The sequence below is a fragment of the Chroicocephalus ridibundus genome, chromosome 3 (genome assembly GCF_963924245.1).
Source record: "Chroicocephalus ridibundus chromosome 3, bChrRid1.1, whole genome shotgun sequence".
NCBI lineage: Eukaryota > Metazoa > Chordata > Aves > Charadriiformes > Laridae > Chroicocephalus > Chroicocephalus ridibundus.
Window position 1 is genome coordinate 68,022,117 of NC_086286.1, and position 60,948 is coordinate 68,083,064.

General features: G+C 40.2%; 1 protein-coding gene across 1 annotated transcript; it reads right to left on the bottom strand.

Moving 5' to 3' along the window:
• Positions 1–505: 505 nt before the first annotated feature.
• On the bottom strand, positions 506–59,707 carry ENPP1 (ectonucleotide pyrophosphatase/phosphodiesterase 1). The gene is made up of 25 exons (XM_063329587.1): positions 59,513–59,707; positions 43,328–43,400; positions 41,531–41,647; positions 39,088–39,213; positions 38,849–38,909; positions 33,783–33,880; positions 29,487–29,566; positions 28,155–28,274; positions 26,957–27,066; positions 25,664–25,729; positions 25,287–25,359; positions 22,954–23,062; positions 21,656–21,787; positions 20,066–20,097; positions 18,794–18,921; positions 17,642–17,711; positions 14,324–14,411; positions 11,045–11,220; positions 10,466–10,517; positions 7,993–8,147; positions 6,639–6,774; positions 5,934–6,014; positions 4,719–4,851; positions 3,227–3,383; positions 506–2,376 (listed from the first exon to the last, which is right to left on the bottom strand). Exons 1-25 carry the CDS (start codon positions 59,699–59,701, stop codon positions 2,209–2,211), a joined length of 2,730 nt encoding a protein of 909 aa, XP_063185657.1. The 5' UTR covers positions 59,702–59,707; the 3' UTR covers positions 506–2,208.
• Between the last annotated feature and the right edge of the window lie 1,241 nt (positions 59,708–60,948).

The following is a 60,948-nucleotide window of genomic DNA, read 5'->3' on the forward strand; positions in this document are numbered from 1 at the left end:
CTCTTTGTCAAGCTGACTCGTCAATTTGTGGCAAAGCCAGATCCCAAACCCCTCTCAGCCATTACCCTCTCTTGTTGACCGTAATAGCCTTCACAGCTGCTGTTCTCTTCCAAAATCCTCCCTAGGTCAAGCCAGCAGTCATGTTTGAAGCCTGTCCTGTTCCATCTTTACCCAGGAGCTAGGCTAGTCCTGCCTCAACTGAAACTGGCATCGCTTCACTTTCTGAAGACGTTAACATCTGTCATTTGCATTCAGGAGACAGTTACAGTTCTAAAAAAAAAAAATATAACATCTTGACCAGCTTTCTTCCTACGTTCCCCTTCCAATAATGAACACCACTTCAATATTCCCATCGGAGAAGTTCTCTTCAACTCAAAGAGCATGGATTGAAGCAACCTCCTCCCCACCTCCCCAAAATAACATAAAATAGTGCTCTGTATCCGCACAAGTGTTTAGCTAGCCAGTAGCATTTGGTACAAAAAGGGTCATGAACAGCATATTTACTACTTCTGATGTTTTTATTGGTCACAACGTTACAAAGCAGTTACACTGAATAATGCTGTCACAGTCATATAATGTGAGGTTGCTACAACGCATTTAAATTTCACACAGTGAAACTACTTTAGGAAAAAAAAAAATCATGCTTGTAACAGATCAAGAAAATACATTTGGTTAAAAATAAAAAATGGTCCCAGGATTTCAGCCGCTGCAACTGAAATTAATGGAAGAGCTTCCACTGACTTCAGCAGGCTTTGAATCCACCCTCCAACATCCCCTGACCGAACCGTAAGGTAAAAATGCCTCTCTGCTCAGTCACAGGCTCTTCATTCTTCTAACATACTTGTGCATGATGTATTTTCTTCTTTTTAAATGAAAAGAACATAAATGTGTAATTGACTATGCCAAATTTTATACATAACAGCCAATTTTGGCTCATCAGCTTCAGAGAGAGTGGGAGAATTACAAAGGTGATAGCATGTGTACTGGAAAAGGAGGGAGTTCCTACGCTCCTGAGTGCCTGTAGCAGCTGTTTGTGTAGCCTGAAAGCTTCCAAGAAAGCTCATTACACGCTTCTTCGGAATTTGCATCTGGCAGCATCTGCATTCAACATGAGTAACTTATGTGAGCTGGAATTCAGATGATGTAGCACTAAGAAAAGCTACAAATGCAGCTAGGATCTGGGCATTTGCTGCCAACACACAACTGAACGGCCTGTGGGCATTTTCTGTAGTGATGAGATTTGCCATTAGAGAAGATCATCTTACCAGTCTAATTAAGGCAACAATCTTAGTGCAAAATTACCTTTTCTTAACAATAACGAGATTTCCAATCCACAGCTGACAAAATCATGCACCAGTTTGAGAAAGACATCTTTGTTTCAAGAAAGCAAAAATCTTTTCACCACACCTAAGTTTAATTTGAAGTAAGATAATTTTTTCTGGGAGCTCAGAGATATTCCCGAATTAATTTCTTCTTATTTGCAGATGACGATGTCTTATACCTGCTCATTCTGAGGATGCATATGCAACATGCAAATTGTGCATCAAGTTCTCCTTCAGTGTTGGGGACACCAGAGGGCAGCAACACACCAAGGCTTCCCAGCGAACAGAACGCCTTTAGCCAGGTGGCTTCTCCAGATCGGGGAAGTTTCCGTTACCAACCTTACTAACCTCAGCGTAGCTTCTTGCACTGTAATGCTGGATTGTTTTATCAGACCCAAAGTTCAGAATGTAATTCATGTTTCAAGGAAAACTGGAGTGAGAGGGTGCTGTTGTTTATATTTCAGTGGTCACCAAGAATGTAGTTATTTCCCAGAACTGTATTTGCTAATTATCTATATTTTCAATGTAGAATATTGATCATAACCCATGCTTTATAAACTTCTCCCTCTCCAGTGCATATAAAAGATAATATTTTTGTTCGTGTCTCAGACTATGATGATCAAATGCTGTTAGCATTTAATAATGGGCATGGTTCTACCACATTCAAGTGGGAATGACAGGAGCTGCCATCCTGTGTTACACACATAGTCCATCAGGAGTCCCTGAGATACAAATATGGCACCCACTCTCCTCCTTACTGGCATTTTGGTCAAGAATTCTCATAAATTTTACAGCTTATTTAAAAAAAAAAGTGTTTTCATTAATTAAAAACAGTCTATTTACAAACCAGTTGTGAAATGGATAACAACATTCCATAGGAAAAAAATCAGACCGTTTCAAAAGTTGGTAAATATGTTTTTAACTGTAAAATCTCAGTTACTGGCTGTTTTCTGTCTTGATAGAAGCTGAGTCCAGTAAGTAATTCTATATCTCTGATACGAGCTGTATGAAACCTCATTCTCTCTTCAACCCACGTGGACTCTGACTTGCCATCCTATTGGGACAGAGAAGGAAAAAAAAAGGGGTTGTAAACCATCTTTTTTTTCTGACATACATTTAATCAATTAGCAAAAGACATTTTGATGTTTTATAAAGACAGAAAGTAGAAACTGTTGGCAAGTCTCTAAGAAACAGAAAGCACTGGACTATAAATAATTATAAGCTTGCCTGAATTTAGTACTTGCTGTTACTTCCTGAAATATGCAGAACCTGTAGCTGCACCAGTGGAAGCTGTTGATAACAGGGAATGGCAGGTGAAGTCCAGCATCTATCCACCATCTCTATGATAAAACTGTTTCTGAGAGCTGTGCCTGACTTGGGCACTGACTTGTGTAATTCTTCGCTGTAGGATAGGTTTACAGGCTTCTCAGCCTTTGTTCTGGTTTATATGGAGTGTAGCTACGTGCATTCCCATCACAATGCCAAGGTACCTGAACTAGAAGCAACCAATACTCTTCAGGAACACTTGTGTCTTCTTTTGGGTGTGCATTTGGCCTAGCACTGACCTCTTTCTTTGTGGATGACTCATCTTCTCCTGGAAGCTCTTCATCCTTCTTAACTGTTGACTGGATATTTGGGCTACAGAAGTCTACTTACGTATCACATTGATGGTCTCAAAATACTCTGACTCTACCCCTCTAGTTGTAAATTTTGTTCTGTGAACAAGGAAGTCCTATCTTCACGTCTGAGCATATATACAGACTTTAACATAATTCTGTTTACAAAAGTACAGTCTTCTCTCTCAAAATGATTATGATAGATGGCACACTTTTTACAGTCTCTATAGTCTTAAACTAATTAATCACTGATATCCAAACAAAACAAGCTCAAGCCTGACTACTTACTGCACAGCTTTCACTGTTGTCTTCTCTGTGAGGTACAATGAAAGACAAGGCATCTAGAGATCCTTCGCACTCCAGAGGAGTTTCAGAAGTATTTTTACAACTGGTCAGCACAATGAAGAAGTGAGTTGGAACTGGAACTTCTGAATTATTGGGATGTCTGAAACAAAAGACCTTTCTGTAAATCCACCAAATCATACTTGCACAAAGAACAAATGACAGCAGCTATATTTTGTCATATCGATTTTAGCAATTCACCTATTTAGCCCAAAGAAAGCTTAGGCCTGGAAGAAAGATTCCGGATTACTGTTCTGCAAGTCAAGTTTGGCTTGTAGGCTGGTCTAAGTAACAAGTTTGAAGAGGTATAACAACAAACTGATCTATCACAAAAATATGTAAGGATCCAGAGTAGACGGAGAGTTCAGCCTGAGCCCAGAAAACCATCTGCCTGCTGGCTTGAACCAATTCTGCTAACTAGTGCATTTGTACTCACAACTTTGTAGTGGAACACTGCCAGCCCAGGAAGTGTCAACCATGACACCAGGGGTGAACCCTTGACTTGTCCACTCCTAGAGGCAATATCATAAGATTTCAGGCTAGCAGACTCTTCTAAATGCAACAGCCTCTCTTATATATCACCTTCAGGTTTTAGGATGACACATTTTCAGGGTGCATTTTCTCTTTGCACTTGTTGCTTATTTCACAGAGTCACAGAATGGTAGGGGTTGGAAGGGACATCTGAAGATCATCTAGTCCAACCCCCGCTGTCAGAGCAGGGTCACCTAGAGCAGGTTGCACAGGAACGTGTCCAGGCAGGTTTTGAATGTCTCCAGAGATGGAGACTCCACCACCTCTCTGGACAGCCTGTTCCAGTGCTCTGCCACCCTCAAAGTAAAGAGGTTCCTCCTCATGTTTAGGTGGAACTTCCTATGCTCAAGTTTGTGCCCATTACCTCTTGTCCTGTCATAGGGCACCACTGAAAAGAGCCTGGCCCCATCCTCCTGACACCCACCCTTTAAGTATTTATAAGCATTGATAAGATCCCCCCTCAGTCATCTTTTTTCCAGACTGAAGAGACTCAAATCCCTCAGCCTTTCTTCATAAGAGAGGTGTTCCAGCCCCCTAATCATCTTGGTAGCCCTTTGCTGTACCCTCTCCAGCAGTTCCCTGTCCTTCTTGAACCGGGGAGCCCAGAACTGGACACAGTACTCCAGGTGCGGCCTCCCCAAGGCAGAGTAGAGGGGGAGGATGACCTCCCTCGACCTGATGGCCACACTCTTCTTGATGCACCCCAGGATGCCATTGGCCTTCTTGGCCACAAGGGCACAGTAGCTTTACACTTCTCTGCTTAGGGCCATTTGACTGTCTCTGAACTGATATAACCTGCCAAGAGCCCATCTCCACAAGATGCTATCCTTGATAACAAGGATCATAGTTACTTTTTGACCACTAATAGAGGAAAGAAACAAAGGATTAGAATGTGAAAGGTTCCCACCTTTTCACCTTTTCTGGGGTATCATAGAGCCCGTCAGAGTCATAATCAAACACAGGACCACTGACTACATTGACACCACTCCTGGCTGCAGCATATTCAGGTAGCAGGTATTGATGGAAGTAGTTCCATAACACTGAAACACAGTAACGGGGAAGTAGGAAACATGATCTCCAAGGTAGCAGCTGTTAATACAACTCTGCAGAGTTTCCAGCAGAATATAAACAGACATAAGCTAGGAAAATAATAAGTTATACAGATGTTTACAGTTTTTAAAGGTTGCATCTAACTGAGCAGCAGCATACACTGCAATATCTCCTGGCATCATGGTCTCACAGTCACCCTAACCACAAACTTGTCTGAGTCTTGTGGCCTTGGTTTCTTTCCTTGTAAATCAAATCATGGAGAGACTAGAGGAGGGAAGGAGAGAGAAGACCATGCCTGTCTGTGTCTTGCCCTACTATCAAGCTGGCCTGGCTAGCTTGTACGCTCACACCCATGAGCTGCGAAGTATCTGACTGATATGATATTTTTAATTACAGTTAAGAGTTGACCACTATTCCATTAAAAACAGGACATCTCTTTTGTCCAGAGGAAGTACCATAGTTATGCTTCTTTTTCATCAGAAATATGCTTCATCTCCTTCAGCCAACCATCTTGTGTTTCCCTCACCCAGGAAAGCCCAGGGTGAGAGGAATATCCTCTCCAGGGACGAGAGGATAGCCCAGGGAGAGAGAGAACCCGTATCTTTTCTTCTAGAGACAGGATTATTTTCCTGTTTCCTTAGTGATTGAGAACCTATATTCGTGCCTGGAAATTCATGGGAGTTTAGAAGACATTCCTAAACTGGAAATGAATTTAATTCTCATAATTATATATGGTATCTACTTGTCTAGCAGATAGTCAATAAAAAACCCTGTTTAGGTAGATAGCAAAGTGCAAACAAGAGTGTCAGACATTAAATGCAGACACTTATACTATGTTCCCATGTAATAAACCAGTTGATTAGGAATCATAAACTCACAACGGTGGACATTTTTCACAAAAGTGATAATCCCACTTCAAGGAACTTTTCATTGAGGTAAGAAGCCAACAGTCAGGGGAGGTCTTACTTTACAGAGGCAGTTAAACCAGGGATCATTTGCATGGTTTGGAAGCAAACAAAAAATCCTTCTTGTATTCAACCATGCACACAAAATACGCATACAAATTAAGTACCTTTAAATGCAGGATACATTGGCACGATGTTGCTGGTAAGCAAGGCATCATAGTGAGGTTTCTCTGCATCTGTCATAATATCTAAAACAAAAAAGCAATTAGTTACTTGGATTTGTTCCTTTAAATTTGCATTTTCATGCTTTGTAAAAGACTGGTATAATAACATTAAGGTGGAGCTGACCTAACTTCACTTTCCAAAGCTGATATGGGTCTAATTCCTAACTTCAGTATTTGCTGGATCCCATCCAATATAAATAATCTTAGCAGCAGCAATTGCACTTGTCAGATATACAGTGGACAAATTTCTGAGATATTATCAAGGCAGTTTTTTTACTTAATGAAACATCCCTAAATTTTACTTTGGATAGTTCCAACACCTGTCATACAAAGTGAATTTACAATTTACCAGCTTGCCAGACTTGACTCGAGGTTTACATGTTCCTTCCAGTTTCTTCTATGAGATACAACTTTAGAAACCTGACAAGATGCAAAGCTTTCAGGAAGTACAAAATGACCTTGGACAACCCCCCAATTGCTGAAGTGCCTAAAATGCTTTTCTTTCTCATAAGCTGAAGTGAACTGCAACAATTCAGCGACTACTGATTTGTACTGATTAGTTATCAAGAACATCTGTAAAAGAATACACTTACTACATTAGAAATTATTTAAATCAGATATGCTGTACAATGAAGGCAATGGACTTACTTGGAGGAGAAAGGAATCCATAAGTTAGGCGAGGGTGATTGTTGTAAAACAAACATGTCTGGTTATGATTAAAAGAAATACGAACATCCTTGTGTAAACAGCTGGAGGTATCTTCCTTAGCAGCAACCCATTTGTCCTATTGAACAAGAAGAAATTATCATTGGTAAAATAGACATCTGACTTACAATAATTCTCTCAATGTGGGGGACAGCAGAACTCTAAATATTTTGCTGTAACTGCCTTTAATGGCATGCAGGGACTTAACTAAGATGAAAGAATTGTTCCTTTTTTGTCAGTAGAAAACAAGCCCTCCATTTCATAAATTTTGGAAATAAAGTGAACAGGACTGCAGCCTTTTAGTTGGGTTGAGAATAACATCTTCCAAAAGAGAACATAGAGGTGCCCATTAAAGATAACCTGATCTACTGTAAATGTACTTGCTCATTCAGGCTAGGAATTAGAGGCAGCCAGATGTGACATCGGCCATCTCTCTTTCATGCCACTAACCTCAAAATATTTATAATCAAGCAAACCTTGCCACAGTTTAGTTTTATTCAATTATAACAGTCATTATTTAAAACCTCTGATTCCCAGATAATCAAACTAAAAAGCATCCTCTACTGTCCTAATTCCTTTAAAACATGATGTAGTGTCTAAGTTTCCTCTGAATGGGAAAGGCCAATTTGGAGAGGGGGGATAAAAAAAAAAAACAAACACAAAAAAACCCCCACAACAACAAAAAAATCTCACAAACTTTCATTCACAAGATCAGTGCTCTGCATGAACATGTGCATCTTAGCACAGGGTTCAGCAAAGAGCAGGCTTATCTCCACTGACATCTTTTTTTTTTTCTCCAATCAGGATGATATTCTGAGAGAATATTGGATCAGGGTATGAATGGTTCAAGATAGTCCAGAGATATTTTTTTTTTTCAAAAGGATCCTGCCACATTATGAGCATTGCTTTAAGACCACAAAACATGTGTTGAGACTGGACTTCAAGGACAGCACTGGCAGGCTGCTATAGCAGACCTACACTGCCAAGCAGAAAGCCAGTGCAGACTCGTAGGGCCTCTATATCAGTGGCAATGGGCTCCTCGCTTCCTGGTGGATCTGCTCGCTCTGGAGGCAAAATTGCAGCTCACTTTGAGAAACATGAAAGACTCAAAGCCAATCCTTATTCATACAGGAAAGTGAAGAAAAGCTCACACTGAATTCCTCTTTTTCTCTCATGTGGTTCTACTTAGTTCCCTGGGACATAATATTATGAGCAGATCTAAGCAGCATTCAGGAATACTCAACGTTCAAGCTTTTCACCTTTCAAGGTTGCTTCTAACCTTTCTTCATATACTTACGTCTTTGTTAACAGTGTATGAACTCCATAGAGACATCCTGTAGTCCTTGCTGTATCCACTCACATAGCGGTAATGGTAAAGGAGGCAGTAATTATGTCTCTTCTGCAGAACCCTGGGCCGTCCATAGGGCAAAGTAAGTTTCTCTATCTTCTTAACTGCAGCAGAAATAGTGCCTGTTACATTTCAATCAATACTGGTTGTTAAGCACCTTCCTCTTTTACACACGTAAGGTTGCCCCAATTGCCAAATTGAGCAGTCACAGTAACAGACGGAACAAAAACGTTTTCTTTCTTATATCAAAGGTATAGTTTCTATGCTAAGGCAATAAATTAGATGACAAAGCCAGTATAAAGCAATCCTTTAAACTCATACTGTAAAAATTAAGTTTAGATTTAAAATAAAATATTTTGCCATTTAAAACAGATGAATCTAAGTTGCAAAGTTAAAGTCTTTGTTGACTTTGTGTTCCAATTTAAATATATAACGTGGGATCCACTTCTATGTAACATTTAGATGGAACTGTAGCCAACTGTGGTGATTTGAAATCTGCCAAGGGGATTATTTTGGCAGGAACCACAAAGCCATACGTAAAAGTGACATTTAGAGGACTAAAAAAATATAGAGATCTAAAAAAATGATACAGTGAAGTTGGATTTTCAGGCGTGCGAGGACTCACTTTGTAATGAGTGAGAGTCACAAAACCTTCCTGCTTCCTCTGTCATGGACTACAGCTCTTTAGCTAAAGCTTGTATACAGAGAAAGATATCTCCGAATGTTTTATGTATGATACTGCACAGGGTTTTTGCCAGACCCCTGCCTAAGGCATTGCCTGTTTATTGGCCAACTACCGCATCCAGTGGAAGAGTGAAGACTTTCCTTTAAAACTGAATGAGAAAGAAGCTATGCGTGCTCAAGAAATTGAGTAATGAGTGCTGCAGGTTTTTTTCATGGTAATTCCACAACACAAAAAAACCCAACGTCAAGATTGTGTCATTTATTTCTCCACCCACGATGGAAAAGGCAAACAATTGCCATTTTTCCATAAAACTAAAAATGCAGTTAGAATTTGTTGTTCTTACAGGCTGTCAAGCTATGACAATCAATGAGAGAATGTGCAAACTCGGGTAACTAATAAACTCTAAGTAGTCTTAAGGAGCATCTAGGCTGGTTACTAAAATTCTTTCACCTGTGATAAAGCTTTTGGTATCTAATTACTAAGTGCTTAATTCACATAATTTTTAAGGAAGTTACTGCTCTTAAGACCAGTGCTAAACTAGGTCTCACTGATAATCCAAGCCAAAATCCTATTGTTTCAAAAAAGCAGGTTTAGAGCCTTAGGTTCCTATTTCTACAGAAGGGAACTGAAATAGGTTACGCGCCTGGCCTTGCCATATTTCTTCAGAGACAGGTTGAGCAAGGCACGAGGGCATCCACCTACACATTAGCAGAGGCTGTTTCAGTAAAACCACTTACATGCTTAAGGGAAAGGACATCGTACATGTTGCTCTCATGAGTGTTACAATACTGACAGGAGTATTTTAAAAGGGTTCTGGGGCAGATTTTAAAAAGATGCCCTGTCACTAGTGGAAAAGGTTCAAGAAAGCTCTATCCGCTCTTTGTGCCAGGGCAAACTACAACTAACAGAAGCATTAAACTAGCCCTGAAAAAGGAGCCTGTACAGTTACAGGATCCTACCTGTAACTGGCATTTAAGTCCGGTTCTTAATAGTGAGCTACAGTGGGGTTTTGCCAAATAGAGTTTATTTGCATAAGAAACAAGGTTTCATGAACACACATAAGGCAAGGTCTCTATCAGCCTATTTCTTTTTCTGACAGCCTAATCATCTTGATTTCATCTTTTAAGGTATTAGCACCAAGGGCTACATTTCATTTTGACTTAATGGTTTTCATTATTTACTTATTGTCTTACCTTCTTCATACTCAAAAGAGTTTATTTTTTTTTAAACGAGTCATGAGCACAACTACAGCCTTGCAAACTGCAGTTCAAACATTCCATGTATATGTCCAAAAAATGGAAATAAAGCATAAGTAAAACAAGCAACAGCTTAAGACCATGTAACAACTCAACCCTGTAAAATACCCCTTATGCTTCATTAAAGTATGCTGCCACTGTGATGTTGGTATTTGCAGGGATTTCTTATCAGATACTTCCCCACGCACCGCTTTTGTTTCCCATTCTGGAATGCTCATTACTTCAGTGTTAGAAAATTCAAAAATACCAGGTAATACATGTGCCATAAAGACACATGTATAAGGATACACATTCATGTGAGAACAAATGATTCAGTAGGACTGTATTTGAAAACCTCAGAACTATAGTCCCAGTGAGTATTTCAAAGAATTTTTGCCTCATGTACTTGAGAGTTGCTCGGAAGTTTAGCCATCAAACATTTTATATTTTTTAAAATTCCTACATTTTGTTATAATTTTATATTTCTATCTAAAGTTCTTACCTTCTGTTTCAGTGAGATTTAAACGCTGGTGAAAATCCCTTACTGGCAAGCCCTATAATTGCAAAGCAAAAACAGTGAGTTTTACTAAGTGTTTTACAAAACACATTATGAACCACTACTACACTTAAAGTACTGAGAGTAACATCTGCCTTGCAAGTTATCCCTATACAGAACTCACTGACATCTACTGGAGAAGGGCTACAGAGAATTTGCAGAAATAAATTGGTTTTGCCACAAGCAAATCTACAGCCTTGAAAGCCACAGCTCAAACACAGAACATTCTCAGAAGGGAAATTTCAACATAGTTAAGTGAAGCAAGGAAGAACTGAATGCTTCTCCCACCTGTGGCATCTTCCAGGCTCTTCAGAGCTGAAGATGACTCTACATTTTTGCACTTTGCTTATGAATACACAGATACAGGCTAGTGCACACTAACCCCAGGCAAGATTTGATTTTGAAACCAGTAGTAGAGGACTGCAAAATTAGTGGTTAAAGATAAACACTGGAGAATCCAGAGTCTCACTCTTTGAGTACAACATAGACATCTACCTCCACAACTTCAACCATTTCAGTACTTACCCCTGTCCTGCAGGAGCAGCCAGGGCTCACTGAAAAGGCTCTTTGTCCCACCAGAGAGCATTCAGAAGGATGGCTTGTTTCTTTGGGATGGTGCGGGGTGTAAACGGGGTTCCTTAAAAGGTGGTTTAAGCGTCCATGAGTTCCATTGTTTGGGGCTGGTTTCAAATTAAGCAAATCTATGGAAGAATTCAAGTGATATTAACAGGATGAGAAAGACGGTAATACACTGCTGCTTGTATTGCGATTACAAGTATGGGTGAGTCAATAAAGCTGCACTGCTTGCCGCTCATAACAGCCAGAAGGGAAAGCAATGTAACCCTTTTAAAATGAAGCACACACATTCTTAGCTAGGGCTCAGGATGGTATTAGTCTGCTTGTAAAGAGGGACAGAACAAGTGCAAAAAGTGACAGAGCCTTACATCTGAGGGGAAGTGAACTTGCAGCATCCAAACTTGTAATGGGGAACAGAATGGGAATCTCAAACACATAGAGCTAGTGTCTACATAACATTGAAGCTTTGGGAATAGGTTTGGGGACTTTTATTTGGGGGGCTCTTAGTTTGGGGTTTAGGTGGTGTTTTTTTTAAGTTACATATTAAAATACATAAGCTTCAGTTAATAAGCATCACTAAAGGGAGCAGCCATAAAAGAACCTAGACAGAACATAGGTTTCTGCTCATCACTTAGGTCTAAAATGTTAAGCTTCAAAATTCTCAAAGTAGTCTAACCACAAAAACATCTCTACCTCACAAACACCTAAATCTCTGCCATTAAAATAACCCAAACAACTAAAAGCTGCCTACCACCAATGCTTAGAGGCACTTCAGACACCTTCAAAATAATGAATACATCAAGCCCTGTTTCATGCCTAATCCCCACTAGCATTCATAGATTTGTTGTTCCTCCACTTAATCCATACTGAATCTATGAAATGTTTTCAAAACAGAGCAGGTGATGAGATGCACTTGTATCCAAAAGCTTGATGTCTAGATCACCTACCTAGAGCACCAGTTAGAGCTGAACTCAAACCAGGACACCTTCCTACATGGGCAACTAAACACATTTCTCCCTGCACTATACAAATCAGATATGTTAATGTCATTCCCTCCAGATGAAGCCGTTTTGCTCTGGAAAGAAGAATAAAGCAACCCTTCTAATCCTAGCAGTCCCTTCTCTGAACAAATACATCATACAAAGCAGTGACAAGCCAAATCAGAACCAGGCCCAGAACTCGGGTCCCCACTTCAACAGCTAAGTTCCATCACTATGTTCCTATTATTTTAAGTGGAATATACAGGAATTCACAATGCCCCAGAAATCCCCAAGTCTGGCAATTTGAATGCCATGGAAAACATGACTTGAAATTCCCAAATTCAGACAAGACAGTTAGTCGCACATACCTGGTGCTCATGCTTTAGGTGCTGAGATGTTGGACAAATGGGAGACAGTATCTCTTCTCCCTTTAGAAAAAAGGTGCAGTCAGGCACCTCCAAGAGAAACGCTAAAGCCCCAAATGATAAGTGAAAGAAGATGCGTTTCCATAGCCCAGAAAGCATCTAAGCCCTGGGCAAGAAAAAGGTTTAGTAAGTCGCCTCACTTCGTTTTCTACCTGAAAGTTAATGTGCTGGCTTTTGCACGTCCAATTCTTCTAATTCTCTCTGTACAGGATGGAGGAAATCCAGATCTCAATGACTGCACTTAAAACATCTGATCTGTCATTGAACTTGCTTCACTGACACGCCAGTAAGGACTCTACCCGTCCCATCCAGCATACACAGAACAGACCAGGGGGCGCAAGAAGGTGGTTCAAGATCAACCACAACATGAGAAGACAGCAAAGCATACAAGGCTAGAGAGACACGCTTCCTGACAAGAGCCTGTTTCTTATTTCAGCAAAGAATTTAAACACAGATTTTAAATGTGGTATACCTGAATATCGTCACTGATCTCAAGCACGTGCAGTGCTCCCGTTAAATGTTTTCTGGATCAAATCCTTTGGTAATACTTTGTCTCTCACAGATGCAGATGTTAGAGCAAGTATAGGTCCTGGCAAGAGAGAGAAGTAGGCAGGAAATAATGGAAAACAAGCGAAGACTGCAAAGGGAAAAAAATGAACAGAAAGTGGCAGAACTAGTGATAGAGTTTTGGAGAAACCATGAAACAGAGAACGAAGGAGGGATAAAGGAACAAGGAGTCACAGTAACATTGGTGTTTGAAAGGTTGAGGGGAAAAGGGCTGCAAGGCATCCAATTTTCAGAAAGAAACACCACTTCTCTGGTGCAGTGCACTGTACTGTGTCAGAAAATAAAGTGAAGAATATCTGTATATGGAGTGGGCTCTCTGCAATCCTCAGATGCAGAAACAGACTGCATGGAACAGAAATCAATCATGAATTCTAGAGTGACACAATAGAGGGGTGAGAAAGAGGAAATCTGACTATTGCAGAGACAACTAGCTCTAGAGTGAGACTCCATAGCAATGGGACTACAGACTAACAGCACAGTTGCAGTCCATCATAAGACCAAAAAAACCTATTTGAAACACCTGTTGCATTAGGCAACGAGAATGGACAGGGAAACATACAAATCTAGTATTAAAAGATAAAATACATAAATTGAACGAATGACCCATACAATGATGAATTTGGGAGGAGGTTTATTATGTGAACCAAGTAAACAAAAATGAAAAGAATCTAAATTTTATCTGACTTAAAAACCTATTTGTGTCAAGTACCTAAAATTAATAGTATGGCAAAGGAAAACAACAAATAAGAAAACACACGATAAGATATAAGGAATTGTTCAAATGTATAAAAAGCAGAGTAAATGACTGATTCAGTCTTTCTGGAAATGAGCTGCCTGGCAGCTGCACTCATACCCATTACTATGCCCATTATTTATTGTTCTGCCTGAATAAGGTCACCTGAATGATTGATCTGATAAAGCCTCTAGTTAGATATGAGAGAGAAATATACCTTCTTCTTGATGTTAGAGAGACTATGAAGTAGTCCGGTTTAGTAGCGGTGAGTCAAAGCGCCAGCTGTAGAGCAGCCAGAGGAACACACAGAGAGATCAATGGAAAGAGGAGATACAAGGTGGCCTGACCAGTAGAACCTAAACAGCCATTAGCTGTTTAGAAGCCGAACCTTTCTCAGAAAATCAGCAGTGAGTCTTAAGGACAAATTTCTAAGGACACTTAAAAATCTGTTATTAGAAAGTTTGCAATGCCCAAACGATACTGTATTTTACTGAACAAAGATGACCCCATTAATTGTACTTACCGCACATCAAATTATATACTTCAATGTTTTCAAATGGATCAACTTGAGTACGAAATTTGAATCCTGGTCCAAAACCAATAAAGATAGCCTAGGAGAAAAGTAAAGTGGAACTTTGTTTAAGACAAATTTAAATGGAAAATATCTTCATAGTCAGAGGGCATTTTCTTTCAAGAACTTTATCTTTATAGTACGGATCAACTTAAAAGCATGGGTTTTTTTCTTTAAAAAAGTAAACATATAAGAATAATTTTAAGAAGTAAAAGAATATTAGGAAACCCAGTTTTGTCTCATTGTTGTCTTTGGCAATTTAGGAAGTCCCTTGCTCTTCTCTGCTGTTGAAGAAGTTAAATTCATGTTCTTAAATACTTTAAGAGATTTAATGGAAAAGTTGAGCCAAAATAACCATCACATTTCATGCCCTGTAAACAATTTGGAAGCTTTTAACTTAAGGCTATAAAAACATCTGTTGGTACCAACATTTTAAATGGTTTAAGCAATGGCAAGATCCTAGGCTTCTACGTCTGGTTTGCAGCTGTTCTTCTTGCACCACTTCCTGAGCTGTACTGGCACAAGCTATTGTGCAGCCATACAGTGAACCTTATCCAGGAGCGCAGCCAGCTCAAAAAACTGCCTTTTTTTCCCCCCCCCCCTCGCTGGCTCTTTTCCTTCTGGTTCAGTTCCCCGACCTACTTAATGCTGCAGCCACACAAAGCTTACACTGGCCTAGAGCAGGGTTTGCTGCAGGAATAAGAACAAGGAGGCAAGGGCAGCAAATGCTTGAACTTAACTCCTCCCGAAAAGATTGTTTTCAAACTTACCCTGAGATATTCAACTTATTTTTAATTAAGGTAAACAGGTTGCACTCATCTGAGGTATCAAGATACTGAAGGAGTGATGGATGCTTTGCACTCTATAGCATCTTCCTGGGTAAGATCTCAAAGCTCTTTGCAAACTATGCAATTGTCTCAGATTTCATAGATGTGTGGCAAAAATAGAGGCTAAAAACTCAACTCTTAACTTTTTTTTTGATATGAAAGCATAATGCAGGCTGTCATTCTGCAACTGTTGATCCTAAAATCTGTAGGCTAATCATTTACTCAACAAGCCTTATTTGACCCAGGTGAGGCAGGAACGTGCTACCTCCTTTCTGGTGGACTAGATAATTACAGAGTATGAAATTTATGCTGCTGTAATGCTAGCCACAAAAGGATAAGTTATATCTTTTGTAAGACCAATTAGGGGTTCTATGAAGTGACAATCCCAAATTTGTCAGAAAGTTCGAATAGAGTCAACCTACTGAAAAAAAAAGTTACAGTCAAACTGCAGCAGAGAGAGAATATATTGAGCTGGCATTTGGCATCATGTGGCCTTGCTGGTTGTAGCCCATTACTAGGTACCCTATCAACAGGTTTTTCATTGTCAAATCAGGGAAGAAGAGTAGGCCCGTAAGGGTAAATCAATATGAAATTAACACAGGTTTTGGCTAACTGTTTTTTAAAGAGAGTTTGATGCTGACACTACATAATTCTACAAGACATGAAAAATAAGGCTTTCAAGAGAAATCTATGCTTTACACAGACTACATAGGTCTTTTCATGAAGCTTGTTTTCAATAATATTTTGAATGCAGGGTTCTCTCTTTATAGATGTTTTTACACATATTCACTGTAATAGTACCAAGCACCTCACAACTGTTAGTGGATTTTGTCCTGAAAATAGCTTTTTGAAATGAAGAGTATTGCCTCTCATTTTATTGATAGCAGAAACTAAAGCAGAGGATAGTTTAAGTGACTTCCCCAAATTAGATGGAGCTGACTAAGCATCTGATTTCTTGTTTCTCTATAATCCCTTCCCATCTCTCATTAAAAAGAATTTTGGGACTCTGTTTTAAACATGACTAATATCCTCTCTCCTGAACAGACTACTTCAAAACAGCGCTACATAATCCATCATGACACAGTAGAATTACAGAGTTGGGAGATCATTTATCCATCTTTTGCAAAAGACAGAATCAAAAGTAATCATGTTATTTCTGAAAGATGCTTGTCTAATCAGTTATTAGGTAATTCCTGTGGTGAAAGCTTCACAGACTTCCAGGGCAAACTGCTGTACTCATTAATGGTTAAAAAAAGGAGTTTTCTAATAACCAAACCAACTCTTCTTTACCGCAGTTTAAGCCTGTTACTTCTGTTCTTAGGCAACCCAGCAAACAGAGAATGGACTAGCCTTACAGACCAGGGGAATGGCTGGCTAGGGAACAACTTTGCTTGCAAGGTTCCAGGTGACATAGCGGACAGCAAGCCAAACACGATCCAGCAGCACACCCTGGCAACAAAGGCGGCCAACAGCATCCCATGTTGTAAAAACAGAAGCTCAGCCAGCAGGTTGAGGGAAGGGAATATCCCTCTCTACTCATCATTTCTTTAGGCCACATCAGGGTACCAGACCTCCAACATAAGAATGACATCAATAAACCACCACCACCAATTCAGTGGAAGGCCCTCGAGGTGGTTGGGTGTCTGAAGCTCTTGCTTCAGGGAACAGGGAGGGACAGGGCTTGTTCAGCATGGAGAAGAGACTGCTTCAGGTGGACCTAACAGCAGTCCCTCAGTACCTACAATGAGGTCATCAAGGAGATACAGCCATGCTCTTTGGCACTACACAGTAAGAGGCAGAGAGACAACAGGCATAAATTGAAAGAAGAAAGGTTCTGTCTGGCTATAACTAAACACATTTACACCAGGAGGACAGTCAGGCGGCGGAATGGGTTGGTTAGAAGTTGTAGAGCCTCTGCCCTTTACATTTTTCAAGACGCAATTGCATAAAGCCCTGAGTAACCTGGCCTGATCTCATAGCTGACTGTTTTGAGTTGGAAGTGGGACTAGAGACCTCCCTTACAATCTGAACTCTCTTACAATCTACAATTACTGTAATTAAGGATTTGATGACATAAGTTTTCTCTTTTCCTGCTTTTAATGTTGCAACAAAACAACTTGGCTCAACTTTATACTCTTACCAGCACAGTGAAATCTCTGGCCTAAGTCCTGTTGGGTTTTTGCCCAACTCTTACAACAATGGGATCCCACCCTGCGTGGGTTACCCAGCGCACCACAATAGCAATCCTACAAATGCTTGATTTTTTTTTTAATTGCAGATGGAAAAATTGCAGATGAAAGATGCAATTAAGATGGAAATCGTAAAAAAACAAACAAAAAAACCCCAAACCAACCAAAAAACACAAAATCCCAAACCTCAACATCCAGCAAGGACAACAACAGAATGAGCTAAAAGTAAAAGCTAGCATAAGTTTAAGTCTCACCTGCATACTGGGGAAGCGATTGTCCGAGCCATGGAATCCACCTGTGCAGCTTTTAATTTCAAGTGGTTTCCTATTAAAAATTCACAGTTTATATAACTCATGCTTTACAAATCATATCAGTATAAAATACATTCAGAGATGGATGCATTATTTACTTGTCTATTTAAAGATTCTTAGAGGCTTGTCCATAAAGAATAGAAAGTCTTTAAGCTTTGGAAGAAAATGCCTTTAAAATTGGAACAATAATTTTCTCGGCAGATGTTATCCCTTTGGAATTCTCTAGTGTCCAGAGTTATTTAAAGTCATGTATCAGATGACATATGAACAAAATGTTTGTTCTCAGGATAACAGATTTTCATTTCACTGTCATTTACAGTTAAGAAATTATTTATATAATATATAAGTGTTTTTGGTTTTTTAATAAAAACTCTCATGTAATTTAGAGCATTCAGCTGGGCATCTTATAGTCCAATAAAAACAAATGTCCAATATATGCCAGGTCCATACATATTATTTAAACATGTACAGTTCCAGTAACTCAAACCTATTTGCACGACTTGCACATGTTTACGGTGTTATACAGCAGGACTTACTGAACACATGGACTGAAAAAAATCCTTCGTGATGAAAGCCCAGGAATATCACGGAGGTGTTCAAAATTATATTATTATAGCAGATGCCATTATTCTGGGAGTTGTAAATTCACTGGTCAGAACGTGTAAGGTAATTAACAATCGTGGGCTCAGTAAGTTCAATGTATGCCAGTGGATCGCTCCCAAACCTGATTCAACCGCATAGTTATGCACGTGCTTAGCTTTCACGGCTCACACTGGAAATTCCTAAAGCATGGCAAGATGTGCTCAAGTACCTGACAAAGGGGACTTTAGTTCCTAACTGTCAAAGCCTGCCACTACCTGCATACTCAGAAGGGAGAATATCTATAGCTGCCAGTTTAAAATCGAGCCTCCTCAGGCCAGCAAAAACTGTAGAGAAAAGCATGCATTGTCTATTTGCAATGTCCCCTTTGCTATGACAAACAAGAATACCACACTCCAACAGCTATCGTTGAACTTCAAGCATCTGGAAGAGAAAAGCTATGAGAAAGCAAGAAGTTATTTGCTGTATGATCAAGTACTGAAAACTGTAACTTACCTAGCAAGCTGCCATTGGGAGTCCAAATAAAAGTGCAATGGTTCAATCCGGTCGTTATAGGAATAATGGAAACGCTTGGGTAGCAGCTGTTTCATATAAGCTTTGAAAGGCTGATTTGGCTCTATGCACTGAAAAGTTTAAATTAAAATATAAAATGTACATTTCACCAAACTTTTGCTTATGTCATGCATGGTTCTTATGAAGCATTTCAATTGCAAAGGGTCTGCAATAACTTCCACTAAGGACAACGACTCCATCAGGTTTGGAGTCATACAGTGTGGGACATAAATATTAAATACCTATTTTACTAACAAATACTGACTGGTTTTGCATTCAATAGTTATTAGAAGACCATAGATATTGGATTATGGACATAACTTACTGTTCTTTTTTTTTTCCCTCCCTCTTACAGCCTACAATTGTACAGAATGAAACAGTACCGCTTAGAATTAATAAAGAATTACATGGAGACATGAACATCATGATACTTTCACAAGCAGTAGGAGACTATCCAGTGCAATAGTTCTACAGCTCTGTAATACAGGAAGTAACAGACATTCATAGGGTTTTTTAGATTGGTCACTCAGGGACAAATAGATTTTTCCACCAACTAAGACATTAATGATTTTAAAAAACAAAACAAAACACAACCAAACGAAAAAACCCCACCCTCTACTATAATATTGGAATTTTTCGATAGTGAAGTCATCTATACAAACAGCATAGCTCTCACCAACAGCAGTGTCTGCACAACTGAGAGGCAAACAGATTGTGGCGCAGGGATGAGAACAGAAGCCAGGTATAGAGCAGAAAAGTAAATTCCTTAAGCTGGAACTGACAAAAAAAGATCAATACCCTTCTTAAAGCTGTTTATTGAAAAGGTGTGGCAAGAAAATCTTATGCTTGTCCAGGAAATGGAGCTGAGCTTTACACTGACTTGGCCCTCAGCTGCTATGGTCCAGACACACAAGTTCTCCAGTTTGAAGATTAATGTCATACAGTGGTAGGTAAAGGTTAGTGAAAAGAAACGAACACGAAACCTTAGTTAGTGCACAACCACAGACAGCCACATGACACCTTACTCAACTTTGACCTTCCTTTCCCCTGCATTAAACTACTTTTGTTGTTGTTGTTAACTGTATAACATGGAAGGTCACTGATTCAAAGTCCAGATGCTCTGTAAGTAGCCCAACATACAGCCAATGCTATAAAATAACTGTAAATGTCAGTAGAAATTAAGCTAGATAGAACAACAGATAAGATGACACTTACTGTGAGGTTTCTGACAAGGCCTTCATAATTAACTGGAAGAATCATATGTAAGAATTAGTCACCTAAGTTAAAAAAAATCAGATGTAAAATGAAAGCATTCCCATCACATAGATAATTAGCTTAGTTTAAAAAAAAAAATAAGTCTGGACATAAGAAATTTTTTTTCCGGAACGAAAGCCACATGGAGCAAAACAATCACTAAACTGTCCAGCTATTGCTTTTATGAAATTTTAGTTCTCAGTCTCTCCTCCCCTTGCTTACTTATTTATGCTTTAAAATGTTAAACTATATTAGCCACAGTTAGAAAAATAATCCAAGAAGGAAGTTTTCGCAAGAGAGGCAACTAAATGCTGTGCTAATCAAGCTGGACTTTTCCTGCTTGCTAATAAACTTCTAAGGAAAGAGAGACAAATCCAGCTATCAGGACAGCAGTATTATCTGGCAAGCATCCTTCGAAGGACAGCCAAGTGCAAGCTGGCTAAGATTCAGCTGCTTAGACTCAGAAGCCAAAAGGGACCATTACATCATTCGGTTTGACATTTTGTATAACACAGGCCCATTACATTTCACATGGTTCCTCTGTCCTGAGTCTGATATCCAATGCTTGACTAAAGTACGTAAAGGATTACACTGGCAAGGGAACCATTAATAACTCCTGCATAGATGTGTGCAGCGCTACAAAGACAGCTATGCTGCTTCGTGGAAACAGTGCACGTGCCAGGAGCAGGAGGTACTCTGCTTTTCCTCTTCCTGAACTTGTTTCTTCAGGGAGAACCTGGAACTGCATTTGACTCCCACGTTCTCCAAGGAAACATTTAAAACAGTTTAGAATAGCATCAGATAATGAAGCAAACAGCAGTTGAGGCCTACAGGTTTTAAAGGGCATGGAGAACAATAATCTAGATCAGAAAAAAAAAAAACAAACAAAAAACCCACAACCCTATGAAACATGAAGGAAACACCTGCATTCAATATTTAAAAGTACCCAAAACTGTAGGCATTAAATGTTCAGCTGAGGCTGCATAATGAATCAATGTGTAAAATCTGTAAGCATTCATTGATTTTTTTTTACTCCGGTTTATTATCTTATTTATATTTATTCGCAGTTTACTCAACTGCTGTCAGGCCATTAGACCATTTTTTATTAACTAGGAAACATATTATAATACTCAAAATAATATTCAAAAGATAGTAACAATTTAACGTTCCCTTAAGACAGAAATAAAGCAAATTTATACATAAATTGGTAAATCAGGAAATGAGGCGAGACATGAGGAGGGGACTTTTGGGCTGTCTTGAGCACCAAAGATCTGATTCAAAGGAATGCCATTCACAAGGCATTTGCAGTTGGTCACTCTGAGACAGCCCGCAAAAGCAATCTGTAGGATTCAAATACACTTCCAGACCTGTGAAGTCAGTCTTTAAAAAACACAGGAGCACTGCTCAGTATTTCTTCTTCATCATTATCCATTTTGTCCTTAGTTGACCTTCACTCAGGTTTATCAATGGAATATGTGTATCCTAAGTTTGTATTTATGAAGTACAAAAATGTAAAAGCAAGGAACAAAAATTAGTTTAGCAATTACATACAAGAGAAATACTCATCTGGAACATTATTAGGTCTTAGGCGAGCTGCAGGACCAGGTACTACTATGAAATCTTGAACATCATCCAGATAGCTGTTCAGATATGCTGTTTTTCTGCAGCTCCCTGCTTCCATCCCTGCAAAAGGAAGTAAATTTTATTTAAAAATAGGAATATCAATGTAGAGTAGCCTTGCTGAGGAGACATGGAACTTAAGTTCTAGAAGTCAGAAATGTAATTTCTCAGGTCTTTTTATCAGCAACCCCAAGACATCTGATCCAAGGAGACCACAATACTCATGTAGGGACAAAAACAAAACATCACCTAGATACACACAATTAACCATTTCCTCAGCTGAGAAAGACAGTCTAATTGAATAAACAGGCAAATTTGCTTCTCTGAAGGGAAAGAAATCTTATGAGCCTTAGAACAGCACTAATGGTCAGACCAAATATTCATTTAGCTCACTAATCCTACCTAACGGTGTTCAGTAACATGTCTAGAGAAACACTCAATAAGCACAGTAATTATGGACTGATCTTCCACCCAGTGCTCCTTATCGGTTTGCAGAAGTCAAAGGGACTTCGAGTTGCATATTGAATTTGAACTCTTACTTTTAATAATTCTCAACAGGTCAACCCTCCATTAATCTCGTAAATATTTTTTAAACCTGTATAGATATTTGTCTAGGCTCATTCCTGGTGGCAATGAGTTCTTCAAGTCAATTTTGTTCTGCATGGAATTGTGCTTATATTTTTTTTGTCAGGAAAAGGAGTAGAAAAAAATGTATTGGTAAAACACATAACTTACTGTAGAAATAATTCCAGATATATAGAAAAGCTATTACAGAAATAAATCAAGGTTTCATATTCACAGCCTTCTAATAATGGATAAGGGAACTGATGACTGAAAGGAAGATACGGCTTGTATTTTCATTTCTTCAGCAATTCACAAACTATTGCTATCTAGTGTAGTTAAAGGAATAAAATGAAGTCTTTTTTTTAATGCACATTTTTTATTCTATTTCTTTTACTAGCTGGTAATGATCACAAGAGGAATTAGGAATATAACATGAAAATTATTTAATCCCTCTCTATGCTCTTCACTTCTTTCCCTCCCCCCGAAATAGTCTGATTTCCACATACACTATTTATCTTTTACAGCATCTTGATAATCTAAAATGTAATTTCTAAGTGTTAGCTGCTTTGTTAACCTTACTAGAAACATGCAAGTATAAACTCAGGACATTAATTTATGAAAACAGCTCTTCAAAATTCTGATATAATTTATAAAATCGAATTTACCATGATCTGATATAAAAATAATGTTCAGGCATTTATGTAAATTCATTTGCTTAAGACCATCCATCAGCATCCCTACTATGTTGTCCACTCTCTGTAATGCCATAATGACCTGCAGGACAAAAATAAGAACATAAATTAAGTGTTAATCACTTCAGTAAAAAAACTGAATTTATTTCTAGGGAGAATAAATACATTTAAACTGTAACAGTATATGCTAATAAAGAGTAAGGAGCTCTTCTTATAGACCATTTAAGGCTTGATGCAGTCCAGACATAAATGAAGGACACAGGGGACCTGAAACTGTGCAGTAACCCCCACATTCATGAGAGGGAGCACATCTAGCGCACACTAACAGGAGGAACTATGAGACTAGGAGACCCAGAGCGTTTTCAATACCCCATTAAACTTTTTTTTTGCCTGTTCCTACTTCTCTCAGTTGTACACCCTTCAGATCTGTAGTCTTTACATCTACTGAGAATGGACTCAACAGGTACCCATATACTGCTGAATAAAAATGGGAGCCTGCAGACTGCACAATATCTGCACTGTTCAGGGCTACTTTCTTCTACAGAAGACTGGCTACGTCTACACTATACAGCTCTTGGCCTTCATTTTTTCTGGGACCCACACCATACTAAGACATAGCTACACATTTTTATGTGTCATTTCAGTTGAAGTTGTTAAACAAATAAACAAAAAACAAAAAACCCAAACACACTGAGAAACCAAGCACCCCCCCCAAAATCCTGACCCCCTCCCCAGAAAATAGACCCCCCCCAAAAAAAAAATCCCAACCTCTCCCCTCAAAAAAGCCCCCCTCCAAAAAAACAAAACTCCACACCCACATTATAGCCAGTGAGGGTGGGTTTAAACGTATGAAATAGAGGAAGTTTGTTGTATTACCAGGGACACAACTGAGGACAACAGGGCGGGCATGCCTAAGGGTGCAGATGCTGATGGGGAAATAACAGAGGGCTGAAGAGAGTAGAGGAAGCCAAACTGGTAGTACTCTTCCTCAAAATCCCCATGAGAGAGATCCCGAAGCAAATTGCCCTTAAAATCACGACTGGATTATTCTAAGTCTCAGAGGAAACTGTTTAAAGGGACTGAAAAAGACAAGGAACAAGCTACCCATCTAGCACGATTTGTGATCAGGAGTCTGGCATTCAAGCTCACTTGGGTAGATACAGCCACTGGGGCTACTTTTAAATACTTGCTAAGTAAACAAAACAAAAAAGTATTTTTAAATTAAGTCATTCTGTTACCTCATTGAGCTATTTGTATGAGCTATCTTGCTTTGTGTGAACAAAGACGAGATGCTCCTGGGGAGACTATGTGCACAGCGCCTCAGGGTCTTTCTCTCCAGAGCATTCCTGACATACGGGACTTTAGATCCCCTTATTAACCAAGGAAAAGGATAACCAATTTAAACACATTCCCTATACTACAGTTCTAGTTAGTTGTCTGCTACTTCACTGGGCACTTACATTCATCTTCTAGTTCCTTACAGGAACAGTAACTGTTCACACCTCAAGAGAAATTGGTAGGAGCTTTTTACTGTTGTCACCACTGACATACCTAATTATGTCACCTAGGACATACCTAGTTAAAATGCCCAGACTTCCTGACCACTCAAGACAGGAGAATTTTACAATATTCCTGAATTTCCAAGGGCTTTTTCCTTTGCATTTTTCACTTTGGTTTGTTAAAATGTAAAGCTATTTAGCACTTTTGAAAACAGTAGCACCCCCAAAGACTTCTTAATTTATACAATAGGGACACCACAGACTGATGGGGTGAATGTCCCTTTTAACACCCTCTTTCCGAGAAGGCATAAAATCTAATTGCAGGGAGAGATAAGAGCAATACTTATCTAACCTTTGCACAGAAGCTGGGGGGAATGAATTACAATCATAACATGAATACTTAACCACCAAAACTTGGACCATTGCTATAAAAATCTCTCTTCTTGTTAAATTGAAAGTATACAAGCTTTCTGTCCTCACCCCTCCCCCCCTAAAATCAACATAAAGAATTAGTAGGGGTAGATAAAAGAACATACAAGACATATCCAAACATGCTTTGGCAATTTAAGTTATTGCAATACAGAAAATAAAAATTAGACTTACTAAATAGGCTGTTTATTACAAGCTTTCTATCAATGTTAATTACGGATGCGCTGTCTATTCACAAATTTTTTTCCTAATAAGCATACTGAACATGGTCTTGGTTAATCTAACATGAATTATGGAAGTTTATTCTAGTGTCAGAGCAAAGCTTCAAATTGGGAAAAAAAAAAAAAAGAAAAATTAAGAAGCTACAAGACTACTTACTCCGCTGCTTACTGGTCCAAACCGATGGCCTGAGGAATCTGGTTCTTCTAAATACAGAGTGTAAAAGTGTGGTCTATATCAAACAGTACCAGAAATGTAATATTTTACATACACGTTGAGACAGTTCGAAGATATTTCAACAATGGATATCAAATATTGGGTATCAAATTATCAGAGGAAGGACACGTTAAAGGAAAACAGAGAAATGTAACTTAATAAAAAAAGGCTTCAGTTATAGAAACAGTTTTGCATTAACTAATATTTTAACATTGTTAGAATAATGCATAAGATATTGCTTAAAATAGGAATCATATTTATAAAGTAATTCATTGCAATACCACTTGAATAGGAACTTACGCTTGCAACTGTGTACCTACCTTTCATCTTCAGGTAACTGCAGCCAGCGCAGAACAGTTACCACTCTTTCTTCAAAGGGGATTGAGCTGTATCAGAACAATACAAGATCAGCCAACCACGTATTTCCAAGAGCTAAAAAAAAATTTTGGTCCCACATCACAAATATCAATGTACTTTTAGCAGAGAAAATTGAATTCAACCCGTTGCCATTAATGGTGATTTAGCAGGACGCAAGTTTATCTATGCTAATTGCCTGTGACTCTACAGGAGTTAATGACCTGACGTAAAGCGCCCTTGAATATTGTCCCCATTGACTGCAATGCAATTAGAATAAAGATCCCAGTATTGCCTGTATTTATTATACAAAGAAAATAACTGGCTTCAAGGTGCAAAATCACATGCAAGTTTTCATGCCTGTATTATCTTTCGAAAAAGGTTTCATTTGGGGATTATTTTTTTTTGTTTAAATGTTTAAACAGTTTGAATACAAGTTCTCATACTATGTCACAAAGTAGATGCTCTACATCAAATACTTAAGTAGACCAACAATAAGCACGTTGACCTGTAACAGCATGAGGCACCCACAAAGTTAGTAATTCGGCTACTTAACGCAAGTTCAAGTAACAATGTAAAAGTTCCTGGAGAAAGAAAATGTATGTAGTAAATGATGAACCAGAATGCCATGCTATATGAAGGGTGTGGTACAAAAAAACAATCCTAGGAAGATAGAAATGAAAAGCGCGATTTCTTGAGCAAGATTTGAAATTACTAAGTAACGGATGATAAACAGATTTATGTAGAATTTTCATTAGACAGAAAATGTTTAGTTGTAGTGAGGAGCAATCACTGACGAAAATATGACTACCTTATGTGAAACGTATTCAAAATTTGCAATGAAAATAATTTAACATTGGAACCATTTACCACAGTCAACAGTAAAACTTTAGTTTTCATGGACAATATCACATCAAGACCTGATCCATTCACTGTATGAGAGGTTTGGATATAGTGACTCTAAACACACAAACACAAAAGATTTTTATAAATAGAAACAGAAAAGCACTAAAGCTTCAAAGCTGGCCGCTCTTAAAGCTGTTTTTTTCCACAACTTTCCTGTAAAACATTTGCTGAGGAATGACAAAGTGATTAGACAAGGAATCTACATTATACTGAAACAAAGTTAATAGAGCCTTTTTTTCATGTTGTGTGCAACAATTTAGAAAAGCAGGAAAAAAACATATGCTTTCTCTCGTATCTGTCCTATTGCAAGAGTTAAAGTAATACATTCATCCACGACACAGGAGTTTACATACCCATTGTAATTTTCATACAGGTTTGGAAAGGTTCCATTAACTGCTACGTCTGACCCAGGCCAAAAGAACGTACCCGCTTTTAGACCTTGGTACATCGCCGTTAGCCAAATCTGCAGGAGAAGAACAATCAACATCATTAGGGCAGCTCATTGAATTAGCTGAGTAACTGCCAGATCCACTACCACCCCCCACCAGCTCTGCACCTTTCAGCAAGATCAAAATAACATAAGCGGAGCACTCCAAACACTCCATCTTGCATGTCTGTGGCCCAGATACATCTTGCAGCCTCATTCCTTGCAGCAAATGCTTGCATCCCTTCTGCTGCTACACCAGGAGGAGCCAGGACAGGAGTAGGAACCGTTAGCTCCCATGTATGGAGCAGGGACTCAGGGGCAGAACCAAACAACACGTAGGGGAAATGCCTCAAGAATGGTGAAGAGAGGAGGGGTGGGAATGTTCCGAGGACCTATGCCCCACATACTCTGAAATATGGGAGCAAGAGTTTGGTTAACTCTTCTGATTTTACTGCTGATCTCATAATTTGAAGATTTCTGTTTTCCTCTTTGCTTTCTTCTGTACACCACTTTCTTCTCAGTGGCCCGTAAAGGCTACACTTTCTTTCCAAAAAAAAAAAAGTATTGGTCATCCCCACATTAATACATAGTTGCATCTGTTCCCTTGCTATTCTTCTATTCTTCAGGCTAGCACACCCAGATTTTCCCATGCCACTTCATTTTGATGGCAGTCTCAGCAGATATGCCATAGCTGTATGATTGAACCGAGATATTTTCTTTTAAAAATCACATCTTTAAGCTTAGTAAAGGTTTACACTGGGCAGAGTGTAAACCTTTAATACTGCTTATCACTAAGACTATCTGGTCTGTTGATTTCCTCAGAGAACTTAACTGCAAGCCTACTTCATATTAAAAACAAAAGAAAATCTGGTATCTTTATTAGCTATTTTAAGATAGTTTTCTCCTTAGAGAAAGTTCCATGTAAGTTCAGCAACATCTGTTAAACTTTGTTTCATTTGTCATTTTGCAGGTCTTGTATGGCAGTTCCTAATCACGCTGAGTAATGCTTCTTGGCTGACTCAGAAGTACCCTCTGTACTCTTTCAACATCACTATGCATCCAAGCGATATTAAGTAACACAACAACAGGCTGATGTACATTCTCAGCAGTGTATTAATACTTACAGGCTGTCCTTGGTACCACTGCGGATTAAACTTCTCTTTGCTTTTAAGGGTGAAGGATGCATTTCTTTTGGGGTCATACATCTTGTTATCAATTATACCATGAGATTCAGGATACAGCCCCTGTAATTGAGAGTATAGCTTGTTGCAATCCTACAGAGAAAAAGAGCCTTACAGCTACACAAACAGGTGTCTGTTAAACAAATACGTCCAGTGCATAATCTATATGAGACTTTTACTTCACCAATACCTCAAGACACAAATCTAACAGCATCACCTACCATTGCTAGCAAGCTCTACCTTCCAATTCTTAATTGCTTCTTAATGAGATTGAAAAATATAGGCAAGCAACTTGCTCTGGGATCAAACCGGAAGACACCATCTCAGTTCACACGTGGTGTATCTTTAGTACCAATGAGCAAGCAATTACCTATGGTGGACCTCCATCACATCCCAAAACCAGGGATTTCAAAGGAGAATTGCCTACCAGTAGGTGAAAGCTCTAGGCAGGGATAACCATTACCTAACCAGTGAAAGAAGTGCTCAGAGGCACCAGCTGCTAAGTAGTTTTAACAGACTTTGTGCTCTGCCTTCAAGCAGACAGTTCCTTTTTTACATAACAGGATGTAACACCACCACCATTAGGACCCCGATAAACATAAGGGCCCGCTACTTTTCACAGGAATAGGGAGCTGAGGCAAAGCTCTATACTGTATTTAGGGACATTGTCACATGGTGGCAGGGCATGATTAATGCCCCTTAGTTGCGTATTCGGTGATGGATATTTGAGAAGATTACACAAATTAAACATACCATTCCTCACTTAGCAAAACACAGGCCTGACAAACTGGGAAGATAAGAAATAAGGTGCAAATCCTCAGAAGTATTTGATTAAATTTTAGTTCTGACATGATGAAACTAAAAAGGATCTGCTGGATTCCACCCTGCATTTTGAAAAAATTATTCTTTTTCCTTCTATTCGCAGGAGGTATTCTCTCTCCAAGAGAGAGCGAGCAAGTTGCAATTTAGTGAAATATTTACACAAATGAGAAGTTGTAAAGTGATGTGACCTTCCACCTTTAAGGGAATTCTTGCAGCTAGTCTTAGAAGGATTGGATTACTTAATCAGACTTGATCTGACTGCTTAGCTGCAGTGTTATATAGTGACTGTTAATCTAAATTAGATAAAGAGTATTATATATACATTTTCATATTCTAAAGGGAAATCCTATTATTTTAATAATCCCTCAAAGAAATATACTGTTCCCTTGGAGAAAACTTCATAATGAACAGTCTCTTCAGTAAAGGAAACATACAATATACAGGAATTCTTACTGTGACAATGGAGTAATGATTGGGAAAGGTTTTTGAAGGATACACTGGTCTCATACTGGAAGTGTATGTTCCACATTTCTCTAGAGGGAAGAAGAGAGAAATCAGCAAAATTACAGAAATAGAAACCCTTGCAGGTTTCTCTCATGAAGACATATAACTATTAGAAAAAAAAAAAAAGAGAAAGACTAAAGATATTTCCAGAAAGTTTTCATTCTTCAAAATTCTAGAGTTAATACCTCATTTTTCTTCCCACATTCATTTACAAGCTGACTAAATGGCTATTAGTACAAGTTTTGTATATTCCCAATGACTGACTTCAATGGTAACATGAGCAAAACCTACAGTAGATAAGAATGAGTAATCAAAGAAATCACACTCTCCAAAGTTGCCTTGGTGTGCCGTAAGTGAAGTCTGCAGCTTGAGACCAGATGCTTTGCCCCTGGGTGCTCCCAGAGATGAAGCGGCTGCTGGCACAGCAGTGCCCTGGCTCTCACAGTCACCTGTCAAATCACTATTTATTTTGCAGCCTCCTTTTTGTTTGTGGTTGTTTTGGGTTTTGTTGCTAAAAATAAGCTCTTATTCTGGGATGAATCGCAAACTTTTCTTCATCTTGATATAAAAATCATAGGATTTTAAGGAGATTAGTGCACACTATTTCCTAGTATGAAGAAGCATTAGCCAGGCCAAAGAACTTAAGCAAGCCTTACTTATGTTAGGTGCTTAAATTTCCACAGGCAAATGTATGGGCCCTGATTTTCAGAAAGAGGGGGGAAAAAAGAAAAAAGACTTTATTAACAACTTAAAGAATACCATGTGATAACCAAAACCATTTCAACTGATGCTAAAGAGCAAAAAGCAATGACCCTATAGAAAGGCCACCATTAGGTCATTTTATAGGGTATAAACAAAATAGAAAGGAAAGGTTTGATAACAGAAAAGGTGTTGCATCAAGGCACTTTGAACTCATTGGATTGGGGCTTTGGATTAGATCACAGTTGAAATAATCAATTTGAGCTAACAGAGATAAAAAGAAGCCAAGCTGGAGAAATAAATCCTCTCAAGTTACATAGACATTCTCTCCCACATTTGTGTTCTGTAGTAACAAATCATCACTTGTACCCTTTTTGCTACTGGAACACACCTGATGCATTTCAACCATTTCCAAATCTATTGTTGAGGATATTTTCTGAAATCTTTTTTTCTTTTTTTTTTTTTTTGGGGGGGGGGGGGAGGGTGTTGAGGTTTTTTTGTTTTGTTTTTAAAGTAAGTGAAAAATACACTCAAAAGCTTTTGTTTTGTCCATAATCCTAGGGGATTTTCCTGGGACTTTCCATGAGAGTTATCTTTTTTCTTTTTGGCTTGTTGCCTTAGTTAAAGACAATTAAAGACAAAAGGAGGATTTGTTTAAAAATTATGTATATCACAGCATAGAAGTATGTGAAAATGCCTTCTCTGAACCCCATACACACACCTTACGGCAATGCCTGGGGTTCATTGAAAACCCTCAGCTCCATGATGAATTGCCCACCTTTCAGCAGGTAGCAGAGAACAAAACTTGCTAAAAGTGAAATTATGATGTTGGCTTACAGGCATCTGCCCTAACAGATTTCTCCAAGGACATATCAGAATTTCATTGTAGGCATAGCTGAATTAACAGGACTAGATAATGGGAATATTTTTTTATCTAATAGAATGCTGTACTTGCCATCAAGTGTTTTAAAGAGGAAAATCCAGGGATTTAGCACAGTTTTGATTTAATGAAGAACTGGGAAGTCTGATAAGTTACTTAATGCTAATAACTGTTCACTGCTTTGTAAATGCTGTCATTCATAAACTGTGTCCCTTTTTGAACACTTACTAGTCCTGTAAATGGATAACTATGAACTTCAAAAGGATTCAATACAATTTTTCAGCCATCATCAAGTAACTTATCCACTACTGTTACTTGTCTACTACAGAGGAACATATTTCATCACCCTTTCCCGCACAGTAAAATACTGTAGCAGTATTGACACACTCATGGAAGTGTTTATCTTTACAGTATGACTCCTGGCACCATTTTCAGTGCCTAGACATGTGGGACATGAAAGCACACAGAGATTTGAAGAAACAGGCTCTCAGAGTGTCATGCGATATACACCCTAGTGACATCAATTTTCATGCATGAGACAATTTTTCTCTTACTGAAGAAAATTTGCCTTACCTGAGGCTTTTCACCCACCATTGTACTATGAGAGGAGAAAAAGCCTAGAAAGCAAGGTTTTGTAACAAGAAAGCTGACGATCCTTAAATACATGCTAGAGGGTTTCTCTTGCTGCTCTCCTGTTAACCGAGTAGATGCTGGTGCACCCACAATGCTACCTGCATGTTTTTTCACTGCAGGGTCTTGTCTAGTGCACGACCCAGACTGGTAATGGGAGTGCTTCAGAGAAGAAACACGTTATGGATGATTCTCACCATTCTTAGATGTAATTGAGGGCAACAAAGCTGTTGAGGGGTCTAGAGCACAAGTTTTATGAGAATCGGCTCAGGGAGCTGGGGTTGTTTAGCCTGGAGAAAAGGAGGCTGAGGGGAGACCTTATTGCTCTCTACAACTACCCAAAAGGAGGGTGTAGCGAGGTGGGCGTCAGTCTCTTCTCCTAAGTAAGAAGTGATAGGACAGGAGGAAATGGCCTCAAGTTCCACCAGGGGAGGTTCAGGATGGATATTAGGGAAAAAGTGCTATCAAACATTGGAACAGGCTGCCTAGGGAAGTGGTGGAATCGTCATCCCTGGAGGTATTTAAAAGACAGGTAGACATGGTGCTTAGCGACATGGTTTAGTGATGGTTTTAGCAGTACTAGGTTAATGGTTGGACTTGATGATCTTAAAGGTCCCTTCCAGTCTAGATGATTCTATGTTGTATTGCAAAAGTTTTCTATCAGATTACAAAAAAAAAATTCTCCAGAGTAATGTAGAACTGTAGACATAATGCAGAAATAATATTTTACCCCTAGACTGTTCCTTATTTTATTGTGTCTAAAACATGTATAATTAGACTTTCTGGTTTTAGAATCCTTTAAAAATCTAAGTTTAGAGCATCAAGAACTCCATGGTTCTGGAGAAGTGAAGTGACTTTGATGAAGATATTAAGATACTTGTATTCCTTAGCGGTCAGAATTTATCATGGGTTCAGTGGAAAGAGAAATACAAGTTTATTATATAAGTAAACAAAAGAAGTTGCACTGTAGCCTATCCAGACCAAAGAATGAAGAAACTTTACACGTGGAAGTTGGATGTCGTAGCCTGGAAGTCCTACAGATGGTTTGTGGCACTGATATCTTTTATGTCAGCAGAGTTACAACCATTTATAATAGCCAGCCTCTCCTTAAAATGCTCAAGAAGTTTCTTCAGTTGATTTTTTATAACTTCATCTAATGAAATTGTTTCAAATGCCTTGTTTTATTCTAACATTGAACAAAATGAAAAAATAAACCTAAAACCTCAAATACATCTGTGAATTGTTATCCTCTGGAACAGATCAAGTTGTGACAACCACTGCACAAAAAAGCAAGTATTTTTACTGATTTATTTTTAGTCAACTGAAACCAGTTACCCCAGGTAGTAATTTATGAATGACAAGAAGATTGGCATATTTTTCAGACATGAAATGCCATCAGTTCTTTACAGACCACAGCCAAAATAGAGACAGGAAAAGCAACTAGAGTTACTTAGACACTACAAAATTAAGACAGACACTACAAAAGCTAGGGAAAGAAATACGTACTTATGAGGGTCTCCTTTCTTCTGAAAATGTTTGTGAAATTAAAGTTTTCTCAGATTCAGCACATTTCTACCAATCCTTCTCTATCATCTGTTCCTAATCTCTTCCTTCTCTATCTTCTTATTTTTAAAATATAATCAAATGCTTTCTACCTTGCATCCCATTTTCCAAAGCCATTCCACCTAAATATGAGACCATATGCAATGTAAAGTAAAAAGCAGGTCTACTTCTATTTTGAAGAAATAAAGAAATAAAGAAAGCTCACCGCAAAAAACATCCACCTCCTAAATATAGCAAGGGCTACTTAATAGTTTGAGTTTTCACTAAAAATCCAAAGGGGTCTTTCCTCACACCCTCCCTCTCTTTGCCCTTCCACCCTCCCACCCCTCAGGCTGTCTATGCACAGTTGCTTTGGGCAACAACTTAAAACTTCCACCAAAGAAGAGTGAGGATTTTAAGGAGTAAGCATAGCTGCATCTATGAATTTTTCAAGTAAGACATCATGATATTACTTAGAGAAAGAAACTACTCACGTAATTTGCTAATAACAGGCAGAAGTTCACCCCAAGTCTGCAAATATTCTGCTCTGAAGCCGTCCAATGAAAATAGTAACACTGGAGATTTGGTAAATCTGAACAAACAGAAATCGAAGCATTAAAAGACAGACACTAAGAAATACTTTCCTATCACTTATTTCAGGCAGTTTCCCACAAATGGTGGGGGTGTTCATGATGGGACCATAAACCAGGCCAGGGAAGTAAGTGTCCCTAAGCAGAAAGGTTCGCAGACTGGTGGGGTGGTGAGCAGAGCAGCCGTCCCGTCCCTCTGCTCCCAGGCTGGCTTAGCAGGCCAAAGAGGCTGAGGATTGCAGTAGGGCATGCACAGGGAAACCATGACAAGGCCTGATTTCAAACACCCATGAAATAAAGAACAAGCCAAGATGCTCATGTAATCTGTCTGGTGTGTTTGGGACTCCTTATCTTGAAATCAGTCCCACTGGAGCAGCACTCAGCCCCTCCAACCCTGAGGCAAAAGCAGGGAAAGAGAAAAGGCAGGGTGAAGCCATGGCTTTCCTTTATTAATTTTGCTCCTGAACAACTCTAATCTAGCTGAAAAAAAAAAAGGAATTTATCTTTTTACATATACTATACACAAAACTGTAAGAAAGTCTAATCTACAGGATATGTTAAGTCAGCAACCATAACACACATTTTTCCTTCCATCTTGCAAAGATTATTTAACTAAGGAGAACTTGGTTCCTGTACCAGAAGTAGTGTCAGTCTCCAAACTGAAAAATGTGGCCCTGTAACTGGAACGCTGTAACAGCATTTCTGCCTGAAGCTTGACAGATAAGTTCAGGAACTGATTTCATTGGAACTAGCAAAAATAAATTCTCCCCTTCCAGTCTCCACAGGACTTATGTTTTCCAGTCTTGACTTGTTCCCAGCTTCAGCCCTGTTCAAACAATTTCTCTCCAACTGTAAATACTTAAAACATTGCATCACAGATGAGAATACTGATCAGTAACCTTGAAGAAAAATTATCTTATGTTTGACCTATAGAAATGAGGACATGTGAGACTACAAAAAAGTCACTGCAATGCAGCAACAACCACTGAAAACAGATTCACATAAAAGAACTGAATATATTTTACATGTCAATTGCAAGATCAATTTTCCTTTTTATGTTTACAAATCGTAAAATGGATTTTTAAAAAAAAAAAAAACTTTGTTGCACTTCAGTTTCCCAAAATAAAACAGTGAGGATAGAAGACAAATATTATTTGCAAAGTGTTGACAATTTCTTTAGTGAGGTACACCACAAAAAAAATCCAAACAGTCATTTACAAGTGAAACATTTATAAGCCTTATTTCAGTCAAACAAATGTGACTATATTAAACCGAAGATTAGTCAGGCAACCAAAACATGTCTATCCTAAGAAAACTTTAATCAACAATTTGGACAACAGTTCAGCCAAAAGGATTTCATTAGTCAGAACCATTACATAGCCTATCCTACATCCCAGACAGAATAAGCCATTAAGATGTATTTGTAAGATGTGTCTTTATAGCCTGTTTTTTATTTATATGGTGTATTTAATACCATCTTTTGAAAATCTTAGCGAAGTCAGCTAGTTGGAAATGGGAAATGAATGATCTTCAGATGATGACTAAAGTCCTTTGGCAAAACGGAGTAGGGAAACTTCATGTACTGCCTTTGCCTATAGTACAAGTGGTTTTTTGCACCACATATTCTGATCTCTACAACTTTTGCAAATACCTTATCCCCACCCCCACCTCCCCCAATACAGAGGTCTAAAAACCTTCACTGCAAAGTTTCCTGCAACAAAATATACACTTTGAGGCAAAGACTGTTCAATATTACTTACCAACAAGAATAACTTTGAAAAAAAAAATAACCCAAATCTAAAAAAACTCCTTAGAAAGGGACTTTACGCAACTGTTTCTGGTTTGGCATTTAGAAGTAAACCAACTGTTAAGTACATGTTTTGGTTGTCTGCAAATCCAGCTACTGACCCCCTCACACATGTAAAATTAAACTTGGCAAAATAGACCATTGCCACAACTAGGGAGACTGACCATTTTGCTTCTCGTATACTCGACACATGCTGAAACTCATATAGTTAGTGATATGCCCTGGCCTCAGGGAAGCAAAGCAAGACAGACCATGTTAAACTGCACTCTCTCTGGAACAGCTCCAGTGAAATCCCCAGACAAACTGACCTGAGCTCAGTTCTGAGATATATCAGCGATTTCCATAACTTCTTCCTGTGGGTAGCCAAGGTTACACTTGCTACTTCAAAAGTGTGCTACCAATGAGCAAGCAAGCCTAGGACGCTCAAGTTTTGGCCCTGCCAGTGATTCACGCTGGCTGTGGCCAAACAATATGACAAGGGTGTTTCACAGCTCTTGGATAAATACATATGCCACAGTCACATCCTGACTCCAAACTGAAGGAAATGCAGTGGTAATTACCTCCTCCTATAAACTGGCTTCTATGGAAACATAGGGCAGACAACACAGGCTTGCTGTGGTCTAGCAGGTTCACCAGTCTGGATGGTCTAGAGTCCAGCACTGAGGACCACACTGCCAAGCTGACCTGCCTCACCACAGGCAAGTTAGACCACAATTAAAGAAAAAAATAAAAGAAGAAACAAAAGGAAAAAAGACAAGAAAGTCCCCTTGAAAAATCTAAACATACTGCACAGAAAACTTTCTGTCCCCCCACGTACAGACACTACTGCCTATATACAGCCACCAAGCATAGAAGTTAAAGCTTTCTTTTCTGATAAAGGTACGTAAAACCTCAACAGTAAGCATAATAGCAGTCCTCAAATAGACAGGAGAGATCTACAAAGAGGAAAGCAATCAGCTGCTCTTCCACCTCAATGAAGACAGAACAAATAGTAATAGGCTTAAAGTACAACAAAAGATACCAAGACATCAGAAAGACCATCTAGCTAAGCACTAGGTTATGAGTAGGTTAGCTTCAGTGGGTTTGAATTCTCAGAGTATTATTTCACTCCTAGAACAGGGGAAAGAACTAGATCGCTCCTGAAATCTTATAGCCCCTTAACTTTATAACCCTATTAAATAACAAAGAACACAGTCTTGGAAAGACTTAGGTGTGTAGTTAATTTTAAGCATTTGTTCAGTCTCATTGATATCAGTGGGATTTCTTAGATTAAGCACCTCATTGAACACTGCATGGTCTTTTGTCTATTCTGCACCACAAGAATAAACCTGACTAAAACCAAACCAGAATAAAACCAGCCATTTGAACCCACAAAACATGCTGTATTAATATGCACAGAATCAGAATTGATATCCCGAGGCCTCAAAATGAGCACTGAGCTAAAGTCACCTGCACTCCTGCCTATCCCATAGAAAGAAGCGGATTGTTTACAGAGTTGTTTGTTTTGGGAGAGGTTTGTGTGCTAATAGTCCGAGATGAGCCTACAGTCAACACTGTTTGATTCAACTTTGACCACACATCACCCTTTCCTGGGCTGGGTTTTATTGCAACATTTCTGGTTTTGCCAGGATTAAAACAATTTTAGTAGAGTAACCACGTATCCCTTTCATACGCTGAACAGAAATAACAAACAAAAAACCCTAAAAACAAGTTAACCGACAGGAGTTGCCCTATGGTATTTATGCCATTAACTTTGACGGTGGATCTGCACAAAGCTCTTGCTTGTTTATCCACCCCTTGTGGGTAACGCTTCCTAATCTTGCATTAGGGAAACCAGCATCCTAGAGTCAGTTCCCAGCACATGGTCCTGAATGGTTCCTGACCTCAGAACAGGAGTTAATGACAAAAGCTTCCAGAACCGCCTGGCTACCACCCTCCTATGTGGGGGCTCACTGGGGACTTGGACTCCAAGCTGGACAGAAGCTCCAGTTTCTGTCTCGATGAAGGTTCTGAAGGGTCAGCATTTGTTACTGCTCTGAATCTGAATGAAAAGTGCTCGTTTGGTATAAAAATATTCCAAAAGGAAACGTATTTCATTTGACAGTATTATAACTCCAATGAATAAATATAGCATGATTTAAATATCTTAAGTCAAAAAAAAAAAGTAATGACATAAGAACAAAATGAAATGTTTTTACTTTACTAGAAATATCCCCAGCACACTATAATTTCAAAATCATCAAAATGAAAATAGCTTTGATTTCGCTGACACTTTTCAAACAAGGACATAATTGAATTCAACTCATCCCCACAACATATCTACAAACTCTTTTCCAGTGGAATACTTTTCAGTCAAGAATCTTTAAGTCACTTCTACAAATAACTTATACATGCAATCACAGTTTGCATTCAACCTTAGCTTTAAAGTTGATTTGAAGATCCCACAGCAAAAGCAGTACAAGAAATGCAGGCTTTTTTCCTGGCTGGGAGCTTTGCTGGACTATTTGAGCCTGAGTGCTGATGCCATGAATTACATGAGTCATTCCCCACACAGTGCATACATAACTTGCAGGAGCGGACCCAGTGTGGAGCTGAGCCAGAGAATACAAGGATCCCATGGCCTTTTACACCTTTTAAAGAAAGTAGTTCAGACAGCTTGCAAATAATGCTGTCCCATTGCTGGTGAGACTGGGACAGTGATCTGCCCACATTTTGCAGCTCTAGGGCAGGAACAGGCAAGGAAGTGGAAAGGTCTTTAGAAATGACCAGGCATGGAGGCAGTTTTTGGAGCCTGAGATTGCTGGATGGGTCCCAAAATATTTGATACAGCGAGCATTGGAGCACATGTGACAATAATGAGGTGGGCACAAGGCAGAGCTGCCCAGAGCACACACGTCTGTGGGAGACAGCGGGGTTCGGGAATAGGCATGTCTTGCAAGTCAAGCAAGTGGTGGGGTACAGCAGCGCTGCTGGGACAGAGCAACCTGATCTGTTAGTAAGCACTACCAAATGCTGGCTGAAGAGGTGTCCTCCTCTGTCTGGCAGCTGCCCTTACTGTGGATAAGAAAGGCAAGCAGGTCCCAGGAAGGCGCGGTAGGGAAAATAATCTCAATAATGAAACGTAAGCAAAGAGCAGAGCTATGCAAATATGCAATATCCTCACCCTTTCGGACACTGAGGTTCAGTAATGTCCTCACATTCTTCTTCAACCCAGCTTGCCTCTCCTTAAAACAAATGAGTGCAATTTATTTTTTAAGACAGAACATTCTGATCGATAAATGCAAGGGGTTTTTTTTTTTTCATTTTACTAGATGCTTTTAAAGTTATATTATGTCCTTTCTCCTTTCATACAAATATATGTACATATATGAGAGACTGTAGGAACTTGTTGAGGATATTTACCTTTACAAACAGCATGATAATTGACACAGCAATCTTTGTTTTCCACACAATCATCTGAACAGGAACAATGATATTCTGGTCGCCTTTTCTCTCCACACCTGAATTTATTGCAGGTCCATATGTGGGCTAAAAAACAGATGAGAGAGAAGGACAATGATTAATCATAGAATAGTTTGGGTTGGAAGGGGCCTTTAACAGTCATCTAGTCCAACCCCCCCTGCAATGAGCAGGGACATCCCAGTGTTAAGTGCAACTTTAATAAACTGAGTGTCAAGTTGTGTCTCAAATGTGTACACGCTGATATCTCATACATGCATAATATTGCAAGCTTTGGCACTTTGGAAAATAGAAACACCCATGGCTAAATAATCTAAGTGCATAGCCATCCGAATACAATTCTGCAGCATATGGTTATAAATAGCACAGATCAGAAAGAACCTTTTTTACAGGCCTCCTTAAATATGGTAGTTTATGCGAGTTTAATCTGGTAAATGCATACTATAAAGGAGCTCCCAAACAACTCCCCCAGAAACAAACCAAACTTAAGTCTGAATTTGGAATGCCTAGAAAACACTGAGCAGCAGCAACTTATCCTGACTTGCACTGAAGTCACAATGGATTTTACCAGTTGCCGTCAAGCACTCCAGCTTCTTTCAGCACCTCTTAGGCACAGGCATCACTCTGCCACTCTTTAAGACTGCATACATAAGCTCGCAGGAAGAGGAAGACCTACTGAATTCAGCTTCATTGCTGGTTTTGGTAGAGATTCCCCCCCCCGCCCTGAATCATATTGATTTTTCTGAACAGAATATTCCAATACATTGTACCATTTGAAGATGATCATTTTGTTATCAGTGGTAAACACAAGTAGATCCTTTGCAGTCAATGAGGATAAACATGAATGAATTTACCAACTGAGTGAACACTTAAGTGAAGGTCTTAAGAGACACGAAAGCAAATCTAAATGTTTGAGTAGAGGACGAGCAGTGATCTTCATACATGACTTGCAATTAGAAATCCCTGAAAGCATTCTCAGGAGGTTAATCTCACTTTCAGGAATACTGAACTTAGTAGATCTACTCACTGCTGTGAGAGACAGAGGAATCTATTATGGCTCTAGTTACATGATACTATTTGAAAATTAGAATTTGATTCCCCACCGATGTTAAGACTAATTAATTTCAAAAAACAAGACCAAGCAATGAATTCCCATTCTTAGTGCTGAAACAGACTCTCCAGTCTGTTTTTAAGGAATTCTTTAAACTGAGGGAGAGTGGTGTAATGAAACAAAGTGGAGCATAAATCCCATGCAACTATTCTATAAGCAAAAAGCTTTGTGCAATTTAGAGGACCTTTCAGTAACAGTCAGTTGCAGCAGGGCTCTGAGCTCAGTTTAATCATTTGGTTTTAAAAGTCAACATTGGAATATTTAATTTCAGGGCTATACTATGTTGATAAATTTTACAAATACACACAAAGAGGAGTGGGAATAAAAATAGTTACTTGAAAAGAATGCTGCATATGAAGCATTAAGGCAAAACTAAGTTAGAGAAAACAGTCAAGTTCTGTCTTTAGTGTTATTACCCGCACTAACATCTTTCCCTGTAAAATTTCTCCATGGTACTTTTCACACCTTTGCCTATCTGACCTTTGCTTTCTGGCAAATCATGAAAATTGCTCCTCATTTCGCAATCATTCTCCACCAGTGCAATCTGTTTTGTCACCCTGCCTTGTCCCAAAGGCCAGCACATGACCCTTGCTTCACAGTCAAGCTGAGGATAACAAGGCAGAAGTCCTGAGTAGCTGGGTAAGGAGAGACGGCAGCTTTCACAGAGCTGCTCTGTCCTTCCCCTTTTTCATGCAGGCGATGACAGAAAGATACAATAAGCAGAATGCACTCCTATTCTTGGCATGCTTGAGAACATAGCTGCCCCTGACACGAGGGACAATGCAGGTCACTATTCTCTCGCCCCCGGACAGAGAACAGAAGGCTGGCTGAGACCTCGAGATGCCGTTGTTCCTCCTCTTTCTGAGGGGGAGGGCAGCAGCACGGTCCCTTGCAGCCTTTCTCCCCACAGGAGCTGCGGGAAAGCCAGCCTACTGGTTGTGTCAGCTCCTACATAGTCCAGCTGGGTGAAACACAAGCTTTGTTTGTGTACAACAACAGCTGCACCAGAGCCCTGATGCTTCTGCTGGAGTCCCCAGTACGGCCATCACCACCATTGCAACTCCACCCATGGCTGCAATGGAAGGACTACAAAGAGGGGGGAGACCGCTGGCATGAGAACCACCCTGCTGTTCAGCAGCCCCCCTCTGAACTCACAGCCCATCTGGAAGGAGTCAGGGGTTACGGCCACCTGGCCACAGGAGTACTCATTCGCCGAGCTGTCCCACTTCACACAACAGGAGAGAGTTTGCCCCCACAGCTTTTTTCCATCCTTACCTGGTTGTATACAGGTTTCCTGGTAATCTAAGCAGCAGTTCCCAAGCTTGACACAATCTCTATCACAACGGCAGCTTCCAAAGGTCCTTTCAAAGCAACGACCTTTGCAGGTTTTCACTGTAATATTGGATAGTGTTAGATATTAGTGACTGAGCCCAAACCAGTCAACATGCAAAAGAAATTAATAAGGTCAGCGTGTGGAATGATACAGCTGGTCATTCCACAACTTACAGGATGCCTGCAAAAACAGCAGCAGCCAAGGGAAAATGAAAGTCTTGATCCAACTAAAAGTTTATTTTCTCTCATTAAATAAAAATATTTTTTTCATCATATTGAACAAAGGGTCCTGTTCTGTTTTAGCAGGAACATGGTGTTTCATTATTGGCAGAAATAAGTGAAACAAGAGACTATAATTCTAGTTGCGATTGTCCCTGCCTTCCTGTACCTCCAGAAGATATAAGTGCAGTCATTCAGAATACGGAAGATCTCCGTCGGAGGAAATCTGAACGTAGGTTTTCAATAAGGGTGCCCTAAACAGTGAAATGCTTTTGCAGAGAATGCTGATCTGCATTTTCACATCTGACAATGTCCCACTCTCTATAAACAATTAAACATTAACTAGAATTTAGGCTGCTTCGCCTATGCTTGCAACTTTCCCATGCTCCTGCCCTGTTTGAAAGACTGTCTTCATACAAGTCAGAGGACCTGAAGAAGCCCCAGTTCCACATCCTGCTGTACCATGGTTAACATACCGTCTCAAGACACAGGAAGGGCTGTACCAAACCAGACGCAGGAGATACAAACTTAAGTTTACTGCTCACTGCACTAATTTTTGTTCAGTTTTAACATAAAAACCCACAAAAAACCCACAACCAAAAAAAAGGCATAGCATTCTTCCACTAGACTGGTGTTGCCTGGGACAAAAAAAAACAGAAACCAGTGATGCGAAGCGTTAACAACACTTAAGTAGTTGGTCAGTCTGTTTCATCCTGTGCAATCACCAGAAGAGAGTGAGCTAAATTCTTCAGCGTTTGGCTCCTCAAGAATCTTGAGGTGTGTGATATTAGGAAAATGAGATAATAATGAGCCAATACTGCAAAGCTGTAATAAAATGAGAAAAAACCTAGACAGATTCTAGTGGGAAATTAATAGTCTGAATTTTAGTTAAAAACATAAAAAAGGACTGTTTGTTAAACAGGTCAACTCTGAAATTATTCTAGATAGTTGTTCCCAAAGTGAAGTTTGATTTCTTAAAATATCTTTCATAACATTCTACCTGAAGAAACTTCACGACTCAAAAAACCACATATTTTTCAGGACAGAAAACAGCCAGAGGAATTCCACAAGGAATATTTTCAGACTACAATTCTAACCAGTAAGAAAATAACTTTTTTTTCTCCCCCCATAATTGACTGGAAAAGATGAAAAACAAATGTTCCAGGACAGCATGAAATAGAAATTGTTGGGTTTTTTTTTTTTTTTATAGTGAACTGAGTCAAGCCAGCCATGTGACATCACCACAGTGATGGTTGGGATACACGGAAGCTGCCAGACCAGACACGGAGTACCAGGATCAGTTTACCTCTCAAGTGAGTACACACAAGTACTGAGTACACCTGAGATTTATTTCCTGGTATTTTCATTCCCCTCTAACTGAAACTGCTTCAAGCAATGCATCCAATCCACTTCCTGCAGCAAGAAAGGGTGGCATGCTGATAATATCAACATTAATTTACACACAAAAAAAAGGAAGGGAATTTCTTAGAAACATTATTAAATAAAAGGCATATCAGTTACCATCTTTTGAACAGCTAGGCTTCAGGCCAAATATACATCCTAGGATTGTTGTTAACATGCAGACACAGAGTACCTGTGGGGCAGGAAGGAAAAGAAAGTTATCTTAAATGACCGCTGAATGGTTCTGAAAGCTCTCATTTTCTCTGTAATACTATACAATCGTACGAAATTGATAAATTGATTAGGCAGCTTATTTTACTGCTTTCACAAGCAGTTTTCACTCACACAAGTAGTTACGCTGTTTGCAATTAGTTACTGGTGCATGAACATGAATATTCTCAAGACTGAGTCTATGTATTTCATTTCTTACCAAGTTATTTAATGTAGTCATGGTGACATATTTCTTTCTCACAAACAAAAAATTAAGATGCTTATGGTTACACGATTTTATAGAAAACTTTCTTTGCTCCACTTCTTTCTTCCTCCTAGGTTGTTCTAAAGTGAAGTTTCACCATTGAAAACAGACGGCATGGCCCTTAAGTGATACCTATAATTTTCTTAGGCAGGAAAATCTTTTCCCACTTCCTAGCACCCAGTTCATACTAGATGTTGGTCCATACCATGGTAAGCAACTGTGGGATGTCACATTAAACTGACCACAGTGTCTTACACTGACCAGAAGCTATGGCCATGTTTATTTTGGATTCCAAATGCATTCAAGTTACCAACCAAGCACCATATTGTCCTCGTCCAGCATTTTAGGGCAAGATCTAATGCCAACTCAAATACAGGGAAAGATTCCCTTTAACCTCATTGAGTAATCGGACTTGGTCCATAAACTCTTTAGGAAAAGTGTTTATATTATCAATGCATATACAGTAAAGAGTCCAGGAATGCCAACAATGAGCTTATGATGGCTATTCTATTCAAGTGCAGAGTATAACAAGGTAGTTTGCCTAAAGTCCTAGAAGAGAAGGCACTGTAATCACACAGACTTTCTTATTCAGAAGCATTTGGAGATGTATGGGTAAGAAAGAATGCATGTCACCTTGCTGGTCATTGTTTTCTGAGGAAACATTGCTTTCAAGCCATACTTCAATAATGTTACATATATGACTACACGAAGTCTCTCCCTGTTTCCCTCTTCCACCATCAGCAAAAGCTCCTGAGTCAGTCTTTTGACTATGATGCCTGAATCGTGTTGTGATGTGGCAAAAGTCAATCCCATTTTAAAATGCATCTAATTATTTCTCAAGCTTACTTTTTTTAAAGACTGCAAACACTTGAGTAAATAAAACCTGTTTGTTTTGTTTTAAAATATACAGTTCACTATACAATTTTTTTTTCACTAAGCAGTAAAGACAGTAAGAAAGCAATTTCTGGAATGTCTAGCATTGAAATTCAGATATTATCTGGATTTTTGCAGTGCAAGTTATCACAAACCATATTCATCAATACCAAAAAATATTACATATGTAGCAATCATAAAAAAGGGAGTTAAAACTGGACCTGATGAAACTTTGGCCTAGAATTCCAAACCAGGCAAGTTTGTAATCTTAGAATATTCAATGCAATGCCTAGCAGAAAAATAAGTACTTTGAGTTCAAATCTATCTTTGAATTGATAGGGAAAGAAGGAAGATATAGAGGAATGAGGAAAAAGAATCTGGCATTATCAATGCACCCAGATACACTATAACTGATAGAAAGTTGCAAGTCTCCATTAACCCAACTGTCAAGAATGAAAACCAACTGCAGAGCTCTGTACTTGCCTTTTTTTTTTTTTTTAAGCCGCATACCAACATGTGCAGTATCAACAGTATTACCTTCCATATAATTTTTCTGGACATTTGAAATCTTCCATATGAAATACGAACTAGATAAGGGCACATGCACAGCATTTCAGATGCACAATGTCAAAGCCCAGGAAAATTAGTGGAGAGAGCAAAACCTGTTATTATCCTTTTAACTTCTATATTATTATTTGGAAATTACAAATTGATTCATTTGTTTTTAAAAAGCCAACTTGAGAACATTTTATTTCAGGGTGACAATACTTTGTTCCTCTACTCCCACCAGGCCCTGCTACTAAGACAAAAGAGTAGAACATCCTCTGACATGTAACCACAAACACACTTTAAAATTAACAAAACCCACACATACTCTATCTGCAAGATCGTTATTCCCATATCTTCACACAGCTACATGACCCATGGGACTTATGCCAACTGAGTCATCCTTATAATGAAAACACATTGCAGTGCCACTAAATGGACTATTAATATTCCCTTATGGCACATCAGTGTAGGTAATGCGTGTTTAAAAACCAGGAATTTAATCATAACACCAAATTAATGTAAAAATAAAATTTAAATAAAACACACTCCAAAGTGTTAGCATTATAATATTTCACAACTAAAATTGGTAAATCCTCACAAATAATTCCTGAGATTTTGGCCCCAAATGTTACAAAAAAAAAAAAATCAGTTTTGTACTGTATTCCAGATTTTCAGTTTTACACTTCCATGAACATAATTAATTCCAACAAGCAAAAACACGAAGGGATTATGTTCACTGAGGCATATGAATGTTCTTTTCAGTAGGAAATACTACAAAATGGTAATGCTGCTTGATGCAATAGTGCAACTTGCCTTTCCTGCAAGCAATACTCTGGAAACCTCATAGCGTCACAAACCACAGCATACTACAAATGCTCTCTGTGTCTCTACTACAAATCAGTTCTGCTTTCAAATTTCATATATATACACACAAGGGAAACTATGGTCCAGGTCCTTACCTGGCACACTATGTCCACCTAGAACAAATGAAGATCTGGGAACTTCTATTGAGTCATTACATTCAAGCCTTTGCTTTCTTAACATTATTCCCACTAGCTCAAATTTTAGTCTTAAAAATGTTTTACTGCGAGATACTAAAGCTTCTCTGCCTTTCCCCCCCACCCTGCCTTTCTTTCCCCTTCAATGCTTAATAAAGAAGCTTCACAAAAACAGTAAGCTTAGAGGTAAAGCATTTGACAGTGTTCTGGGACAGCCAAGTCTAATCTAGTGGACTATACCATGTAATTGCAGCTTAATGTTTAGGGCTTTGAATCAAAGCTTTATCTTGAGCCTGAGTGATTTCAGTCATGTGGATATTATCCATGCAAATAGCACAAATGTTCAGCTGGAACAAAGTGGAGCAACTAGTACTGGCCAACAGCAGCAGTAGTCCTGACTAGACACGGCAAGAGGTGTTACACTAGTAGTTGACCTATTGTTGGTGGAAAGGCTCCGAGATCATCAGCTCTGCAGATGATGAGGAATATTCAAGCTAGCTTTAAAGATTGCCCAGGTACAGAAAGTCATCTCACTGTTGCAGCCCAAATGTGGGCTAATTTACTTTGCTTCTTGCTATATGGGACCTCACTGCAGCAGGTAGGTTATTAATATTACCTGAACTATTTTACGTACAGGTAGCTCAGGTTTGGGACGCTGCAGCCTGCTGTGTAAAGATTATATATTTTTTTAATCTATATAAAGACAAGTAGCTGCACATGTAGTTTAAGGTTTACTGTCAAGAACCTATTAGAACCCTGCAGCATCCTGCTGCAAGCACCACTCAGATCTCTTATCTACTACCACACTGTCAACTTAACGCCCACCTTCAAGGTTTAGTTTGTCTTTTACACAAAAGGAGAAAATCCGACCTGTTCTCTCTCTGCCCCATATTCTTCCTCTCAAAGGAGAAAGCAAGAATTGAGAAAAAGGCGCAATTAAGAAAGAATAGGGGAACCCAACACTTAGTAGGAAGGCAAATAAAATTAAAGAACCTGGCCTTGTTATACATAAAAGTAGCACATGAACTTTTTATGGTCTGTAACTTGAGAGATTGGTAGGACAAAGCGTCAGATTTGATTTTAATATAATACCTGGGAAAAGTTTTTAAACCTACATAGTAAAAACTGCAGAGAATAAAATGTTCCTTTTTTGTTTTAAATATATTTTTTTAGAAAGTTTGTTTTGGAATCAAAAAACATTGTCATCTAGGGATGAATCTCTGTCCCATCACTACTTCCTTTACGTGGGAGGAAGCAATAAAAGCTTTGCTTTGTAAACATCATAGTGGTTGGGAATAGGTGGTTGAGTGTCTGGAAAACTGCAATCCCAGAAACATTTCAAAAGCCTCTTATTTTGAGCTGGGCAGATGGAAATGCGATAATATAGTTAGAGAGAAGAATCATTTCCGTCACTCATCTCTAGAACTGCATCTGAAGAGAATTTCTCATCAGTGATTTCAGGGAGCTGGTGGAAGGGCCACAGAACCAGCAAGCACACAGGCTACAGACACTAGATCCCAAAGAGACTGGTCAGCTGTACAGGTATTAGTGGCATACAAAGAAATTTCTCACCAGTCTTAGCTACTGTCACCTTTCCTAGCGTATTTTTCTCTTCCTTTACACAGCCAATGCTACTGTCCTTTTCTCTTCACTCTTCCCTGGCTTTTTCCATCTCCCCTACCCCCCCTCTAATCTTCTATTCTGCATTTCCTTTGTCAAAGAATGAATTTATATTTCTCTTAGGGAATAATCATTCTGAATTAAGTTTCTTTCTGTGTTGATCTTCCTTACTCTTTGCCTACCATGTACTCAGTTCCTTTCCATCTTCCTTTCTTCATTCCTGGTGTTCCATGTCCAACAAAACTTGTCACTCCAAGGTTTAAGGCACATCCATTAACAACCATGCAATTAACAAAGAAACAATGCAAAGGAGTGGTTTTCCATTCTAATCTCTATAATTGACTCTCATCGTTGTGTCATGCCTATCCAGGAAGGGATAACGTCTAGACTGGGTCTGTAATGCCAATATTACAAAAACCCACAGAATTTTCCAAAACCACTGGGATCCTTGAAGGGCATACTTTGTTTTTACTGTTTTGTGCGCCTAGAATAGATGATTAATGACCTGGACCTTAACACTGAAATACCATTGAGAAAGAATTTCATCTGCAAAAGTGTAAAGAACATAGTAATAAATAATGAATTTCAAGCAAGAACAGAGTCATCCTCTGTCTTTAAAAAGGCATTGTTAAAAATGCAAAAAGCATACCATACATAGAAAAAAAAAACCTTACCTAGGCTTGTCAGGGGCAGTGGAACACTTACTCATGCACGTAAAGTTATTTTTAAACAGGGATAACCCCCCTCAACAGCTAAGGTTTTTTTTCAAAAGCAGAGGATACTTTATAAAGTTTATTAAACTGAACAGAGGTGGATACTTCACTCACAGCAGCACAGCTACACGGCTAAATAAATCACCAAAAAAAAAGTTATCAGCACTGAAAAAGCGCACCACCTCCTTCTTGCACCACTCATCTCTTCTTTCCACATTTGTAAATATTTTTATGTTCTTCAAAGACTTGCTTCTGTTGATCCACATTCCACACCTAGAGTCCAGGAGGAGGAGGAGAGCTACTGAGGCTCTCAGGTTCTGGTTGTCCTGAAACACTGAAGGTGACTGAATTATCCAGAAGTCAGTGGATGGTAAAGTTGGAGCTTACATCCAAAGCCTTTTTAGAGCTAAAAAGAAGATTTATTCTAAAAATGTATAGGGATTATTGGTTTTCCTCTCAAAGCAGCACACAGAAGATCTATTCTTGCTGTTTCTATTGAATGTTCTCAAGACTGTTATTACATACTCTTGCAACCTAAGGTCATCCAAAGGACAAGAATGTTTTAAAGGTAGCTCAAGCCACAGCAAGATATTACAAAAAGCCTTCATGGAGCTTACCAAAGAGTGATAACTGTTCATTCAGCAGGGAATTACCAGTAGAAGACATTATCATACTATAGCTTTCTAAATACCTTCCAAAACTATTCAAGCATCTGGTTTTTAACAAGAAAGAGAAAAAGATAAAATACAGTTAGCATCTGTCAGTTAGGATCTAAGTTATTTTTTTTATTTGTTGCTTGTCCAACTGTATAGGTGCATATTCTCCTGGAAGACATTAACACATGAGCTATTATTAAAGCACACACATTTTACCACTGACTGTTTTGGTTTTCAATGTATTTTACACCATGGGAGAATTTAGAGAGAAACTAAAGTGCAACTATATGCTAGACAAAGAGAAGAGGAAATAACTTCTGGTTAAATTCCCCCAAAACAGATAGCAGCTGACTCTGCTATTTAATGAGCAGATAGGTTTTTGTAAAAACCTGAAGATAGACAGGACTGAAAACAGTAAATATTGTACTTCCAAACACAATTCTTTTGTTCAGCACAGCATACTATGAACACCAAACAAAGACCACCACATGCCATCTGCTTTAGTGGCAACCATATATGGATGCATGGTTACATAGAAAGAGAAGAAACTGCCAGTATTATGTAAACCCAAAACTGTTATCCAAACAAGCTGCACTTGACACATGAATAAAAGCAAAACTGGAGAAGAAAATACGACCTTGAGCCATCTTCATGCTCTTCCTATTCCAAAAATCCCTTTTCAAGAATAAAGCTAAAGCTGCTCCAACTTATAGTACTGTCATGAGAGTTGTAACAAGAACAGGGTAAAAAGGGGGCTGCTTCTACTGGGTACTGATAATACCACCGAATATATCCAGTAAACCTATATTCACCTCCATTTTTCCATGGCAGATGTTGTTACTACCACCATGACAGCAACATTAGACTGAGCAGGAAAACACAGCAACCTTAAAGAGCAAGTGAAGAAATCCTGTAAAACATTGTAAGAATATAAGGAGTGTCAAAAATTGCAGAACCGCAAAGTGGCACAGGAAAAAAATGGGACAAATAAGGTTTCAAAGCTATTCACCATGGGTCTTTATTAAGCACACTGATATTGATCACAGGCACAACTTTAGCCCTGAATCCTTTGGCCATTTTCCAAAAACGAAGGCCAGGGCTGACAGAGAGGCCATTATTTACCTCTGCACCCTTTGAATATAGCCTCTCAGAAAACAAAAGGCAGACTATCAGATTTTGATGCTTCACAACATGGAAACGTGTTTCAGCCAGAAGAGGACTCAAGAACTGGCCCACTTGATCATACCAGAGATAAACAGCACAATGGAAGATAAATGGCTGGGTTTGACTATTGACTTTTGTGCAAGTAGCTATAACAACATCATACTTTTTGTTACTCTATGAACAACAAACACACACACAAAAAACCTGTAACACAAACTCGTACCCAAATACTACCACATATTAGAAGGCATTTATATAGGTTGATTTGCCTATACGCCGTTACACAGCAGAATTGGGACAAGGTTCATGCTGACTTGAGTTTCTTCAGAAATGCAAATATTTCATCTTTTCTCATTACTTCCCTTTTCTCCTTAGCTAACTTACGCAGTGTTCAACAGTTAAACAATAGCCTATTTGCCAAAATTCTTCACTTACACTACTTTCCTTTGCCCTCCACCAAATCCTGTTTACAATAAAATTCACTGCTGTCTTACAAGTATGCTTAAAGGAAACTTTTTATACAGCTGACCTGTGCAGAAAAGAAAAATATACTTTCTGCACTGAAAAGCAAAAAATAATTTTATGTTGGTTTACTTCCTGCCCTATTTTCAAAATAGCATTACAATATTGATCATTATAAAATAAGTTCTCTGATAGTCATACATATTACTGTTTCATTCAAAAAGAACACCACTACAATGCAGAACACTTCCAAATTCTGTCAGAAAGAACATTCTTTAAAACAAGTATTCATCCACTGCCCATAGCATATGGTCACAGTGATGTTTGCCAATGTATTAATTTCTATCACCAGCTCCAAGGTGAGAAACTTTTCATACTTTTCATGTTTTGAAAGCCTTTAATTTGCTCCAGTTATCCTTTCAGCTGAAAGCAACAAAAACGTAGCTTCCATGGGCAGTCAAATCAGAACAATTCACTCCTTGTGTAATTCTACTGATATTAGTGAAAGAATGCCAAGGAAAAATTTTAAAGAACAGGAGTTGGAAGGAAGCCTTGCATAATTTTTATATCTTTGGCCTTGCCTGCAATCTAACAGTTTTAGTACAGTAACTAAGTTGTTATGAATCCAAGTTAATAATTATCTCTACAGAAAATCTATCCATTCAAACTATTAATGCGTTCCTTATTATTTTAGTATCCGAGAGCCTTGCAGAACCACATGGAGGTGGTGTTCAGACCAAGAGCACACTCCCTCCCCTCCCAGGAGTTTGGCTGCCTGTGCTTGGGGCCGTACATGTGCTTGGGGCCATACTCTACCATACTGTTTCAGCTGTTTAGAGCACTGTTTGGGAAACCTCAACCAGCCTTGAAGACAGCTCTTCAACAAAAAGCTGGAAGAAGCCTCAGCAGAGTCACCCACCACCTTGTTTTAGCCATCTCTTGCCTCTGTCCCCTGCAGCCACACTGCAGTCGTGTCCATCTTAGCCAGGCACTCTATTGACCTTGACCCTAACTCACAGGCTTTACTTCCTTCCTTGACCTTGGACCTGCCTCATCACTATGTACTCATCTGGCAATCTAGACTATCAGCTGAACCTGGTTAGCATCTCCAAACCTGCCTTGCTCAGGTATGGTGAGAGTATCCCTTTTCAATGAGGCCACTGCCCATGTCTGCCTTGTTGACACATCTGGATAGTTTTACCTTCTCTTTCAGCAGGACCTGCCCTCATCTGATGCCTGACAGGTAGACAAAGACTATTACCACAAAATTAAAGAAAGGTAAGGAAAACCCTAAGGCATGGATTAAGTCAGAGCTCTGAATGCTGAAGCAGGAAGTCTGAGCACACATGACACCAATCACAACCCCAGTCACTCATTTGTTTTGCCTGAATAGACCAAATGGCTGATCCTAGCTCACTACAGCGTCATCTATCAGCAGATAGTCTACACTCAAATTTCTAGGCACAATGTGTATGTTTTCAGGCAGGCAACCAGCCAGCAGTGTTGACAGAAGACCCCAAGTCTCACAGCTGGGTGTACTTCAGCCTGCTCCAAGCTCTGCTCTCCAGCTGGAGTCCAGGAACCCAGAAGCATTCACACACTGCACTGAGGGGTGACTGAAGCCTCACACATGGCTTAAATCCTCCAGCTCAGCTACATAAGAGAGTATCTTGCAGCCTGTCCTAAACTCCACGTTGTTTTTTCTATGCTGAAAGCAATACCTAAACTACCCAGCTTAAAGAGAGCTGAAGTGTGCTTAGCAAAGTCGCAATCACACCTTTGACTGCTGCACAGATGCACCCAAAGTCAGCCTAGTTTGGCAATAGAATTTAAAATGAGTTTCAAGTACAATTATAAACAAAGGCAGTCCCTACTCTCCCTTGGTGAGGATTTTTATATAAGTGGAATTTTTTTTGTTGGGTGTATAACAAGAATTATTTGCAAAGTCTTTCCTGAAAAATAAGTTGACTGAAGAGAAACATTAAAAGTTATAATGATCTTAAAATTAACCAAAACCCAATTTTCCTTTTGATAGATTAAGTTGAATAACAACATATTTATTATATTTATTTATAGTTATAATTGTATTGTAATTAGATGCCTTTAAGCAATATCAACAGCAAATGCAAAAAAAACACCCCATCTTCTGTCAAACATGAGTTTTTACTTTGTCTTCAGAATTCAAAACAAGCCACCATTGGAGCTGGACAGCTGTAATGTTGACGGAAGACAGGCAAGACACAACATTTCCAAACACTGGAATAGAGTTTCCTACAAAATATTGAAATACTGGAGACCGGTCAAGAACTGCTTCAATATTTCTGAATCCAAGCTCTTCAAAGTCTATTTAAACTACGGCCATCCTCTCATTGTCATTTTTTACTTCATATTTCACCAAAGGATGTTTGATGCTAAAAAAATTATATCGCCTACCAGTCAGCTACTTTAATATTACTGTTAAAGCTGTGTTGAGTTTCTTGGAACACAAAAGTCCCATCTAAGCTCAATCCAACCCTCTTGCAGAAGGAAGTAATTTCAGCAAGGACTACTTTTACTTACTGAAAAAGGAAAAAATAGGCAAGGCACATAAAGCACAACAGTACAAAAAAGACTGAACTGGGATGATTTGCTGTGGGCCAGAAAAGATTAGAGGAAAGACTGAACGTGGCACCGAGGCCTCCCAAACTCAGGTACAAAGTACAGTGTCCTTGAATCCAGTGCTTAAGGACTGACTGATACCCACAAAAATACCCACACCAAAGTCAGCTGAGGACAATAACCATGTTCCAAATCACAAGTTTTGGGCATGAACACTTTCCTGTCATTGTCTTTCCTCTTCTCACATGAGTTATGTTAATTCCCAAGCCTGCATGATGAGCAGAAAGTGAAAAATCCGTGAGTTTGGAACCAGCTTTCTATGCAGTCCTTCCTCCAGGAATCAAGACCACATTGCAGCAACACAGCAGAAGACAGAGGAGTTCACCCAGTGATCTCACACACTTCTCAGAAGCCCGAACCTGAGAGCAGAACAAGCGTTTGAAGGATCAGGGCCAACACACTAGTTCTCAACAAGTCTAACTCTTTTCCCACCTGCTCTTTCACTAACCGCTCCCCATCTTTCCTTCTCCAACAGCAGATATAGAAGAAAGATTAAGTTGACAAGTATATTAAATAAAATAATTCAATAGGTATTTTGCATCTTTTCCAGAGAAAGAATATAGAAATGCATTGTTCAAAAAACGTACTAATCTATACAAAGGTTTGGGCATCCTCAAACATATTTAGGAAGAAAACCATGAGCATTAAAACAACAAAACAGGCATGCAATCTTCCAGACACCTACATAAGAAAAGGTTGTTTCCACACCTTCATCTCTATGGGGGAAGAAAAAATAAACTGAAGAAAAAACAAACCAAATAAAGAACCAAACAAACCTACAGCTGTCTCCAAAATCCTGACACAGCACACCCATCTTTCCCTGTTGAGCAGAAAGTCAGCAGCTATGGGTTATTTTGGAGGAAAGTGGTGAAAAGCTTTCAGGATTCTTAAGACCAGACTCTTTCTTGACTCTCAAGACCAGTTGTTCCCAGAGTACCCAGCCCCCTGAGCTGGAAGACAGGGATAGGGAGCAAAATGAAGCCCCCTTAATCCAAGGGGAAATGGTTAGCGACCTACTACACAAGTCTATGGGATGGAATTCCACCCAAAGGTACTGAGGGAGCTGGCAGAAGTGCTCAGCAAGCCTTTTCCTATCATTTATCAGCAGTCCTGGCTGACTGGGGAGGTCCCAGTTGACTGGAAGTCAGGTTCTGCTTGACTAATCCGATCTCCTTCTATGAGAAGATGACCGCTTAGTAGATGAGAAAAAGGCTGTGGATGTTGTCTACCTAGACTTCAGTAAAGCCCTTGACACAGTTTCCCACAGCATTCTCCTGGAGAAATTGGCTGCTCATGGCTTGAAGGGACCTACTCCGCTGGATGAAAAACTGGCTGGATGGCCAGGCCTAAATAGTGGTGGTGAATGGAGCTACATCCAGTTGGTGGCCAGTCAAAAGTGAGGGGAGACCTTATCACTCTCTACAACTACCTGAAAAGAGGTTGGAGAGAGGTGCTGGCCGGTCTCTTCTCCCAAGTTACAAGTGATAAGACAAGAGGTAACAGCCTCAAGTCATGCCAGGGGAGGCTTAGATTGGATATTAGGAAAAATTTCTTCACTGAAGGGGTTATCAAGCATTGGAACCGGCTGCCCAGGGAAGTGGTTGAATCGCCACCCCTTACGGTACTTAAAAGAAGGGTAAATGTGGTGCTTAGGGACAGGTTTTAGCGGTGGACTTGGCAGTACCGGGTTAATGGTTGGACCAGATGATCTTAAAGGTCTTTTCCAACATAAACTATTCTATGATTCCATATAAAATATCTTGATAGCCAACAGATGTCTCTTCTATAGTTAGATTCTCTCCTGACTGTAGCAATGCCAGCTATTAATTGACAAGAGATATTCTCCCTTGGGCTGCGACTGTCTCACTATGATTTATGGGGGTTTATGATTCAGATCTTACACACTAAACTTTATATAGAGATCAGTGGACTACTGGAAACAGATTTATAGAATCATAATGCTAGAAGGGACCTCAAAGCTGCATCAAAGCTGTATTCAGACCTGGCTGCTCAGGACTTTCTCCTGTTGAATCTTGAAAACTTCCAAGGGTGGAGACAACACAACCTCTCTGTTCCAACACTTAATTATCCCTCTAGTGATTTCCCCCCTACTCTATTATCCAATAAGAAACTCTCTTGTTTCAGTTTATTGCCATGATCTCATTCTCCCACTGTGCACAACAGTACAAAGCCTGGTTCCCTCTTCTTGATGACATCCTCGGAGGTATGGGAAGGCTGCTGTTAAGTGTTCCTCAGGCAACCCATCTCTTCCCCAGGCTGAACAAGCCCAGGTCCCTCAGCCTCTCCTCACAGGAGAAGAGCTCCAGATCACCTTGGTGGCACTTTGCTGAACTTGCTCCAATTGAATTGATGTTTCCTGTGCTGGAAGGCCCCAGCCTGGACACAGTATTCCAGGTGGGAACTAACAAGTGCTGAGTACAGGGAAAGGAAAAAAATGTCTCTTGATTTACCAGACCCTGGATACAGCCCACCACACTTAACTTGCAACGCTAGATAACTAGACAACCGAGAGAAGTGCAGAGGCCCCCAAGGATGCTATCTTTATCATAGTATGCATCGCTGGCTTGATTTCGTTGATGGTTACAAGCCCTCTTCTCACCCACTTCCTTAATCTGATCCTCAAGGCTGATAAAGGGCTCATTAACCACCCAAAAGAAAAAGTAACCAAACCTACAGGAGTGCAACCACATATCCTGGATTGCTTCTCACTGCATCTGCACCAGCTGTAAGACACAGAGCAGCTTTCTGGGAGAACACACCAGGAGTTACGCTGTCCTAATTTTTTAAGTAGACCTGTTTTAATTCACAGGTATTATACAAGCTCTAGCTACCTTCTCAGGTAATTGCAAAAGCCAATTGAATAAAACAAAATTTCAGAAGACCGTTTAGTGTTTGGCACATGCATGAAACACTAGTCTTAAAAAAAGACTCAATGAAAAGGGTACAAGAAAAAAATAATTCCAGACTTACAAAATATTTTTAGATGTATTGCTGCAGCATTTTTTTAAAACTTCACAATTTATTATCTTTATGGACTCTGAAATGCTTGAGTTACCCTTTAGAAGAGACTAGCACCCATTCAATGTCTCAGTCTGGACCTTACCTGGAATTTTTTGATAATTTTTTTCCAATCAGGAATTCTCAAATTGCAAAAACTCCTTAAGAAATTTTCTAACAAAAGTGCCAGTTTAAAGGAGTTTTCCAGTTCTGACAAAGAAAGTCTGAAACTGTTGAAAAGAAACACTGTCTATTTTGTTACTTTTTTTTCACCTCAATGTTTCGAATGCTATAATTGCATGGAAATTTTTATTTTAATGGAATGAGTGAATCAGACCAAAATGCAATGCCCGAGAGTCACTGGCAAGCTGGAATAGAAAGCCTCCAAGCTAAGGAAGAGTTACAGTGCTGCTGGGCAGGAGCATGCTGCTCAGTCGCAGCAGGGGAGCCTGGAGGGACTACAAGCAGGAGACAGCTCGTTGGGCTTTGAGGGACAAAGGTACAAGCTCAGAAAAATCGGCAAGACAGTAAATGAAAAGGTGTGCACAGAAGTTACATAAATGGATAAAAGGATCACCATCTCTTGCTGGATGTTTTCATTCCGTTGCCTTAGGGAAGTACCATGGGTTAGTAAATCCCTGTGGGCCTGGCCCACCACTTGTGGAATCCTTGTTGTGCAGGAGCAGCAGAAGAGCAACCTGCATGGTATGAAAATCTACAGCCGAACTTAAAATAAATTCTGCCACAGCAAACACTGCTAGAAGTGGAGGTGACTCTATACTGCTTCCTTAACTACCTACACCCTCCCTAAACCAACATATATTCAGTTAACAGCTAAGTACTGCCATGCAACACAGAGGCTTCTGGAGCAACCAACAAAACCCATGGGTAGAGTTCGCATGATACAACTTTTTGAACATGGGAACTCTGCAGTTCCTCTGGCTGGCTCATAGACGGAAGCTGGAAACACCGAGGTTTTATTCACAAACAGTACAGACTTCAATGGGTGTCAGGCACACAGATAGGAAGAAGGGAATGCAAGCAAGTCTGTGCTTTCCAGAAAAATGAAAAAACTAATTCAAGTATTTTCTAATCACCAGAAATGCACTCATAAGTTTCTACAAGAAATGCAACATAAACTTACCTGAAACCAGATTTTTTTAATCTACTCAAAGGAAGCAACGCTGCGTACAACTAGGGTAAATGCAGGCAAAGGGAGCCTACCTATGTCTAGTCACTTTTGTAGTTTCAAATTGCCCAACCCAAAACACCAAGCAGATAAGTCTACTCACATCTTTCTTACATCAGAATGATACCATCAATGCATTGTAAATGCACTGGCTTGTGAGAAAGAACTTGCATTTCCAACTCCAGTTTTCCACTTTCTGACATGGCGTTTAGGTTAAACATATACTTGTTTTACTCAATCCAGTATCACCTGCAGTATTTAGAAAGCTTTTCAAGTTCTCCCTGAATATTCTAAATCATCCCAGTGTCTACAATAGCGAAAAACAATACTGCACAGTCATTTACATTTAGAAGCTTTAAATTATTTTGATATAGATGACATATATTTCACTTTGACACTTCAGTTGGCACAGGATGACTGTTTTGCCAGTTCTCAGGGAAGAGCTATGGTTTGGAAAATAAGGACTTCATTCAGAAGAGTAAGTACCTGCAAACATTTTCACTTCTGCTCAACTTGTCTTTGAGTGGCCATGTATCTCTCATCGTTTTGTTGTATTAGAGCCTAAAAAGCTCAGAGCAGCAATACAAGGTTTTGGACAGTATATGATTATTTTTCACAATTGCTACATATTTCTAAGCCTGAAAAAAGCTGAGCTGTTTTCACCATCCAACTGCAAAGGCTTTTATGGCACAACCTAACCTCCCCAGGAGACAACAAAGTAATGAAACAAGCTACAAACTGCTACGTTTATTTAAGAGGACTTTCCCTCAGAACAGCTGCCAAAGAGACTTCCACATGGAAACTACCTTAGACCCTTACATGAATTTTGATATTTTTCTTATAATGTTCTGACAAACTTGGAAATGCAGCTTACCACCCTTTATGTCAGAAAAGTACAACCAACATGTAGTCACTATGATATGGTGGATGGTTCGTTTGAAACAGTAACCAGATAACAAAGCACAGGTAAATTTGGAAAGGCATCTTGATCCCTATGCTTTAATGCACTGGAAGACGACTACACCGCGGATATATAAATACACTTATGTAATAAAGTCTGCTGCAGTTCCACTGAAGGTTCCTTTCAAGAATGCTGCAGTTCTTTCACCTTGATAATGATTTTAGTCTCATAACGATTACTCCAGGCAGTCTGGAAAGCCTTAATTTTCACATCTCTACAGGGAGGATAATTATAATACAGCAGCGTGGCTAAAACTGGAAAGTGACCTACCTGCTAACAATGGCTTTGGCCACTGGGGCCTCTGAACGAGGGCTGAATGCTGCTCCAAGCAGCACTTGAAGACAAACTTTCAATCCAGAGTACTTCAAATTCAATGAAAAGAAAGTTTTTATACTTCCTCTATCCTTTCAGCTCTTGAACTCTTTTTAGATTTTCCTGCAATATTGTCCTGCTTTAACCTGTTTTTGTCTTTCCTGGTGCGTCCCCTGTACCAAACAGCTAAAACCACACGATGGGAGATGGGACAACCATTAACACTACAAAAGAATCGAGTCGATTCAACTCTGAGCGCTGTCAAGAGAGTAAAAATGACGAGCACCCCCCTTTCAGGCAGGTTGCCGCCTATAAGCCATACCGTCGGCGCAGGCCCGCTGCCCACTCCGGAGGCGGGAAGGATGGCGCCGGGGTCCCGCGGCACCGCTGCCCGGGGCATCCCGAGGAACCGCCGGTGCCCAGGGCGCTTTCCCACCTCCCGACGCCGCTCCAGACCGGCGGGACGGATCCTATCCTCGGGAGGCTCCGAAAGCCCCACCACGGGCTTCTGTCCCGTCCCCGAGGGGCCGGGGAGAGGCTTGTCCGTCCCCAGCCCCGTGGGGCGAAAACACCTGCCCTCAGCAGCCCGCCGGCGAGCTGAGCCGCGGGGAAAGCCGCCCGCCCCGCGGCCGCCGCAGGCGGCGCCCCGGCCCTTACCAGGGAGAGCACTTTGTAGGTGTTGGGGTCCTTGCTCTTGCCGCCCGGAGCTTTCTCCGGCTCCTCGGCCACCTCCATGGCCGGCAGCATGGGCACGGCCGCAGCCTGCAGCCCGCCGTCGGCCGCCCCTGACCCGCCGAGGTGGTCCTCATGGCCCTTCCCCGCTGCTTGCTGCCCGTTCCCCTGCATGGTCCCCGCCGCTCTGCCCTCTGCCCGCCGCCGCCGCGGCTATTCATAGCGTGGCGGCCCGGCCCCGCCCCGACCGGCCCGGCGGCCCCGCTCCCCCTCCGGCACCCCCGCCGGCCGCGGCCCGGAGTGGGGAGCGGCCTCTTCCCCGCCTCCCCTCCCCGCCCGGCCGCCTCCCGCTTCCCGCCCCCTTCCCGCAGGTGAGGGCGGGCCGCGGCCTCCCCTTCCCGGGGGCAGGGCAGCGGGGCCCGGGGCCGGCGGGGCCGCTCGCCTTGGCACCGCGGCGCTCCGAAATAGCGGCCGGGGGAGGGCGCCGGGCCGCGCCGGCGAAGGGAGCGCGGAGAAAGTTTCCGCTGCCCAACCCCCGGCGCGGGAAGCGGGCGGGGGCGGTGAGGCGTCCCTTCCCCGGAGCCGTCACGGCGGCGGTACAGGTGTGCGCGGCGGGGGCGGGGGGTCCCGGTCTCGGTCCCCGTCCTGGTGCCGCCAGAGGCACGCAGCCACCCCCCCGGTGCGGGTTGTGCCCCCCGAGCTCTGCCCGCCGTGCCGCTGGTCTCCTCCGCAGGCCGAAGGTGCTGCTCTCCCTTCGCCCCTTCCCGTCCCGCTCCCGTCCACCGCACCCACGGCAACCCCCCCACGCTGGGGGGCATCGGGCCAGCCGGGTGCTCGCACACACGGGGCGGCTTCAGCACCCTTCCAGCCGACGTTTCTCCTCGCTTGGGGTGACTTTGGGATAACCGCCGCCAGGCCAGGCCGTGCTCAGGGGGTGCTGCGACGTTAGAGTGACATTAGCGTTTGGGAACCCTTCGGGGTCTTGTATTTGGGCTCCATGGTATCGTTTCCCACTGCTTGTCACGAAATTCGGGCCTAAAATTGGCGAGGTGGAGGTGGGCTGTTAGCATTTTTACCCACTCTTTCTGCCCGTGGGGAAAGTCCCACCACGGTTCCTGTGTGTAGGCACGGCTGTTCCTGCCGGCACCGTCAGCCTGCCGCCGGCACCAGGGAATATATTGCTCTTCATTTCTCTAAGAGATGTGGGAGCGTTCAGTAGCACCAAAACTCGCAAAGTATGCTTAAGCTTAAAATTGCTAAAAGTATCTCATTTTTCCATTATTTTATAGAATCATAGAATGGTTTAAGTTGGGAGAGACCTTAAAGATCATCCAGTTCCAACCCCCCTGCCCTGGGCAGGGACACCTCCCACTAGACCAGGCTGCTCAGTGCTCCATCCAGCCTGGCCTTGAACACCTCCA

What these genes read in the sequence shown, in the direction of transcription:
- ENPP1 (XM_063329587.1), bottom strand. Translation starts at nt 59,701, where the DNA reads ATGCAGGGGAACGGGCAGCAAGCAGCGGGGAAGGGCCATGAGGACCAC. An exon ending in TCCCAATGGCAGCTTGCTAG is followed by an intron (nt 17,712 to 18,793) that starts GTAAGTTACAGT and finishes AATTTTTAATAG; the next exon opens with GAAACCACTTGAAATTAAAA. An exon ending in CATACACTGTTAACAAAGAC is followed by an intron (nt 6,775 to 7,992) that starts GTAAGTATATGA and finishes CTTGTTCAATAG; the next exon opens with GACAAATGGGTTGCTGCTAA.